The sequence below is a fragment of the Dendrobates tinctorius genome, unplaced genomic scaffold, assembly GCF_039654945.1.
Source record: "Dendrobates tinctorius isolate UK_male_01 unplaced genomic scaffold, ASM3965494v1 ptg000211l, whole genome shotgun sequence".
Classification (NCBI taxonomy): domain Eukaryota; kingdom Metazoa; phylum Chordata; class Amphibia; order Anura; family Dendrobatidae; genus Dendrobates; species Dendrobates tinctorius.
Genome location: NW_027361878.1, coordinates 17916837 through 17969239, shown reverse-complemented (window position 1 = coordinate 17969239; position 52403 = coordinate 17916837). Strand labels below are relative to the sequence as shown.

The following is a 52403-nucleotide window of genomic DNA, read 5'->3' as shown; positions in this document are numbered from 1 at the left end:
TGAGTCCCTGTGCCTTCTTTTCTCGAAAGTTCTCCCCATCTGAACGCAACTATGACGTGGGGAATCGGGAATTGTTGGCCATGAAATGGGCATTTGAGGAGTGGAGACATTGGTTGGAGGGAGCTAGACATCAATTTGTGGTCCTCACTGATCACAAGAATCTGATTTGTCTGGAGTCGGCTAAACGCTTGAATCCTAGACAGGCTAGATGGGCCTTGTTTTTCATGCGTTTTAATTTTGTGGTCTCTTTTCCTCCGGGCACTAAGAATGTTAAGGCAGATGCTCTTTCTAGGAGTTTCTTTGCTGATTCTCTTAATGTGACTGAGCCTACTACTATCCTAGGTGAGGGGGTAGTTCTTTCTGCCATTTCGCCCGATTTGAGACACGCCCTGGAGGAATTTCAGGAGGATAAACCTGAGCGTTGCCCTATGGGAAGATTGTACGTTCCTGATCAGTGGAGAAAGAGAGTGATGTCTGAAGTCCATTGCTCCGCATTGGCTGGTCATCCAGGTATTTTTGGTACTAGAGATTTGGTGAGTCGGTCGTTTTGGTGGCCTGCCTTATCTCGTGATGTCAGGAATTTTGTACAGTCCTGTGGGACTTGTTCTCGGTCTAAACCCTGTTCTCGTTCTAGTGGGTTGCTGATGCCCCTGCCGGTGCCCAAGAGGTCATGGACCCATAACTCAATGGATTTTATTTCTGATCTTCCTGTCTCTCAGAGAATGACTGTTATCTGGGTGATTTGTAATAGATTTTCGAAGATGGTCCATCTTGTACCACTCCCAAAGTTGCCATCTTCCGCTGAGTTGGTACCCTTGTTTTTACAACAGGTGGTTCGGTTACACGGGATTCCTGAGAACATTGTGTCCGATAGAGGGGTCCAGTTTGTTTCCAGATTTTGGAAAGCCTTTTGTTCCAATCTGGGAATTCAGTTATCCTTCTCCTCCGCGTTTCATCCCCAGACCAATGGGCAGACTGAGAAAACAAACCAGACCCTGGAGTCTTATTTAAGATGTTTTATATCTGCTGATCAAGATGATTGGGTCTCATTTTTGCCCTTGGCCGAATTTGCGCCGAACAATAGAGCTAGTTCTGCCACTTTGATGTCACCCTTTTTCTGTAATTTTGGGTTTCATCCTCGATTCTCTTCAGGACAAGTGGAATCTTCGTCCTGCCCAGGTGTGGACACTGTGGTTGCGAGAATGAAGCAGATATAGGACCAAGTGGTGGATAAGTTGTCACTCTCTCAGGAAAAGGCCCAGCGTTTTTCCAACCAGCATAGGACCATTGGTCCCCGGTTTAAAGTGGGTGATATGGTTTGGTTGTCGTCTAAGAATATCACTATGAAAATTGCATCTCCAAAATTTAAGCCAAGATTTATTGGACCTTATAAGATTTTGGAGATTTTTAATCCTGTTTCTTTTCGATTGGCTCTTCCAGTTACGTTCAAAATCCATAACGTATTTCACAAATCACTGTTGAAGAGGTTTGTTGAGCCAGTAGTTCCTGTGGCGGCACCTCCTGACCCTGTTTTGGTTAAAGGCAATGTGGAATATGAGGTAGAGAAAATATTGGATTCTCGTTTGGTCAGACGGAGACTCCAGTATTTGGTCAAATGGAAGGGTTATGGCCAGGAGGAGAATTCTTGGGTCTCTGCCTTGGATATTCATGCCAATAAATTGGTTAGTGCTTTTCACCGGGCCCATCCTGATTGGCCTGGTGGCGTGGATGAGGGTTCGGTGACCCCTCCTCAAGGGGGGGTTACTGTTATGAGCTCATTTTCTGCTCCACCAGCTGGGAGTTCTCCTTCCGTTCTCCCTCTGGTGGTGACAGGAGGTAGTGAGGTTGGTTTAATTGGTAATGGTCTGCCACCTGACGAGGAGGATAATGATTGGATCTCTGGAGTATCAGACTGGATATAAGACAGCCGACGCCCTATCCAGTTGCTGGTGATTCAGTCTGCTTCTCAGGTCTTGGACTTCAGCTCTGCTCCAGTCTTCTCAAGTTAAGTTTGTTTTTGCTAATGTTCACACTTGCTCTTGTTGGTCAACTCAGTTTTTTGTGGTCAGCCAGCCCGGCTGGGCTGTGCTGAACTTCCACTCTTATTTATCTGTATTTGCCAATTTGCCTTTTTGTCCTTTATTAGATTGACCTCTTTTTTGCTCTTTCTCAGAATATTTCAGAGTGCTGATATAGTGGGAGAAGTCTAGTGACTTCAGGGTTAATTTTGTTATCAGAAGTGTTGGACATTATTTTGGGTAGGTTTTTTGGCAGATTGCAGACAGTATCTTTCCTTTCCTGTCCTTTCAAGTTAGTTTGGCCCCATCGTTTGCTCAGCCTATTTTTTGCCTTTGTTTGTGTTTTCATCTTGCTTCACCGTCAATACATGTGGGGGGCTGTCTTTCCTTTGGGGTCTGCTCTGGGGGAGTTAGTTTTCCTCTTTTCTTACTTTAGGCTTATTTAGCTCTCTGGTTGTGACGAGGCGTCCAGGACCATCGTAGGCACGCTCCACGACTGCTGCTAGTTGTGTGTTAAGATCAGGGATCTGCAATCTGCATAGTTACCAACCTCTCTGGTTTTCTGAGACTTAGCGTGTGTTGCTTTTTTTCTCCTCGGTGACCCATTCATAACAGGGGACCCTGACTAGGATGATTAACATAAATGTAATTTTCTTTTTACTAGCTGTAAAAATTGCTAGAACTTTTTTTTATCAGCACATTACTAAACAGACTTGGCCTTAATTAGATTATATTAATTGGTAAAATACTGGAAATAGAAATGAGCTAATAAGATCGGGGGACCTTTGTGCAGCTGCGAGGCCAGTGTTGCTTTGCTGATTAATGGGAGTCCTGCAAACTGCCTTTACCTTCCATAAATCCACGGCTTCTCTTTTGCCTAATCAGCCTAGTGTGACATTATATGTACTTCATGCTACAACAGTGACTTTGCGCCCGGCCGGCTAATCAAAAGAGAAGCTGGGAATATTACGGAGGCACTGTTAGTGGTTGAGTGTCAGATCTAAAAAGGACTAAGATTGCACTGGACACTCAACAATCACGTTATAGTGGAGCCTCAGCTTTCACCCTTTAACGTCTGTGCATGATGTGCACTTATAAACGGACCCTAGGTTAGTCCTTGGAGTAGCTGCTGGCTGACAGGAAGAATGGTCAGAACCAGGAGGTTCAATTAAGGGCAAAATTGCCAGGAAGGAGAATGGTCAGTCGAAGTTAAAATCAGGAATATCCACTGGAAAAACTGTACAGGTGCTAAGACGCACTATAACTGGCAGGGGATATCAGTGAACTTGTAAACAAAAATGTTCATAAACACTAACAGGCAGGTAGTTTCTATGTACCTGCCTGTTGTGTCCAGTGCTGTTCTCCGCTGGTACAGAGTCGTCACAGACTGCTCCTGTTGGAAATTTAGCTGCCTATGCTGCTGTCACGTGAACCTGTCCTGTGTGACACGACCCGCAGGCTGGTAACTAAAACAACAAGACACGGGGGAAGGGGAAACAATTACAATGGTGGCCCTGCGATAGGGAATGGGGATGTGGAGACCTCCTGCACTCCCCTGAGTCAGTGTCTCTATACTCCTAATGATCCCTAGGCCGGTTCCACACCGGGCGCCAATCAGGATACCTGAAATCCCTAGCTCACCCTGAACCAATCCCTTACTAGTGAAGTGGATGGTGCAGAAACTAATCCCACCACTGCACTAAAACACACATTGAGGAAAGTGACAAACAGTGAAACACCACTTAGCTTTGCTCTGTTGCTAATGCTCCCAGCAACAGAGTCCGACACCTGAGTGCATCTTTTCCTTCAACCGGATCCAACACCTGAGTGCAGCTTTCCAGCAACAGAGTCCCGCATCTGAGTGCAGCTTTACAGCAACAGAGTCCAGCATCCGAGTGCAGCTTTGCAGCAACAGAGTCCAGCATCTGAGTGCAGCTCTCTTCCAGCAACAGAGTCCAGCATCTGAGTGCAGCTTTCACCATAGCTGCCACTTCAAGCTTTGCAAGAATTCCTCGCTGACACCGTAGCTGCCACTCCACCAAGCTTTGCAAGAACTCGCTGACACCATAGCTGCCACTCCACCAAGCTTTGCAAGAACTCCTCGCTGACACCATAGCTGCCACTCCAGGATTCTGACTGAGCTGCCCGGGACTCTTCTGAAGTTCCTTCCTTCACCAAGGATGGTTGGAAAAGACCAATATCACCAACCGTGAGTGAAACCACCTGCTACACGTTTATAGGCAGGGCCTAAGGAATCACACCTGCTTCATTATCATGTGCAATAACACTAACCACCACCGGGGCAAACTAGAACAAAAGTCACCGCTGTGCAATGACCCTAATGGCCACCGGGGGCAAAACCAACCCTGAGCAAACAGCTCAAAGGAAAAAAAAGGTTACTTATTCAAAACCTGTCATATCCAACCTGGATCATGACAGTACTCTTCCTCAATGAGGGGCCTCTGGACCCTCAAGACCGCTCCTCATCAAGGAACCACCTACAGAGGGGACACCCACCCAGATCCAGAGTTCACCTCTGCAACTACCTGTACCTCAGGTTAATAACAAATGGGCACCGCTGATATTGGCAATGTATGTTCTGGCGGCGTTGCACATCCCCAGAGCACCGTCCTGGGGAGCGAGTTGTGTATGAGCATGTTTGGAGGTAAAACAAGCTGACAAGACTCCGCACACACTTCCACTGGAAGTTATTTGGTGGACACCCATACACGCTCGTTCACACACTGGTCCGGACCAAAACGTTTATTCCCACTCATTACTTTGTCAAATACTGTGAACTTTTACTGGAACTGACAACAGAGGCGTCCCCCTGTGTCACCACACTCACACCCCCGCTATTCACCAATGGAAACACCACCCTCCAACCCCTCCTACTACGAGGCCTGCGCCTCTCTGGGTTGGCTAATGGTGAGGATTGAGTCTTGCCCCTACTCCCTGGCAGCACCCCTGCAGCCACAACTGGAGGAGAAGGGGACGGGGGTATGGAGGAAATATACACTCCCTGGTCGCCATTCTACACACGACCAGGAGGAGGCGGATTCTTCGGTGGTATGGAAGGTTTGGTGTAAGCTCCAAGGACTATAACACAAATCCGCCCACCACAGGGAAGTACCTCTTCACCTCGGGGAATACCAGGCAGCACCATTGGGACACCCACTCCTCCCACCTGCCTGGGTGCGTCCGCGTGCATGAGCAAGTCCCGCTCACCAGCAGGGACTCTGGGGGCTACTTTGCCAGAGCCGCAATTTGATTTTCTGGTTGAGCCAGAGGGAAGGCCCCAGACCCTGATAACTGCCGCTGGAACTGCTTCAACACACCATGCAGCTCCTCACTCACCTCAGTGAGGCCCAGCAGCAATTTCTCACCAGCCTGAACCTGGCCAAAGGCCTACCAGAAAAAAAAATGTAAGGTTGGTGATAATGTCACGTGAACCCGTCCTGTGTGACACGACCCGCAGGCCGGAAACTAAAACAAGACACGGGAGAAGGGGAAACAATTACAATGGTGGCCCTGCGATAGGGAACGGGGACGTGGAGACCTCCTGCACTCCCCTGAGTCAGTGTCTCTGCACTCCTAACGATCCCTAGGCCGGTTCCGCACCGGGCGCCGATCAGGATACCTGAAATCCCTAGCTCGCCCTGAACCAATCCCTTACTAGTGAAGTGGACAGTGCAGAAACTAATCCCACCACTGCACTAAGACACACATTGAGGAAAGTGACATACAGGGAAACACCACTTAGCTTTGCTCTGTTGCTAATGCTCCCAGCAACAGAGTCCGACACCTGAGTGCATTTTTTCCTCCAACCGGATCCAACACCTGAGTGCAGCTTTCCAGCAACAGAGTCCCGCATCTGAGTGCAGCTTTACAGCAATAGAGTCCAGCATCCGAGTGCAGCTTTCCAGCAACAGAGTCCAGCATCCGAGTGCAGCTTTCCAGCAACAGAGTCCAGCATCTGAGTGCAGCTCTCTTCCAGCAACAGAGTCCAGCATCTGAGTGCAGCTTTCACCATAGCTGCCACTCCACCAAGCTTTGCAAGAACTCCTCGCTGACACCATAGCTGCCACTCCACCAAGCTTTGCAAGAACTCCTCGCCGACACCATAGCTGCCACTCTAGGATTCTGACCGAGCTGCCCGGGACTCTTCTCAAGTTCCTTCCTTCACCAAGAATGGTTGGAAAAGACCAATATCACCAACCGTGAGTGAAACCACCTAGTACACCTTTATAGGCAGGGCCCAAGGAATCACACCTGCTTCATTATCATGTGCAATAACAATAACCACCACCGGGGCAAACTAGAACAAAAGACACCACTGTGCAATGACCCTAATGGCCACCGGGGACAAAACCAAACCTGAGCAAACAGCTCAAAGGAAAAAAAAAGGTTACTTATTCAAAACCTGTCATATCCAACCTGGATCATGACAGCTGCTATCACATCGACAAAGCATTAGCTTCTTTTCTGCTCTGATCTGTTGACAGGGGAGGACTACCGACGTCATGCTGATTTACAGCCGGATCCCTGCTGCCTAACTGGGGGAACTGGCTGTAAATCAGCATGACGTCGACAGTCACGCCCCCTTGACAATAGTACTCCGGTTTCCTCCCACTCTGCAAAGACATACAGATATGGAATTAAGATTGTGATGTCTGTAAAGTGCTGTGGAATATGATGACACTTTATAAGCAAACGATAATCCAAAACACAAATGTAAACTACAATGTCAACAAGTACCCATATTAAAGAAACAGATTAGGGGCAAAAAAACTCACATAATATGTACAGCAACAAGGATAGGGTAATAACTAACCCACAGACTATATACCCTTTAAAATAGATTTTTATTTGAAAATTAAAAAGAAAAATGGATATGTAGATTAGGTAATAGCATAGAGGTTGCTGAGCATTGATACAGGGAAAACACTAGTAAATACAAGCTGCAAGGATGAGTATATGTGGCACCCCTGAGGGTTCAGTTGCCACAGAGGTACTGCACCTCCTCCTGAGGTGTGGTGCCCCACCATCCAGGTAGGTTGGAGGCTCCTAACCACGCTCCAGCACTTGCATCACACACAACATGGTAGTTCAGCAAAGCCACATTACGGCTCCCTGCTTGAAGAGTAGCAGAGCACCTTTGGTGGCTCCCTGCTTGGAACACGAAACATGCTGGGAGGCGGGTGGAGTTTAGAATACATAAAAGAGTGGGAAGGGTTAGAAGTTCACTTCAGAGGAGTGAGTGAGGAGAGAAGATCCCAGGGAGAGGGATGGAGGAAGGAGGTGTTGCAGCAGATCTCAGTGACCTGGGTCTGCTGGCATGGGAAAGGAAAGAAAGAGAAGGACATTGAACAGAAACCTGATCTTCCATAAGAAGGAAAGAATAGTATGTAACGTAGGAGTAAAAGGGAACAGAGGACGTGGGTTAGAGGAAGAACCCTGCCTAGAAGTACTAAGCCCAAGGCCGGGGCCCGGTCCCCGAGGTTGTCTGGACACTAATGGTTCTGCAGCAGATACCGGTGGAGTAGTGGGTGTAAATGCACTACTCCCATCTAAGACTTGGGGCACAACAGCAACATTGATAGTGAGCCAGGACTCAGGAGTAAGGAGTCCCCGAAGCAGGCTACAGCTGTCTGCCGTAGAAGTAGAGTTCTTGGGAACATCTGTCAGGAGGAACTCCAGTGTAACTCAGTACTAGGAGAGCTTCACACTTAAAGGTGCTATAGAGGAGACGTTCAGAAAGGTACATGTTTGCGGAGTGTTGGAAGGGAGCGTCCTATCTTGCCTGGAGCTCTACTGAGTCCCTGACCCGGAGGACACAGCACGGAGACAGGCACCTGTGTGTACTACCGACTGTGAGTAAAGCTTTGGAACTACAAGCCCTGGTGACCTCCATTCATTTCTGCGCCAACACACCGGGTACCGCTACATCTGGGTACCAGCTTCTACACTGCCTGCGCCTCTCAGCTACCCCTACATCTACAATGCCCTGGGACTACAGCTCCACCTGTGGGGAGCTTCACCATCTTGGCTGCAACATACCACCAGTCCCAGAGGATCTGCATGCAGCGTCAGCTTAACATCTCCCTTGCCGAACACCACAGGTGGCGTCACGAACTAATCATCAATTCTATTTCATTGTTCATTCATCCCCTTTTGCCATGGAGCCCCAGGGCCACGGACTGGGTCACAGATTCCGTGACAACTCCCATTGAGCTCAACGGGCCCGGTACAGAGTACCCCGCTAGCCCTGGTCGGGCGCTCCATTTTTGGCATCACGAACAGGATGACGAGACCCAATGCCATCGGGTTCTGTGTGCCTAAGATTTGTTGGACTTAAAACTTTTGAGAATGTGCAGAAGACCCAATTTGATAGACTGTGAAATGAATACTAAAAATGGCCGACTGCCTGGAGAAGAAGGGCGTGATCATATGGGTGGTCCTAAGAAAAGAGCGCGGACTGTCTTGGGCCTCCCCTGTCTAAACTTCTATGTGACAGCAACTTGGCCCACCCCCCGAGGGGTTCGTATACTGGCTTGGTATGGAGGAGTTGGAAGAAGACACCTCCCCCAGAAGGAGGAGCGGAAGCCAGTGGCGGGAAAGAAGCCGAGACAGGAAGGAGAAGAATGCCAGAACGCCATGATGGAAAGAGAAAAAAAGTCAGAACAGGGGGAGGGGAAGCCACTCGCCCCAGGCCGCCCCTGTGGAAGCTTCGACCGCTGATACACCCTCTGCAGCGCCCGCCACCACCTCACAGCAGATATTGCCATTGGATGAGCCCCGTCCGGAGGAGGTATATGATGGTTCCGGAGCAGAATGGAGGGCCGGGACCCGTCCCCGTCTGGACCGGGCGCGGTTGCACAGGCCTCCACCGACGGCCCCGGCAGAAACCGGCCTTGCCCCCGCCCGAATTCAGCTACGATTGACCCCATCGGCAACCCCGGGAGTTGCGGCTGCCGCCGTCCACTACCAGGTACCGGGACTGGAACCTCGCCTGGGAGGACAAGGTATGACCACCCCCCCGACCTCACCCTAGTCTTGGGAGCGGAACCCACAAATAGAAATGGCCCAATTGACCTCCGCCGGCAACCCCAGGCTGCAGTGCTGCCAGACGAAGTCCCGATGGACACTGAAGAATCGGATTCCGAGGAACCAGTGACAGCGCCGGCTGAGTCACCAACAGCAGCAGAAGTGCCATCGGTGGTAGCGGATACGCCGTCCCCGCAGGCAGTTGACGTTTCCATGGCCCTTTCCATTACCCCGACCAGTCCCTATCTCACCCTTTGGAAGGCAGAATACATGCATCTGGCAAGCAACCAGCAACAAGATGAAGACACCCAAAGCTTCACCCCTGGAAGCAGTTCCAGTTCAGAAACCCCAGGAGGGGACAATCACTAGTTAAAATGCTCTTCACTTTAACTCTCGTTACCCAGGAGGGTATTTGCACAGTTGTGCTTTGTTTCCTAATTTTTGTACCAGTTTTCTATTTTTTGGCTATCATGCTTTAGTTTTGTTTTCCAGTGTTGCCCAGTTGTATTGGCTGCCTTCACACTTGAACTGTGGAGATCATGAACGCTGAATGGTCCAGAACTGTTATTGTACATAGTTTGCACCTCTTTAGGTGCTCTCTCTTGGTTTTACATAGGACTCTCTTCGTAAAAGAAGACCTACCTCATTATAGGGACATTTCCAGACACGATGGCTGGACCATTGTCTACTTTTGCACTTATTGATAATGCTTAATGTTATTCCTTGCACAGAAGTTAAAAAGTAATAGTGTATGATGAAAAGTATTAATGTCAGATTTTATGGAAGTATCTTGAGAAAAAGACATAGTGAATGTTTTACAGATTTTTGAATAAAGATGTTGAGGATGTGAATATAGAATCGAAAGTACAGGTGACGAACCAGGTATCCACGGTTGTCATCCTACGTCTAGAAGAGACAGTAGGAAGAGGAAAATGTGAAAGATAGCAAAAAGGAGATGTGTTGCTAGCAAATGTGAATTGATATTGAGTTTGCTTATATAGCACTTTAAATTAGGTAGCATAGTTTAAAATTTAGACAGTTAATTTGTTTGTAATGTTCAAGAAACCGTGCCTCCTATATTAGGAAGTTTAGTATAAGACATGTTTATTCAGCATTACAAAATTTTGTATGTTCCTGTATTGTTAACTCTGTTTAACTTGCAGCCTGCGGATGTGCTGTGTTTAACGGGGGGGGGAGTGTGGCACCCCTGAGGGTTCAGTTGCCACAGAGGTACTGCACCTCCTCCTGAGGTGTGGTGCCCCTACATCCAAGTAGGTTGGAGGCTCCTAACCACGCTCCAGCACTTGCATCCCACACAACATGGTAGTTCAGCAAAGCCACATTGCAGCACCCTGCTTGGAGTGTAGCAGAGCACCTTTGGTGGCTCCCTGCTTGGAACACAAAACGTGCTGGGAGGCGGGTGGAGTTTAGAATACATAAAAGAGTGGGAAGGGTTAGAAGTTCACTTCAGAGGAGAGAGTGAGGAGAGAAGATCCCTGGGAGAGGGATGGGGGAAGGAGGTGCTGCAGCAGATCTCAGTGACCTGGGTCTGCTGGCACGGGAAAGGAAAGAAAGAGAAGGACATTGAACAGAAACCTGATCTTCCATAAGAAGGAAAGAATAGTATGTAACGTAGGAGTAAAAGGGAACAGAGGACGTGGGTTAGAGGAAGAACCCTGCCTAGAAGTACTAAGCCCAAGGCCGGGGCCCGGTCCCCGAGGTTGTATAGACACTAATGGTTCTACAGCAGACACCGGTGGAGTAGTGGGCTGTAAATGCACTACTCCCATCTAAGACTTGGGGCACAACAGCAACATTGATAGTGAGCCGGGACTCAGGAGTAAGGAGTCCCCGAAGCAGGCTACAGCTGTCTGCCGTAGAAGTAGAGTTCTTGGGAACATCTGTCAGGAGGAACTCCAGTGTAACTCAGTACTAGGAGAGCTTCACACTTAAAGGCGCTATAGAGGAGACGTTCAGAAAGGTGGCGGAGTGTTGGAAGGGAGCGTCCTATCTTGCCTGGAGGTCTACTGAGTCCCTGACCCGGAGGACACAGCACGGAGGCAGGCACCTGTGCGTACTACAGACTGTGAGTAAAGCTTTGGAATTACAAGCCCTGGTGTCCTCCATTCATTTCTGCGCCAACACACCGGGTACCGCTACATCTGCGTACCAGCTTCTACACTGCCTGCGCCTCTCAGCTACCCCTACTTCTACACTGCCCTGGGACTACAGCTCCACCTGTGGGGAGCTTCACCATCTTGGCTGCAACACACCACCAGTCCCAGAGGATCTGCATGCAGCGTCGGCTTAACATCTCCCTTGCCGAACACCACAGGTGGCGTCACAAACTTTTCATCAATTCTATTTCATTGTTCATTCATCCCCTTTTGCCATGGAGCCCCAGGGCCACGGACTGGGTCACAGCTTCCGTGACAACTCCCATTGAGCTCAACGGGCCCGGTACCGAGTACCCCGCTAGCCCTGGTCGGGCGCTCCATATATATCAAACAAATGAATCAAACACAAGTCCTAGAGTACTGCAGTATTAAGAGGGTTTACATTTTCCTAGTAAACCAAACAGAAAACACTTGGTTACAAATACATCACTTACATGTGTGAATCGCTGTCTGTTTTAGTGTCCCCGCTGCTCCAATACACGTTTCACTAGAACTTCTTCAGGAGAAGACTCCTGATGAAGTTGTAACGAAACGCACCTTGGGGCAGCAGAGACACTACAACAGACAGCGATTCACACATGTGTGGCACCCCTGAGGGTTCAGTCGCCACAGAGGTGCTGCACCTCCTCCTGAGATGTAGTATCCCACTCCCCAGGTAAGATGGTAACACCTGACCAGCCTCCAACATCTGCATCCCACACAACATAGTAGTGTAGCAAAGCACCTTTGGTGGCTCCCTGCTTGGAACACGAAGAGTGCTGGGAGGTGGGTGGAGCTTAGACTGCACAAGAGAGAGAATATTAGAACTAGGTCAGTCTGTGAGAGGAGATCCCCTGAGAGGGATGGAGTGAAGGAGGTGCTGCAGCTGACTCCTGTGACCTGGAGCTGCTGGCACGGGAAAGAGAACTAGAAAGCCTGATTCTCCAGAAGGAAGAGAGACTAGTACGGAACGTAAGGAGAAGAAGAGAACTAAGGATTAGGGTCGGAGCGGAGCCCTTCCTCAAGTTCTAAGCGCATGGCCGGGGTCCGGTCCCCAAGGTTGTATGGATACTGATGGTCCTGCAGCAGACACCGGAGGAATAGAAGTTGTCACCACTTTATTCCCACCTAAGACTTGGGGGCACAATAGCAACGTGAGTGAGCCGGGACTTGACAGCAAGGAGTCCCAGAAGCAGGCTACAGCTGTCTGCCGTACAAGTAGAGTTCTAAATAACATCAAGAAGGAGGAACTTGGGTTTAACACACAACCACAAGTACTTCAGTGCAAGCGCTAGAAAGGAGACGTTCAGAACAGGCACACGAAAGGGAGAGCTGGAAAGCTTAATTCCATCTGCCTGGGAGTTGGCTGAGCCCCTAATCTGGAGACCGCAGCATTGAGGCGGGCACTTGTCTGTGCCAAGAACGTGAGTAAAAGAACTGGAACTGCACTCAGCTGTCTCATTGCCTTTTTCCTGCGCCAACCCACTCAGCACTGCTACATCTCTGTGCCTAACACTACACCATCTACTTTTCCTCACTATCTCCTCATTTGCCAACCTCATCTAGTCTGCCCTGGGACTACAGCCCTACCTGTGGAGGGCTACAACATCATTGCTGCACCACACCATCCGTCCCAGAGAAGCAGCCCTGCAGCCCTGGTCAAACTGATCAGAAACCACAGGTGGCATCACAAATCATCTCAATGACTTTATCCCCATCACTCTACCCCTTTTACATGGACGACCAGGGCCACGGACCGGGTCACCGCTACTGTGACACTTCCCTCTGAGATACCCGTCCGGTACCGAGTACCCCACGGCCCTGGCGGGCGATCCACATGTAAGTGATGTATTTGGAACCAAGTTTCTTCTGTTTAGTTTATTAGGGAAATATTAAATTATAAGTAAAGGTAATGTCATTCCTTATTTGGTTTATATAGGGCCAACACGTCACTCTTTGTACTGTACGAGCGTATTTGGTTATGTGCATGAGGCTGCCATTTACTAGCCAGGTGCACTTGATAGTGTTTTTTAAACTTTTTTCACCCAATAATTCTGGCTTTACCAAGAACTGCATTTGGGAATCTAGGCTAAAGTAGAATGTGTAATTTAACAATTCATATTAAAGAAGTCACATGTTAGAACCCTATAATTCACAGCATTAACACTTCTAGAAAAAAACAATTGTAAGGATCAAATATAAATAAAAGCAGTGGAATTTGGCACTGAGCCCTAGCTGGAAAGTTGGAAGTGAGGAATCGAAACCAGGACTTCCCCATAACAGGGAAGTCTCATTATCTAATATTGTGTATTCTGAACAAACCCTGAGAAAAGGAAAGTGAAATATGGCTAAAGATAAGATCAGCTACAGTATAAAAGCCTTACAGGTGGTGACACCTTAGAGCAGGTTCCTCTGTGCACAGGTAAGTTTTGTAAAGTTTGCCGCTTCATGCTGACACTTAGATTTCTTGAAAGCTTAAAATGTTTAAAAAAGCAGAATGTGTGTTTTCCAGATGGAATAATAATGCAACAAAATGGAGCAATAGTGACCAATATACAATGTACACATTTCTATCAATTATATTTATGTTTTGTTTATAAAAATATTAGAAACTTAAAAGATTTATATTAATTCTTCTGCATTCGGATGTAACTCTCAGGTGACAGATACATAGAATAAGGATATGTGCACATGTTGCGTATTTGCTGCGGATTCGCCGCAGATCCGCAAGTGATTTACAGTACAATGTTATTCTATAGGGAAAAAAATTTGCTGTGCACATGCTGCGGAAAAATCCGCGTGGAAACTCAGCGTTTTTTTACCCACAGCATGTCAATTCTTTGTGCGTATTCCGCAGCGTTTTTACACCCATTCCATTATAGGAATCCGCAGGTGTAAAAACGCAGGCAAAATCAGCACAAAATCCACAATAAATCTGCAGGAAATTCGCAATAAATGTGCAGGAAATCCGCAAGAAATCCACATAAAAGACGAGCGGATTTTGACCTGTGGATTCTGCCAAGAGATGCAGATTCTGCGCAGAAAATTCCGCACAGCAATCCACAACGTGTGCACATACCTTTACAGCAGATTTATTTGAATCAACTCGCTTCTGACTTATAATTTGCACACTGTTTAGCCCCTTAAAGGGGAAGTCCAGGACTTAGATATTGATGACCTGTCATAGGATAGTATCATTTCAGTGGGGATTCGACACAACAGCACGCCAGCCAACAGCTGTTTACAGGCCGTGCGGTGGCCAGACATACGTAATGTGTAGCGCTCTGTAATGGCCGTTCTTGGTAACTGCAACTCTGCTCTGATTGAAGTGAATGGAATCTGAGCTGCAGTAGAGGTTGTCCACTACTTTTACATTTATGATTTATCCTTACAATAGGTAATTAATGTCTGATTGGCCGGGGTCCAGAGCCCATGCCAACCAGCTTTTATAGGTGACAGAAGTACTCACTTGCCGAGCAGCTCCGTGAACTTGTAGTGGCCACTGCAGAGTACTACACATCCGCCACCTATTCTAATCAACTAATCATAGAATCATAGAATGGTAGAGTTGGAAGGGACCTCCTGGGCCATCTGGTCCAACCCCCTGCTCAAAGCAGGATTTGCTAAATCATCCCAGTCAGATGTCTGTCCAGCCTCTGTTTGAAGACTTCTATTGAAGGAGAACTCACCACCTCTCGTGGCAGCCTGTTCCACTCATTGATCACTATGTCAAAAAGTTTTTTCTAATATCTAATCTGTGTCTCCTCCCATTCAGTTTCATCCCATTGCTTCTAGTCTTTCCTTGTGCAAATGAGAATAAAGTTGATCCTTCTACAATGTGACAGCCCTTGAGATATTTGTAGACAGCTATTAAGTCTCCACTCAGTCTTCTCTTCTGCAAGCTAAACATTCCCTACTAATCAATAGTAGGCGGATATGTAGTACCCTGCGGCAGCCACTATCAGAAGACGGCCAGCTCCACAAGTGAGTACTAACACCCGGCACCCGCCGCCAACACCGATAACAGCTGATCACTGGGGGTGCCGGGTCCCGGACGATCAGACATCGATGACCTATTCTAAGGATGGGTCATAAATGTAAATATTAGTGGACAATAAGAAGAACAGTCTATACAATGTATAGAGCTGTGGAGTCCCAGCTCCATACTGAACTCTTAATTAATTAATCTGTGGTGGTGCCAGGTATCAGACTCCCCCCAATCTGATATCGATGTCCTGCCATAAGGATGAATCATCATTATCTAAGTCCTGAACAACTCCTCTAACAGATCATAATGGTCATAACATTGTAAAGAAAGTAAACTTTCTATAGTCAGCTCCACTGTATGGAGATCCACTGCACGGAAGCTTGCGGTGCAACAAGGGTTTGCAAAGAAGGAACCAATTTCCAACATCTGATTCTTCCATGAAAAACCATACTTTATCAGTTTATTCAATACAAAAAGAATTCAAAAAATGACACCAATTATAAAAACATATAAAATCAGAAGCAAATGCGTTTCAGTCGCATGTCTTTAGTCATTGTATGTATGATGTAATGGTATTTCATGGTCCTCAGGTAGTTAAAGCACCTTAGCGTAAAGTACCATGAGTGTTCCTGCTTAAAGGGATTTTCTGATTTCAGAAACTTCCTTTACGCTGACTGCAGCTTATTATTATTTTTTTTTTAAAGCAAACTTTGCTTTAGTCATCTCTCCTTGGTCCAGTGCCGAGTCTCCACCGCTGCTCCCGGTGTCAGGGAGAGACCTGCTTATGTAGCTGAGCTTATAGGGAGAAGATGGTGGAACGCCTCTTGGACTAGTCAGCACAACTCCGGCTGCACTTTCAACTTTGACTGCTATTGTCTGCAGGACTGACATAATATTGACAGCACTGCAGCCAATCACTGAGCTCAGCGGCTCCACCCGAGTAGGCAGCACTATAATCACTGTGGTGTCACTATGGAACGATCCATTCAAGAAATCATGTGCTCGGCACCACCACAACTGGTCTTCAGCTAGAACATTAATAACAGGAAGCAGCGGCTTTACACGTTGATTCAACGTGAGTTTATTGATATGTTCCAAGAAGAGAATACATGTGCAGAACTCGCCAGCCACAGGTTTCTTTAATTAATCCCTAGATCCTAGATATATTGTCGACTGCTGCACACGTACAGTATTTCCTTCTTGGAACATATCACTATGGAAAGAGACTCGAATTCCGATTCATCATTTGTGGTGGTGGTGGTGGTGGTGGTGGTGCGGGTTATGTCACTTTTCCTTTTTTATGTCTTGGGGTATTAGTTGCAATTTTTGGCACCAAATTTTTCAAAATGGCGCATGCGATTCATGAATTTGTCTCAAAGTCAAAAATTGTATTTTTTATTTATTCTTGAACTGTTTTTGACAAATTTTGGTGCCAAAAGTCACACGTTGTGCAAAATGGCACCCAAAAATATGGCTTACTCAAAAACACATCAGGAGGAGGGGGGGATTGGAGTTGCACCAAATTTTGCAACTTTTTAAAAATCTGCAGTTGATGAATCAGGAAAAAACATCTGGAATCGATAACCAACACTCACAAGGCGGGGAAAAAAACCACACAGAAAACAGGCGAATACATATAAAATAGGCTTAAAAAAGGTGCAAATAGAAAAATAAATTGGGTGCATATAAAAATGAGGCACAGAACTAGATTAAAAAGAAAACGGGCACAAGGCAGAGTTGAACTGGGGCCTCAGAGTCTAGGGCCAATTAAAGCTCTCTAGTGCTGCCCCAACTATTACATGAAGCAGCTCTGAAGACCTTTATTGGTAAAAAAAAATAAAAAATAAATCGCTCCACCTCATTCTTCCCCGAAAGAAACTACAGGAATGAACTAGCCTACAGATAGTGGATATGTCATGTTCAATGTTCAATATGGAAAATCCCTTTAAAGATAATTTGTCTGTATAAATAATGTCCGCAAAGCGCTGTAGAATTAATGACGCTAAGTAAGTGAGTAAAATAAATAAATTTGCAGGACGTATAGTACATGTGTTATTGCACGATAGATAAGTGCATCTCCATTGATTAGTGTATAGATGATTTACGATTACTTGATATTCTTATTACTACATATTATCCTGCAGATCTATAACTGTGTGTAGGAAGAAGAAAGCTGACGGAACATGGAGCTGCAGGTACGTTGTGGCATTTGTTACGGTATTCCATAGGTAACGTATATTCATTCTAAGGACCCATTCAGATTCAGATTAAGGCCCCATTTTATAGCATATTTTCCTTTATGTCTTGCACCTGTTATAAAATGAATACTTTTCATTAGAGTTGAGCGACTTTTGGTTTTTTAGGGTCGAGTTTCGTTTCGTGAAACCCGACTTTTCCAAAAGTCGGGTCGAGCAAGATCGTCCGATTATAGGGAAAAGTCGGGGTCGTCCCGAAACACGAAACCCAATGTAAGTCAATGGGGAATAAAAGTCGGCAGTGAGAGGAGGACAGGAAACACACCTACAGTGCCCATTTGAATGCCAAAAGCATCAATTCTTCTTTCTTAAGCTTGTCAACCTTAATTAACTTCATAATACAAGTTACGCACTGAAAAATGGGGGTTATTTGGCTAAAGTTGTGGGGGGGAGGGCTGGCTCCAGGTTTTCATGTGCCCTGGGCGAAAGAGCGCCCCTTTAACACATACCACAACTCATCATGCTCCGATACGGCAGAGAAATAGCGGTATAGTACAATGAAAAATACTTCACTTTTTACATCTCATGACGAGGCCCATCTATTTCTCCATACAGAATCATTGGTCCCATATAATGTTAGAAACAGTATATGATGAGCTCCACATAATGCTACAGTATATGTTGGTCCCCATGGATGAAGCTCCACTGTGTTATGGGCCCAAATAATGCTCCAAACATAATGGGCCCCATTTCTAATGCTCTAGTGTATAATGGGCCCTGTAAATGCTGCTCCAGTGTCTGATGTCCACCTTTGGAATGTTCCAGTGTATGGTGGGCCCCATCTATCATTCTCCAGAGTATAGTGCTCCCCAAAAATTGCTGTCCCAACATTGAAAACAATCAAATAAGTCTCCTCGCTAGGGAATCCCTGTACTAGTCTGGACTCCTCGTCGTCCCCATCTTCCATCTCACTGCACAGTATTTCAACCTTGCAAGTGCTGTGATCTTGAGCAAGCAGGGGGGGCCCACTCGTTGGCGACGGCACTGGCACAGGGCCCCTGATAGTACGGTGGTGTGTCTGATAGCGGGTGGGCCGAACCTGCACTTTCATCTGCAGCTTCCTCTTTGTCACCGTGTAAGATGGAACTGTATATGGGAAGGGTAACCTGAGTTTCATCAGGGTCAGATTCAGGCCGTGTAGCGTGCGAGGGGAATGTAGTGGTCTGGGTCAATGTACCAGCAGATTCATCGAGCAGTGGCTGGGCATCAGTGCACTTGTGTCGCCCCCAGGAGTACGGTCGCCACAGTGGCATTACCTTCCTCCTAGGGAGTGTGATGTCATGCTTGGGAGCAACGAACGATCTCTCTAGCAAGTTAACTGATTGGGCGGCGTTATTCCCACGAGTCATGACCCTCCAAACAGCGTTCATGAAGGCAAAGTGTTTGTTTTACGTGGGCAGTATGGTTGCAAAGCTGAACCTTAAAGGAATGTCCAGAAGGGCACCACCAGGAGTGGAGCCTACGGCGTAATTTGACTCAACATGGGCAACCTCAACCATGCCAGCTACAGAAAAGATACACACATTGCAAGCTTAATTCCGTTAACGAACGAGACTCCGTCATGCCCCGCGGTCCAAGTCCGGCTTACTAGAGGGACACGTGAGGCTCTGGCACATGAGATTGGCCAATAACTGGTGTGTCATGCCCTTACATGTCCGTGGCTGCATGTGCGCTACACTGAAAAGGCCAGCGTTTGTCGCTTACAGGTGCAGAAAACCCGCTGAACAACGTTAGTGATGGGGATCACTGATTACAATTATTACCCGCGAACAATGATTTCCCAGTAAGTGCAGGTCAACCGCAGTTCCGGAATTAGGCCTAACCGTCATTCCTGAAAAAATGAAAAACTTACGTGTGCAAACCACAGGTGCTGTAGCTTGCTTAACAGCTCGCCAGCCGTTCTCACGCCCAGTATGGATTACACGTGATTGCACAAAGGTGAGAAAGGGTACCGTATCCCCAGATAACATGTATGGATAGCATAGTGTACACATTCAAAATATATGTCTATACATCAGGAGGCAGGCTCAGACGGTGTTAGGCCCAGTATGGATTGCACGTGATTGCACAAAGGTTAGAAAGGGTACCGTATCCCCGGATAACATGTATGGATAGCATAGTGTACACATTCAAAATATATGTCTATACATCAGGAGGCAGGCTCAGACGGTGTTAGGCCCAGTATGGATTGCACGTGATTGCACAAAGGTTAGAAAGGGTACCGTATCCCCAGATAACATGTATGGATAGCGTACACATTCAAAATATATGTCTATACATCAGGAGGCAGGCTCATACGGTGTCAGGCACAGTATGGATTTGACGGCCCAGACTACACAGCGGAGGAGCAGGGAGAGGTAAAGATTGCAAATGCTGGGGCCCTGCCCAAGCAAGGGGGGCCCACTCGTGGGCGTCGGTACTGGCACTGGGCCCCTCATAGTACGGCGGTGTGTCTGACGGCGGGTGTGCACCACCACCGTCAGAGACACTTGATTGCACTATGAGGGACCCTGTGCCAGTGCCCGCGCCCAAGAGTTGGCCTACCCACCTGTCCAGGGCAACGGCACTCGCACGGTGTCGTGCGCTAGGTGGTGACCCCGGCCATGGGGGGGGAGGCAGCACAGTTAGGGAGTTTTAGAAAGTGGCATATGTTGATGTTGGACATTCAGCTGATGCAAAAGGTGAAATAGGTCAAGTCCCAGGAAGAGGTGGACCAAAGCAAGCCATTTTTCTGTCACCCTATGTGTCATCAGGGGAAGGTGGGACAAAATCCTTGGAAACCCATGCGTGGTTCATTTTAATGAAGGTTAGATCATCAACATTTTGGGTTGACAGACGGGTCCTTTTTTCTGTCAGGATTGATCCAGCTGCACTGAAGACTCTTTCCGATAGCACACTTGCAGCTGGGCAAGCGAGCTCCTGTAAGGCATATTGTGCCAATTCAGGCCAGGTGTCCAGTTTAGCGGCCCAATAGTCAAAGGGGAATGACCTGTGTGGGAGAACATCGATATGGGAGGAAAAGTAGTTTGTAACCATAGTTGACAACTGCTGTCTCCTGTCACTTTCCATCGATGCAGTATTACCAGTTGTGTGAGCGGTACCTGAAAAATCAGTCCACAACATTGTCATGAAACCCCTGTCTCCAACGCCACTTCTGCTGTGTGCACCACGAACACCTCTGCCAAGCTGACCCCGGCCCGTACGGCTCGTGTGAGAACCATCACCGCTGCTGTATGCTGGGAATGCCTCAAGCAACCGATTTACCAGAGTTGCTTGTTTATTAGCCAATATTAGGTCAAGGTTCTCCTGTGGCATGATGTTTTGTAATTTGCCTTTATAGCGTGGATCCAGGATGCTGGCCAACCAGTAGTCGTCATCGTTCATCATTTTGGCAATGCGGGGGTCCCTTTTTAGGATCTGCAAGGCATAATCTGACATGTGGGCCAATGTTCCCGGTGTCAATGATGCACTGCGAGTGCTGGTTGGAGGAGCACTTTCTGGCAAATCCACATCCCTCCAGTCACGCACAAACCCTGTACCAGAACTTGCCACGCCAACATTTTCACTTGCCCCACGAGATGCATCCTCCTCCCCTAAGTAATCATCCCCATCATCCTCCTCCTCCTTCTTCCTCCACCTCGTCCAGGAGAGGTCCCTGAGCAGACAATGGCTGAATGTCATCAAGGATTCCCTCTTCCTCTTCCTCCTCATCAACATTGGCTGCAGAAGCCTGCTCCTTAAGGTGCGTCAAAGTTTGCATGAGCAGACGCATAAGTGGGATGCTCATGCTTAGGATGGCGTCGTCTGCGCTTACCAGCCGTGTGCATTCCTCAAAACACTGAAGGACTTTACAGAGGTCTTTCAGCTTCGACCACTGCACACCTGTCAACTCCATGTCTGCTCTCAAAGTGCCTGGCCGTGTATCCTCCCACAAATGCATTATGGCCTGCCTCTGCTCGCACAGCCGCTCCACCATGTGCAGGGTGGAGTTCCACCTTGTTGCAATGTCGATAATGAGGCGGTGGTTGGGAAGGTGGAGCAATCGCTGCAGCTTCTGCATACGAACGGAGTGTACAGGCGACCGGCGGATGTGCGCGCACAGTCTTCGCACCTTCTGGAGCAGGGCTGTTAACTCCGGATAATTTTTGAGGAAGCACTGCACCACCAGGTTCAAGGTGTGAGCCAAGCAAGGTATGTGGCTGAGTTTTGAAAGGGCTATGGCTGCCACAAAATTACGGCCGTTATCACTAACTACCTTGCCTGCCTCAAGATGTACACTGCCCAGCCATGACTCAGTTTGTCGCTTCAAGTACTCGGCCAGCACCTCGGCGGTATGTCTGTCGCCCAAACACATCATCTGCAACACAGCCTGCTGACGCTTTCCACTAGCTGCTCGATAGGGGGACACATCGTGTGCAACAGTGGCAGCTGCAGATGGAGTGCTCGTACGACTCCGCTCTGTGGACGAGCTTTCGCTTCTGGAGGAGGAGGAGGAGGAGGGTCGAACGCCTACAGCCAACTGTTTCCTATACCGTGGGCTAGGCAGCACTGTCCCACCACCGCTGTCCCCTGTGGACCCTGCATCCACCACATTAACCCAGTGCGCAGTGATGGACACGTAACGGCCCTGGCCATGCCGACTGGACCATGCATCAGTTGTGAGGTGCACCTTTCCGCTCACTGACTGCTTGAGTGCATGGACAATGCGGTCTTTCACATGATGGTGGAGGGCTGGGATGGCTTTGCGAGAGAAGAAGTGGCGACTGGGTAGGTCATAGCGTGGTACTGCATAGGCCATGAGTTCGCGGAAAGCTGTGCTTTCCACCAACCGAAAGGGCATCATCTCAAACGAGATTAGTTTGGCAATGTGGGCGTTCAAACCCAGTGTACGCGGATGAGAGACTGAGTACTTTCTTGACCTACTCATAGTGTCTGGGAGGGTGAGCTGGACTTGAGAGCTGCATATGGTGGAAAAATCCAAGATCACCTCCAATTGGAGTACAGATCAACACCAGAGCATTTCAAATGGTAAAATATAATTACTTTTATTAATACAAATATCAAAACATTAAAAGACATACAAGTTTCCAAGATCAGTGCAAAAAGAGAGGGACCTGCAACTCCCATTATATGTATTTTTTTGCTGCATGGTATAGAACCTCATAGCTAATAAGCAATCAGTTGATGTATGCTCCTGGAAAGCTATACTATAAATGTCTGCTGTTTACTCAAACATGCAGAGTATAATGACTACACAGCACAAGCTCATCGGCTCAGATAAACCAAAGTTATATAATAACATCTATGGTATACCTATGTAAACTAGTTAGCATTAAAGCTACTGAGGCCATTACCTGAATCCTGGCAGCGTTGATAAAAGTCCCCTGGGAGAAAAATCCCTCCACCCAGGGATTTACCATTTGAAATGCTCTGGTGTTGATCTGTACTCCAATTGGAGGTGATCTTGGATTTTTGTACTTAAATTGTGGTGAGTATTACTATTGATAATTTGGCTAGGGTAGTAGTATATGGTGGAAGTAGCGGTGGACAGGGCGGACTGAGAGAGGGTTGATGATGGTGATGGAGTTGTTGTTCTTTTTGATGGCCTAGAATCAGTCTTTCGTTGATATAACAGTGGGATTCCCTGACTGCTGTGGCCTTGCAACGACACCTCAACATTTGCTGCTGTGCTAACCGGTGGGCTTACAGTGGGGGAAACAATGTAGCGTTGCTGACTACCTTCGTTGTGATCAGTTGCACATGTGGCACTTGAGGTTTGGTGTTGTGTCCACGCTTGCAAGTGCATGCTGGTTAAATGTCTAAGCATGCAACTGGTATTCAAATTTTTCACATTTTTCCCTCGGCTAAAGGTCTTTGCGCACTTCTTACAGATAACCTTGGCCTGATCATAAGGATTTTGTTCAAAAAAGTGCCACACTGCACTCTTCCTACTTTGGCAGACATTTTGCGGCCTAGCACGCTGTGATCTTTTGACCCTCTGGACAAGCTGTCCAGCAACTCTTTTGATGTTTGGAACCTGTCTTTGGAGTGCTCCGGGCCTGCCAGATAACAGCTGTTGCGATGTCGATGTCTGCTGTGGATGCTCCTCATCTAAGCTATTGGAAGCAGCACCCTCTTCCCCCAATGGATGCCAATCTGGGTCAACAACTGGGTCATCCATCACCTCCTCTTCTATGTCATGTGCACCTTCCTCTGTGTCACCGTGTATGGTGGTATAGTGTGCGGGAAGGGGCACCTGAGTCTCATCAGGGTCAGAATCTGGCTCTGTACACTGCGAGGACAATGTAGTGTTCTGAGTGAATGTACCAGCAGAATCATCCATCAGCGGCTGTGCATCAGTGCACTCCATGTCAGATTCATCTTGGCCTGGGTAATTCACCATTTCACTTGATAATCCAGGCATGGTATGTGAAAACAGCTCCATGGAGTGATCAGTAGTATGGCCTGCGTCATCCTTCAATCTTGGTTGGGGTGAAGGACACAAGGAAAGGTGTGGTTCATGAACATGAGCCTCCAATGACGACTCAGTGCTTTTACTTTTTACAACTGAAGAAGAGGAGGCGATAGAGCTGGAGGCTGAGTCAGCAATGTAAGACAAAACTTTTTCCTGATGCTCTGGCTTTAAAAGCGGTTTGCCAACTCCTAGAAAACTAAGCCTTCGAAGCCTTATGGAGCCAGACGATGACGCAGGCTCAACACCTCCTGCATTCGGTCCTATTTTGCTCTTGCCACTACCATCAGATCCACCACCAACACCATCATTACCAGCTGCCAACCCCCGCCCAATTCCACGGCCTCTTCCACCAGCCTTCCTCATTTTTGGTAGAAATGTAGACAAAATCCAACAAACTATATAGTAATGTAAAACAAGGTACAAGGTGTCTATAGGACAGGGGAGATTTTGAATTTCTGCACACACTAGTGGACACTGGACACCTTTGGATTGTGTGAGGCCCACTTAATATCTGAGCGCTATGTCACAGGCTCGATGGCACAGCTGTGACCAAAGTGACTAGAGGATAAGGGAGATTTTGAATTTCTGCAGACACTTGTGGACACTGGACACTTTTGGATTGTGTGAGGCCCACTTAATATCTGAGCGCTATGTCACAGGCTCGATGGCACAGCTGTGACCAAAGTGACTAGAGGATAAGGGAGATTTTGAATTTCTGCAGACACTTGTGGACACTGGACAGTTTTGGATTGTGTGAGGCCCACTGAATATCTGAGCGCTATGTCACAGGCTCGATGGCACAGCTGTGACCAAAGTGACTAGAGGATAAGTGAGATTTTGAATTTCTGCACACACTAGTGGACACTGGACACTTTTGGATTGTGTGAGGCCCACTGAATATCTGAGTGCTATGTCACAGGCTCGATGGCACAGCTGTGACCAAAGTGACTAGAGGATAAGGGAGATTTTGAATTTCTGCTCACACTAGTGGACAATGGACACTTTTGGATTGTGTGAGGCCCACTGAATATCTGAGCGCTATGTCACAGGCTCGATGGCACAGCAGTAACCAAAGTGACTAGAGGATAAGGGAGATTTTGAATTTCTGCTCACACTAGTGGACAATGGACACTTTTGGATTGTGTGAGGCCCACTGAATATCTGAGCGCTATGTCACAGGCTCGATGGCACAGCTGTGACCAAAGTGACTAGAGGATAAGGGAGATTTTGAATTTCTGCAGACACTTGTGGACACTGGACACTTTTGGATTGTGTGAGGCCCACTTAATATCTGAGCGCTATGTCACAGGCTCGATGGCACAGCTGTGACCAAAGTGACTAGAGGATAAGTGAGATTTTGAATTTCTGCTCACACTATTGGACAATGGACACTTTTGGATTGTGTGAGGCCCACTGAATATCTGAGCGCTATGTCACAGGCTCGATGGCACAGCAGTGACCAAAGTGACTAGAGGATAAGGGAGATTTTGAATTTCTGCTCACACTAGTGGACAATGGACACTTTTGGATTGTGTGAGGCCTACTGAATATCTGAGCGCTATGTCACAGGCTCGATGGCACAGCTGTGACAAAAGTGACTAGAGGATAAGGGAGATTTTGAATTTCTGCAGACACTTGTGGACACTGGACACTTTTGGATTGTGTGAGGCCCACTGAATATCACAGCGCTATGTCACAGGCAGAAATTGGCTAGTGTATCACAAACTACAAGGTGTATGTAGAATTGGGCAGAATAGGAATCTCCCTAGAGTGCAGGTCTGTAAGAACGGAACATGTCCTCGACTTATTCTCACAGAGTGACACACTGATAGCTTCACTGTGGCTGTGATAACAGCCGTTACACGGTACTGTGTGAGGAGCGTACACCGCTGTATGGTGTGAAAAAATGCACGCTCAGTACCTCAGCAGGACAAAAAAAAAAATTGGGATTGCTTTTAAAAAAGCAGTTTGCAGAGCAGTGGGTAAACAGCAATGCAGCTGTCAGGAAGCCTTAGAAGGCAACCCAACAACCAACACCACTGATACACCACAATATAGCCTCCCCTTGCACTGCACACACAGTGACTGGTGTGTTGTACAGGCAAAATCGCTAGCAGCAGAAGCAGTTTTTTTTCTTCTTCCCTGCCTAACGCTCTCCCTACAGAATCAGCAGCAACCTCTCCCTATGCTAAGATCGGCAAAAGTAAGATGGCGGTCGCGTGCACGCCCTTTTATACCCCCTGTGACGCCCACCAAAGCAAGCCAATCACTTGCATGCCCTTCTGAAAGATGGTGGTGACCCGTGCCTATGTCATCACGTTGCCCACAGTGTCCGTGGATCCTGATTTGCTGAAAAAGAGCGCAAAACAAACTTTTGAAACGCGACTCTGGCGCGTAAGTCGCCGACCTCGTGGCCGACCTCATCCTAGGGTCGGGTTTAGTTTCATGAAACCCGACTTTGCCAAAAGTCGGCGACTTTTGAAATTTTTCGACCCGTTTCGCTCAACTCTACTTTTCATCCATTTCGTTTTTGGACTGAGCATCTGTTTTTACCATTTGTGTGTCATCGTTCCTGCACTCTTAATTAAAAAAAAAATCAGACAGAAAGCTTCCCAATCGTCTTGTATCATTTTGTCAAGGCAGAAAGGACACGGATGCCATCCAAGAGATGTTTGCCTTTTTCACGGAAGTTGCAAAAAAATTTTGATACTTTTGGCGGTTTTACGACAATCCCGACCAGGTTTGTCAACTTTTTGGTCAGGATCTGGCATGGCCAATCACCCCAACGAATTCATCATAACTTATGTCACATAAGTGGCATGAATGACCACCGAAATGCTAGTTCACACCTATCATACATTTATGGCATTGGCACACAGCAGTTGAAACATACATCAAATTTTCTAGATAGATAAACACATCTTAATAAATTTGGCACAGTTAGGTGAGGTACAGATAACCCTATATACGCTTATCCGAGTGAATCGGGTCGATTGTGCAAATCACACTCCGATCAGAGTGTGATCAGAGAGTGATCAGAGTGTGATCAGACTGTGATGAGAGAGTGACGAGAGAGTGATCAGAGAGTGATCAGAGTGTGATCAGAGTGTAATGAGAGAGTGATCAGAGTATGATCAGAGTGTGATGAGAGAGTGATCAGAGTGTGATCAGAGAGTGATCAGAGTGTGACCAGACTGTGATGAGAGAGTGACGAGAGTGATCAGAGAGTGATCAGAGTGTGATCAAAGAGTGATCAGAGTGTAATGAGAGAGTGATCAGAGTATGATCAGAGTGTGATGAGAGAGTGATCAGAGTGTGATCAGAGAGTGATCAGAGTGTGACCAGACTGTGATGAGAGAGTGACGAGAGTGATCAGAGTGTGATCAAAGAGTGATCAGAGTGTAATGAGAGAGTGATCAGAGTATGATCAGAGTGTGATGAGAGAGTGATGAGAGAGTGATGAGAGAGTGATCAGAGTGTGATCAAAGAGTGATCAGAGTGTAATGAGAGAGTGATCAGAGTATGATCAGAGTGTGATGAGAGAGTGATCAGAGTGTGATCAGACTGATGAGAGAGTGACGAGAGAGTGATCAGAGAGTGATCAGAGTGTGATCAAAGAGTGATCAGAGTGTAATGAGAGAGTGATCAGAGTATGATCAGAGTGTGATGAGAGAGTGATCAGAGAGTGATCAGAGTGTGATCATAGAATCATAGAATCAAAGAATCATAGAATCGTAGAGTTGGAAGGGACCTCCTGGGCCATCTGGTCCAACCCCCTGCTCAAAGCAGGATTCGCTAAATCATCCCAGTCAGATGTCTGTCCAGCCTCTGTTTGAAGACTTCCATTGAAGGAGAACTCACCACTTCTCGTGGCAGCCTGTTCCACTCATTGATCACTCTAACTGTCAAAAAGTTTTTTCTAATATCTAATCTGTGTCTCCTCCCATTCAGTTTCATCCCATTGCTTCTAGTCTTTCCTTGTGCAAATGAGAATAAAGTTGATCCTTCTACAATGTGACAGCCCTTTAGATATTTGTAGACAGCTATTAAGTCTCCTCTCAGTCTTCTCTTTTGCAAACTAAACATTCCCAAATCCTGCAACCTTTCCTCATAAGACAGGGTTTGCAGACCGGTCACCATTCTGGTCGCTCTTTTCTGAACTTGCTCCAGTTTGTTGATGTCTTTTTTAAAATGTGGTGCCCAAAACTGGACACAATATTCCAGATGAGGTCTGACCAAAGAGGAGTAGAGGGAAATAATGACTTCACGTGATCTAGACTGTATGCTTCTGTTAATACATCCTAGAATTGCATTTGCCTTTTTTGCTGCTGCATCACACTGTTGACTCATATTCAGTCTGTGATCTATTAGTATACCCAAGTCTTTTTCACATGTGCTGTCACTTAGCCCTATTCCTCCCATTCTATATATGCTTTTTCCATTTTTATTGCCCAGATGTAGTACTTTGCATTTCTCCCTGTTAAAAACCATTCTGTTAGTTGTTGCCCACTTCTCCAGTTTATTTAAATCTTTTTGAATCCTCTCTCTCTCTTCTCTAGTATTAGCTATCCCTCCTAGCTTTGTGTCATCAGCAAATTTAATCAGTTTACCCTCAATTCCTTCATCTAAATCGTTGATAAAGATGTTGAACAATACAGGGCCCAGGACAGAGCCCTGTGGTACCCCACTTGAGACATTCTTCCAACTGGATGTGCAGCCATTTACGACCACTCTTTGGGTCCGATCACTAAGCCAGTTATGAATCCACCTAACAGTTGCCTTGTCCATTCCATACTTAATCATTTTTTCAATAAGGATTGTATGAGAGACTTTGTCAAATGCTTTGCTGAAGTCAAGATATACTATATCTACAGCATTTCCTTGATCCACCCAATCAGTGATACCGTCATAGAAGGAAATTAAGTTAGTCTGACATGACTTATTAGTTACAAACCCATGCTGACTCTGTTTAATCACTTCATTCTTATCCAGGTATTGACATACATGTTGTTTAATAATTTGTTCAAAGATCTTTCCTGGTATAGAAGTCAGACTCACCGGCCTATAGTTACCTGGGTCCACCTTCTTCCCCTTTTTGAAGATAGGAACAACATTTGCTCTTCTCCAGTCTTCTGGCACTTCTCCTGTTCTCCAAGAATTTTCAAAGATTATAGAGAGGGGTTCAAAAATTTCTTCTGCTATCTCCTTCAGTACTCTGGGGTGTAATTCATCTGGACCTGGAGACTTGAATTCATTTAGGCTAGCTAAGGGTTTCCTCACTATCTTTCTGTTTATAGATATCCTGGATTCTTCTATTCCCTTAATAGGACAGTGAATAACAGTTGATGTTACATTTCCTTTCTGAGAGAAAACAGATGCAAAATAGGAATTTAAAAGTTCAGCCTTCTCAACATCCTGTCTTACCATTTCATCATTTTCATCCTGTAAAAATCCTATAGCATCTTTGACTTTTCTTTTACTTTTGACATATCCCCAAAATCCTTTATTATTGCTTTTGACATCTCTTGCAAGCCTCAATTCATTTTCAGCTTTAGATAATCTGATTTGTGCCCTGCAGGTTCTGCAGACAGCATTATATTCTTCTTTAGATATGCCTCCCTCTTTCCATTTTATAAACATTTTTTTCTTCCTTTTTAGCATGTGCTTAAGTTCTGTGTTCATCCATCCTGGTTTCCTTAACTGCTTCCTATTCTTCCCTCTTTTCGGAATTGTTAACAACTGTGCTTTGAGAATTTCATTTTTCAAGATTTCCCATCCTTCCTGGACATTTTTGTCTTTAAGGATATCCAGCCATTGGATCCCTCCAATTCTCTTTCTGAATCCCTTAAAATCTGCCTTTCTGAAATCTAACCTTGACGTCTGAGTCTTCACAGGTCTTCCGCCTCTAGTTATCCAAAATTCTAAAATAGCATGGTCGCTACCTCCTAGGGTCCCAGCCACTTTTACCTCCTCAACCATTTCCTCTCTGTTTATAAGGATTAGATCCAAGGTAGCAGTTCCCCTTGTTTTCTCCCTTACCTTTTGGAAGATAAAGTTGTCAGCAAGAGAGGATAAGAATTTCCTTGACCTGTTAGTTTTGCCTGAGAGAGATTCCCAACAAATGTCTGGATAGTTGAAATCTCAAGCAAAAAGGCAGCAACACTTACCTGCCCAGGTCTAGAACAAATGCACTGCAGGGTGCAGCCAGCCCATATAGCAAGATGTCAGCAACACAGGTGCAAAATACCAGATTAACAGCCACTCTCCACATACCCATTCCTGGAGGGGGTGACTGCCCAGTATACAATTGCACAATGAGGGTCCGCATAGGGTACCGTTCACACAAAGGGAATGCATGGTGTCTGGTTCACAGCCTATTAGTAACGCCCCTACTATTCGATTAGGCGGGCTGGCCAGCACCCTCTCATTGCATCCCAGTGTGAACACCCCTCATACGAGACCAAACGTGTCTGGGCTCGGCTGCACCCCGAATCATGTAGTGCAAAAAATTTTTTACCAATTAGTGAGGTATTAGCTGATATTTTGGCCAAAATACTTGAGCCCGTAAACTGCGCCAAAGTTCCTCACGCTTACGGGTCCCTACACTAAACTAAATAGCAAAGCCATTGAAGAAGAAGACTCAGGTCTTCAAAAATTCATTTATAACAACAAGCAAAAAGGCAGCAACACTTACCTGCCCAGGTCTAGAACAAATGCACTGCAGGGTGCAGCCAGCCCATATAGCAAGATGTCAGCAACACAGGTGCAAAATACCAGATTAACAGCCACTCTCCACATACCCATTCCTGGAGGGGGTGACTGCCCAGTATACAATTGCACAATGAGGGTCCGCATAGGGTACCGTTCACACAAAGGGAATGCATGGTGTCTGGTTCACAGCCTATTAGTAACGCCCCTACTATTCGATTAGGCGGGCTGGCCAGCACCCTCTCATTGCATCCCAGTGTGAACACCCCTCATACGAGACCAAACGTGTCTGGGCTCGGCTGCACCCCGAATCATGTAGTGCAAAAAATTTTTTACCAATTAGTGAGGTATTAGCTGATATTTTGGCCAAAATACTTGAGCCCGTAAACTGCGCCAAAGTTCCTCACGCTTACGGGTCCCTACACTAAACTAAATAGCAAAGCCATTGAAGAAGAAGACTCAGGTCTTCAAAAATTCATTTATAACAACAAGCAAAAAGGCAGCAACACTTACCTGCCCAGGTCTAGAACAAATGCACTGCAGGGTGCAGCCAGCCCATATAGCAAGATGTCAGCAACACAGGTGCAAAATACCAGATTAACAGCCACTCTCCACATACCCATTCCTGGAGGGGGTGACTGCCCAGTATACAATTGCACAATGAGGGTCCGCATAGGGTACCGTTCACACAAAGGGAATGCATGGTGTCTGGTTCACAGCCTATTAGTAACGCCCCTACTATTCGATTAGGCGGGCTGGCCAGCACCCTCTCATTGCATCCCAGTGTGAACACCCCTCATACGAGACCAAACGTGTCTGGGCTCGGCTGCACCCCGAATCATGTAGTGCAAAAAATTTTTTACCAATTAGTGAGGTATTAGCTGATATTTTGGCCAAAATACTTGAGCCCGTAAACTGCGCCAAAGTTCCTCACGCTTACGGGTCCCTACACTAAACTAAATAGCAAAGCCATTGAAGAAGAAGACTCAGGTCTTCAAAAATTCATTTATAACAACAAGCAAAAAGGCAGCAACACTTACCTGCCCAGGTCTAGAACAAATGCACTGCAGGGTGCAGCCAGCCCATATAGCAAGATGTCAGCAACACAGGTGCAAAATACCAGATTAACAGCCACTCTCCACATACCCATTCCTGGAGGGGGTGACTGCCCAGTATACAATTGCACAATGAGGGTCCGCATAGGGTACCGTTCACACAAAGGGAATGCATGGTGTCTGGTTCACAGCCTATTAGTAACGCCCCTACTATTCGATTAGGCGGGCTGGCCAGCACCCTCTCATTGCATCCCAGTGTGAACACCCCTCATACGAGACCAAACGTGTCTGGGCTCGGCTGCACCCCGAATCATGTAGTGCAAAAAATTTTTTACCAATTAGTGAGGTATTAGCTGATATTTTGGCCAAAATACTTGAGCCCGTAAACTGCGCCAAAGTTCCTCACGCTTACGGGTCCCTACACTAAACTAAATAGCAAAGCCATTGAAGAAGAAGACTCAGGTCTTCAAAAATTCATTTATAACAACAAGCAAAAAGGCAGCAACACTTACCTGCCCAGGTCTAGAACAAATGCACTGCAGGGTGCAGCCAGCCCATATAGCAAGATGTCAGCAACACAGGTGCAAAATACCAGATTAACAGCCACTCTCCACATACCCATTCCTGGAGGGGGTGACTGCCCAGTATACAATTGCACAATGAGGGTCCGCATAGGGTACCGTTCACACAAAGGGAATGCATGGTGTCTGGTTCACAGCCTATTAGTAACGCCCCTACTATTCGATTAGGCGGGCTGGCCAGCACCCTCTCATTGCATCCCAGTGTGAACACCCCTCATACGAGACCAAACGTGTCTGGGCTCGGCTGCACCCCGAATCATGTAGTGCAAAAAATTTTTTACCAATTAGTGAGGTATTAGCTGATATTTTGGCCAAAATACTTGAGCCCGTAAACTGCGCCAAAGTTCCTCACGCTTACGGGTCCCTACACTAAACTAAATAGCAAAGCCATTGAAGAAGAAGACTCAGGTCTTCAAAAATTCATTTATAACAACAAGCAAAAAGGCAGCAACACTTACCTGCCCAGGTCTAGAACAAATGCACTGCAGGGTGCAGCCAGCCCATATAGCAAGATGTCAGCAACACAGGTGCAAAATACCAGATTAACAGCCACTCTCCACATACCCATTCCTGGAGGGGGTGACTGCCCAGTATACAATTGCACAATGAGGGTCCGCATAGGGTACCGTTCACACAAAGGGAATGCATGGTGTCTGGTTCACAGCCTATTAGTAACGCCCCTACTATTCGATTAGGCGGGCTGGCCAGCACCCTCTCATTGCATCCCAGTGTGAACACCCCTCATACGAGACCAAACGTGTCTGGGCTCGGCTGCACCCCGAATCATGTAGTGCAAAAAATTTTTTACCAATTAGTGAGGTATTAGCTGATATTTTGGCCAAAATACTTGAGCCCGTAAACTGCGCCAAAGTTCCTCACGCTTACGGGTCCCTACACTAAACTAAATAGCAAAGCCATTGAAGAAGAAGACTCAGGTCTTCAAAAATTCATTTATAACAACAAGCAAAAAGGCAGCAACACTTACCTGCCCAGGTCTAGAACAAATGCACTGCAGGGTGCAGCCAGCCCATATAGCAAGATGTCAGCAACACAGGTGCAAAATACCAGATTAACAGCCACTCTCCACATACCCATTCCTGGAGGGGGTGACTGCCCAGTATACAATTGCACAATGAGGGTCCGCATAGGGTACCGTTCACACAAAGGGAATGCATGGTGTCTGGTTCACAGCCTATTAGTAACGCCCCTACTATTCGATTAGGCGGGCTGGCCAGCACCCTCTCATTGCATCCCAGTGTGAACACCCCTCATACGAGACCAAACGTGTCTGGGCTCGGCTGCACCCCGAATCATGTAGTGCAAAAAATTTTTTACCAATTAGTGAGGTATTAGCTGATATTTTGGCCAAAATACTTGAGCCCGTAAACTGCGCCAAAGTTCCTCACGCTTACGGGTCCCTACACTAAACTAAATAGCAAAGCCATTGAAGAAGAAGACTCAGGTCTTCAAAAATTCATTTATAACAACAAGCAAAAAGGCAGCAACACTTACCTGCCCAGGTCTAGAACAAATGCACTGCAGGGTGCAGCCAGCCCATATAGCAAGATGTCAGCAACACAGGTGCAAAATACCAGATTAACAGCCACTCTCCACATACCCATTCCTGGAGGGGGTGACTGCCCAGTATACAATTGCACAATGAGGGTCCGCATAGGGTACCGTTCACACAAAGGGAATGCATGGTGTCTGGTTCACAGCCTATTAGTAACGCCCCTACTATTCGATTAGGCGGGCTGGCCAGCACCCTCTCATTGCATCCCAGTGTGAACACCCCTCATACGAGACCAAACGTGTCTGGGCTCGGCTGCACCCCGAATCATGTAGTGCAAAAAATTTTTTACCAATTAGTGAGGTATTAGCTGATATTTTGGCCAAAATACTTGAGCCCGTAAACTGCGCCAAAGTTCCTCACGCTTACGGGTCCCTACACTAAACTAAATAGCAAAGCCATTGAAGAAGAAGACTCAGGTCTTCAAAAATTCATTTATAACAACAAGCAAAAAGGCAGCAACACTTACCTGCCCAGGTCTAGAACAAATGCACTGCAGGGTGCAGCCAGCCCATATAGCAAGATGTCAGCAACACAGGTGCAAAATACCAGATTAACAGCCACTCTCCACATACCCATTCCTGGAGGGGGTGACTGCCCAGTATACAATTGCACAATGAGGGTCCGCATAGGGTACCGTTCACACAAAGGGAATGCATGGTGTCTGGTTCACAGCCTATTAGTAACGCCCCTACTATTCGATTAGGCGGGCTGGCCAGCACCCTCTCATTGCATCCCAGTGTGAACACCCCTCATACGAGACCAAACGTGTCTGGGCTCGGCTGCACCCCGAATCATGTAGTGCAAAAAATTTTTTACCAATTAGTGAGGTATTAGCTGATATTTTGGCCAAAATACTTGAGCCCGTAAACTGCGCCAAAGTTCCTCACGCTTACGGGTCCCTACACTAAACTAAATAGCAAAGCCATTGAAGAAGAAGACTCAGGTCTTCAAAAATTCATTTATAACAACAAGCAAAAAGGCAGCAACACTTACCTGCCCAGGTCTAGAACAAATGCACTGCAGGGTGCAGCCAGCCCATATAGCAAGATGTCAGCAACACAGGTGCAAAATACCAGATTAACAGCCACTCTCCACATACCCATTCCTGGAGGGGGTGACTGCCCAGTATACAATTGCACAATGAGGGTCCGCATAGGGTACCGTTCACACAAAGGGAATGCATGGTGTCTGGTTCACAGCCTATTAGTAACGCCCCTACTATTCGATTAGGCGGGCTGGCCAGCACCCTCTCATTGCATCCCAGTGTGAACACCCCTCATACGAGACCAAACGTGTCTGGGCTCGGCTGCACCCCGAATCATGTAGTGCAAAAAATTTTTTACCAATTAGTGAGGTATTAGCTGATATTTTGGCCAAAATACTTGAGCCCGTAAACTGCGCCAAAGTTCCTCACGCTTACGGGTCCCTACACTAAACTAAATAGCAAAGCCATTGAAGAAGAAGACTCAGGTCTTCAAAAATTCATTTATAACAACAAGCAAAAAGGCAGCAACACTTACCTGCCCAGGTCTAGAACAAATGCACTGCAGGGTGCAGCCAGCCCATATAGCAAGATGTCAGCAACACAGGTGCAAAATACCAGATTAACAGCCACTCTCCACATACCCATTCCTGGAGGGGGTGACTGCCCAGTATACAATTGCACAATGAGGGTCCGCATAGGGTACCGTTCACACAAAGGGAATGCATGGTGTCTGGTTCACAGCCTATTAGTAACGCCCCTACTATTCGATTAGGCGGGCTGGCCAGCACCCTCTCATTGCATCCCAGTGTGAACACCCCTCATACGAGACCAAACGTGTCTGGGCTCGGCTGCACCCCGAATCATGTAGTGCAAAAAATTTTTTACCAATTAGTGAGGTATTAGCTGATATTTTGGCCAAAATACTTGAGCCCGTAAACTGCGCCAAAGTTCCTCACGCTTACGGGTCCCTACACTAAACTAAATAGCAAAGCCATTGAAGAAGAAGACTCAGGTCTTCAAAAATTCATTTATAACAACAAGCAAAAAGGCAGCAACACTTACCTGCCCAGGTCTAGAACAAATGCACTGCAGGGTGCAGCCAGCCCATATAGCAAGATGTCAGCAACACAGGTGCAAAATACCAGATTAACAGCCACTCTCCACATACCCATTCCTGGAGGGGGTGACTGCCCAGTATACAATTGCACAATGAGGGTCCGCATAGGGTACCGTTCACACAAAGGGAATGCATGGTGTCTGGTTCACAGCCTATTAGTAACGCCCCTACTATTCGATTAGGCGGGCTGGCCAGCACCCTCTCATTGCATCCCAGTGTGAACACCCCTCATACGAGACCAAACGTGTCTGGGCTCGGCTGCACCCCGAATCATGTAGTGCAAAAAATTTTTTACCAATTAGTGAGGTATTAGCTGATATTTTGGCCAAAATACTTGAGCCCGTAAACTGCGCCAAAGTTCCTCACGCTTACGGGTCCCTACACTAAACTAAATAGCAAAGCCATTGAAGAAGAAGACTCAGGTCTTCAAAAATTCATTTATAACAACAAGCAAAAAGGCAGCAACACTTACCTGCCCAGGTCTAGAACAAATGCACTGCAGGGTGCAGCCAGCCCATATAGCAAGATGTCAGCTGACATCTTGCTATATGGGCTGGCTGCACCCTGCAGTGCATTTGTTCTAGACCTGGGCAGGTAAGTGTTGCTGCCTTTTTGCTTGTTGTTATAAATGAATTTTTGAAGACCTGAGTCTTCTTCTTCAATGGCTTTGCTATTTAGTTTAGTGTAGGGACCCGTAAGCGTGAGGAACTTTGGCGCAGTTTACGGGCTCAAGTATTTTGGCCAAAATATCAGCTAATACCTCACTAATTGGTAAAAAATTTTTTGCACTACATGATTCGGGGTGCAGCCGAGCCCAGACACGTTTGGTCTCGTATGAGGGGTGTTCACACTGGGATGCAATGAGAGGGTGCTGGCCAGCCCGCCTAATCGAATAGTAGGGGCGTTACTAATAGGCTGTGAACCAGACACCATGCATTCCCTTTGTGTGAACGGTACCCTATGCGGACCCTCATTGTGCAATTGTATACTGGGCAGTCACCCCCTCCAGGAATGGGTATGTGGAGAGTGGCTGTTAATCTGGTATTTTGCACCTGTGTTGCTGACATCTTGCTATATGGGCTGGCTGCACCCTGCAGTGCATTTGTTCTAGACCTGGGCAGGTAAGTGTTGCTGCCTTTTTGCTTGTTGTTATAAATGAATTTTTGAAGACCTGAGTCTTCTTCTTCAATGGCTTTGCTATTTAGTTTAGTGTAGGGACCCGTAAGCGTGAGGAACTTTGGCGCAGTTTACGGGCTCAAGTATTTTGGCCAAAATATCAGCTAATACCTCACTAATTGGTAAAAAATTTTTTGCACTACATGATTCGGGGTGCAGCCGAGCCCAGACACGTTTGGTCTCGTATGAGGGGTGTTCACACTGGGATGCAATGAGAGGGTGCTGGCCAGCCCGCCTAATCGAATAGTAGGGGCGTTACTAATAGGCTGTGAACCAGACACCATGCATTCCCTTTGTGTGAACGGTACCCTATGCGGACCCTCATTGTGCAATTGTATACTGGGCAGTCACCCCCTCCAGGAATGGGTATGTGGAGAGTGGCTGTTAATCTGGTATTTTGCACCTGTGTTGCTGACATCTTGCTATATGGGCTGGCTGCACCCTGCAGTGCATTTGTTCTAGACCTGGGCAGGTAAGTGTTGCTGCCTTTTTGCTTGTTGTTATAAATGAATTTTTGAAGACCTGAGTCTTCTTCTTCAATGGCTTTGCTATTTAGTATAGTTGAAATCTCCCATGACAACTATGTCATATTTTTTGGAGAACTTGGCCATTTGATGCATAAAGAGTTCATCCATAGCTTCAGCTTGCACAGGCGGCCTGTAGTAAATGCCTACAATGGTGTCCTTTCCATTGTTCTGTCCTTGTATTCTTACCCAAACAGTTTCCACAGAACTCCCAGTCTCTGAAGCTTCAATCTCTGTGCAGATATACGCGTTTCTAACATACAATGCGACACCCCCTCCTCGTTTATCAAGTCTGTTTCTTGCAAATAAGTTGTATCCTTCTAGTCTTGTATTCCAATCATGTGTATTGTCCCACCAAGTTTCAGTGATTCCAATGACATCATATTTCTTTTCCTGTGTTAGTAGTTCCAATTCTCCTTGTTTGTTGCCCATGCTTTGTGCATTAGTATAGAAACATTTTAGTTTGTGATTGGTTTCTCTTTCTCCAATATTTTTATTAATTAGATTCTTTCGTCTTTGTTCTTCCTTTCCACTTCTAATAGCAGAGTTCTCAATAGCATTTGTCAGGTGTATGGCTTTTTCTGGTCTTTTGCTTCCCTTCCCATGTTGTTCTAGTTTAAAGTGTGATCAAAGAGTGATCAGAGTGTAATGAGAGAGTGATCAGAGTATGATCAGAGTGTGATGAGACAGTGATCAGAGTGTGATCAGAGAGTGATCAGAGTGTGACCAGACTGTGATGAGAGAGTGACGAGAGTGATCAGAGAGTGATCAGAGTGTGATCAAAGAGTGATCAGAGTGTAATGAGAGAGTGATCAGAGTATGATCAGAGTGTGATGAGAGAGTGATCAGAGAGTGATCAGAGTGTGATCAAAGAGTGATCAGAGTGTAATGAGAGAGTGATCAGAGTGTGATGAGAGAGTGATCAGAGTGTGATCAGAGAGTGATCAGAGTGTAATGAGAGAGTGATCAGAGTATGCTCAGAGAGTGATCAGAGAGTGATCAGAGAGTGATCAGAGGGTGATCAGAGGGTGATCAGAGTGTAATGAGAGAGTGATCAGAGTATGATCAGAGTGTGATGAGAGAGTGATCAGAGTGTGATCAGAGAGTGATCAGAGTGTGACCAGACTGTGATGAGAGAGTGACGAGAGTGATCAGAGAGTGATCAGAGTGTGATCAAAGAGTGATCAGAGTGTAATGAGAGAGTGATCAGAGTATGATCAGAGTGTGATGAGAGAGTGATCAGAGAGTGATCAGAGTGTGATCAAAGAGTGATCAGAGTGTAATGAGAGAGTGATCAGAGTATGATCAGAGTGTGATGAGAGAGTGATCAGAGAGTGATCAGAGTGTGATCAAAGAGTGATCAGAGTGTAATGAGAGAGTGATCAGAGTATGATCAGAGTGTGATGAGAGAGTGATCAGAGTGTGATCAGAGAGTGATCAGAGTGTAATGAGAGAGTGATCAGAGTATGCTCAGAGAGTGATCAGAGAGTGATCAGAGTGTGATCAGAGAGTGATCAGAGTGTGATCAGAGGGTGATCAGAGTGTAATGAGAGAGTGATCAGAGTGTGATCAGAGTGTAATGAGAGAGTGATCAGAGTGTGATCAGAGAGTGGTCAGAGTGTAATGAGAGAGTGTTCAGAGTGTGATCAGAGTGTGAACAGAGAGTGATCAGAGTGTGATCAGAGAGTGCTCCGTTTCTCTCATATGAGAAGATGGAGAAAAAAAAAATAAATTTCTCCATATTCTCAGTAAAAGTAGCCCACTTTATTGTCAGACCATTTCTGAATTTTAATAGTAGAAGTACAATAGAAAATTGCAGAAAATGTTAATTTGTTCTATACAAGCTTATATTCACCTGTACTATTCATGGCACAGCTTCCTTTCTAAGGCCACATTCCCACATCTGTGTGAAATCTCCTTGTGCTGGCTTATATTTTTTATTGGACAACACATGGACCCATAGAGTTTAATGGACATTTTCACACATCTGGGAAAATCAAAGATATGAGGGTGAAATTTGCGACACTCCTATTCTGATCTATGTTTGCAGCCATACATGTCAATAGGCATCCGGGAAACAGAAGTTAATTAGGCGGCTTCCGATTTGCTTCCATTCTGCATTCGGAACACAACAGATCTGTTTCTTTGTGATAAATTTGAATAAAAACATGTGACCTTCCATGGGTCTTTTATTTAAACATACAACTTTTCAATGAAAGAAAAAAATAAAAGAGATTAAAAAAACAGAAGCAACTCGGATTACACCAAGAAAAAAAAATTGATCTGTTTCTCTCAGATAATGACACTAAAAAGCACTAAAAATTGAAGTATACAATTTAAACCTTAAAGGGGTACTCCCATCTCAAAGATCCTATCCCAATATGTAGTAGGTGTAGTAATAATAATAATAGCAAATACCTCCAATTAGAAATGCAGTATAGTTTTTCTAATTTGCCATGTCTTTCCCAGAGGTGTATCTAGGCTTTCTGGCACCAGGGGCAAGAATTCGGTTCGGCGCCCCCCCCCATCACACATGCGATTTCCACACTTAGGCTGGAGTCACACTAGCGAATAAATCGGATGAATGCAATGCGATAAAAAATCGCTTTGCATTCGTCCCAATGTTATTCTATGTTGCAGCTCCCATCATCCGATTTTTTTTCGGAATGTTTCCTCGGACCGAGACAATCGCAGCATGCTGCGATTGTCACCGATTTTCGGATCGGACTCGCCGATGCAAGTCTATGGGAGAAGCAGGAAGAGAAGCTCGTTGTCACAGGACCATAAGTATGAGAGTCGCATATGAGTGAAGTGTCCGTGTGATGACTACTGGAACCTGCAGAGCTGAATCCTGACATTGCAGCTTCTGAACTCTCACAACTAATGCACTGCACACAGGGGTGGATTAAGGGTAGCCAGGGCCCCGGGTTGTTCAGGCTCTGTGGGCCCACCGATCATGTGATGGGGTCATGCGACAGGGTCATTGAGGTCAGTGCCCAGAGATGGCTTACATAATGACAACAAGCCGCGGGCAAACAATAGCCACAGAAGAAATGGACATCTAATCCGAAAAATGCCGCGCTTCTGCCAGGCGGCTGCTGCATCACCAGGTCATTAATATCGCAGGGAGAAGACAATGGGAGAGGGAATCCCCACACCAAAGAGGCATTTCACTCCCCCAGCAGACAAATCAATGACTGAAGCCTGGAACTCTGTGAGCAGTGTCACAATCAGTGGCCACAGACGAGATCTGCTAGCCACATGGAGAATACAGCTGGCCCATCAACCCATCACCCCAGAAGCCATCACAGACTTGTACTGGGGATGAGCGATGTGCATGGATCTATAGATCTGGGGGATCTCCTCCAGAACCAGAGACCATTGTGCTCCCGGGAGATCAGTGCCTGGTAACATACATGACAGGGGCATGTGACCCCACAGGAGAGGGAGCAGGGGCATCACAGGGGAAGGGGGTCCCACAGGACAGGGAACAGGGGCAGGGGGTGTCACAGGACAGGGAGCAGGGGCATCACAGGGGCAGGGGGTGCCACAGGACAGGGAACAGGGGCAGGGGGTGCCATAGGACAGGGAGCAGGGGAATCACAGGGGCAGGGGGTGCCACAGGACAGGAAGCAGGGGCATCACAGGGGCAGGGGGTCCCACAGGACAGGGAACAGGGGCAGGGGGTGTCACAGGACAGGGAGCAGGGGCATCACAGGGGCAGGGGATGCCACAGGACAGGAAGCAGGGGCATCACAGGGGAAGGGGGTGCAACCGGACAGGGAGCAGGGGCATCACAGGGGCAGGGGGTGCCACAGGACAGGAAGCAGGGGCATCACAGGGGAAGGAGGTGCCACAGGACAGGGAGCAGGGGCGTCACAGGGGAAGGAGGTGCCACAGGACAGGGAGCAGGGGCATCACAGGGGAAAGGGGTGCCACAGGACAGGGAGCAGGGGCATCACAGGGGCAGGGGGTGTCACAGGACAGGGAACAGGGGCAGGGGGTGTCACAGGACAGGGAGCAGGGGCATCACAGGGGCAGGGGGTGCCACAGGACAGGAAGCAGGGGCATCACAGGGGAAGGGGCGCCACAGGACAGGGAGCAGGGGCATCACAGGGGCAGGGGGTGCCACAGGACAGGAAGCAGGGGCATCACAGGGGCAGGGGGTGCCACAGGACAGGAAGCAGGGGCATCACAGGGGAAGGGGGTGCCACAGGACAGGGAGCAGGAGCATCAGAGGGGCAGGGGGTGCCACAGGACAGGGAGCAGGGGCATCACAGGGGAAGGGGGTGATACAGGACAGAGAGCAGGAGCATCACAGGGGCAGGGGGTGCCACAGGACAGGGAGCAGGGGAATCAGAGTGTCAGGGGGTCCCACAGGACAGGGGACAGGGGCATCACAAGGGCAGGTGGCCCCATGGGGCAGGAGACAGGGGGTCCCATGGGGGCAGAGGGTTCCACAGGACAGGGGGCAGGCAGCACCACATCACAATGCTCCTCTGTGCCCCCACTCTGCACTGGCACTGCCCTGGGCATCACCTGCCCCTGGCACTACTACAAGGCTGGCAGCAGGTTCAGCACAGTTTGTGGCACCAGAACGAAGCTTATCCTCCGGGGCCCTGCTCACACTGACATGTGGGGGCCAGACTATTACCTGTGGACAGGTGTCCCTCTGACCTTCCAGCACCATTCCTGAGCTCGTTACCTTGGCAGTTGCGGCAGTCCAGTTCTTGTTCCATTGCCATTCTGGCTCAGTGTCAGGCAGCCACCCTCTTCCTCCCTCCCCTGGGCTACGGGGCGTGACATCACTGCTGCACAAGAGCCACCTCTCTCATGCCGTCTGTCGGCTCAATCTGCGGAGCGCAGGAAACGGGTGAGGTCACTGGGAGGGGGAGGAGCGGGCAGACGTGCTAGTCACGTGATGTGTGTGTATGTCTCTGCTTGTGAATGTGTCAGGTGCTGCTGGGGAGGAAGCAGACGGGTCGGCGCGTCCTCTCAATAACCGCTGGTGCCAGTGGCGGATTATAATGGGGCAATTTACCCCAGGCTGGTGGGCCCCCCCACACCACTGGGCCCTGGGCTACCGCCCAGATTGACCTCATTATAATCCGCCACTGACTGCACACATTTAGGATTCTACCTTGCCGATGTACAGTCATGTCAGCACAAGCATGTGATTTGTATACTTCTGGCCACATTCCGACTAGACTGCCTGGCCTCGCTCATTTTCATTGAGTGAGGCCACACATGTCTAGTCAGCATGTGACTGCATGTATGTAAATTACTGGCACGAGAGAATTCTAACAGCGTTCAGTGAGCACTGTGAGAATTCAGAAGTCTGCAGTCACATAGAATGACTGCAGACTCAACACAAACCTGGACAACCCCTTTAATGTTCCTAACAAATAAAAACATGAGAATTAGTCAGTATCACAAATAACATTTACATCCAGGTACCTTATAGATGATGTCGTCTCTGCAGTCGTTCTCCTTTTCTTCTTCTTGTCCAAACCCCATGATGAGTTTTCTCATCCACATCTCATCTCTGCAGACTTCCATCTCCGGTCTTCTGCACCAACTCTCCACTCGATGCCCTTAAAGATAGAAGTGTCATTATAATGCTCCTGAATAAAAATATCTGCAATACACTGTCTCCTCACATTATTCCCAACCCTCCTCATACTGTCTCCTCTAACATCCCACCTGTTCACCATACTGTCTCCTCATATTTTTACCCCCTCACTCTATACTGTTTGCTCACACATACCCCTGACTCTCCAATACTGTGCCTGCACACATCCCATCATGCTCACTCCCCATACTGTGTCCACATACATTCACCCGTTCGCTCCCCATACTGTCTGCACCCATCCCCCATACTGTTTCCTCATACATGCCCTCATACATACATACTCTTCATTTGTGTCCTCATATCTCCCCACACATATTAAATCCCCCCATCCCCACTCCAAATCCCCCACACATTAAATCCCATCCCCACTCCAAATCCCCCCATCCCCACTCCAAATCCCCACACACATTAAATGCCCCCATCCTCACTCCAAATCCCCCCACACATTAAATCCCATCCCCACTCCAAATCCCCCCATCCCCACTCCAAATACCCACCCACATTAAATAACACATTAAATAACCCCCCATCCGAACTCTAAATTCCTCCCACACATTAAATAACCCCCCGTCCCTACTCCGAATCTCCCCACACATTAAGTACCCCCCATCCACACTCCAAATCCCCCCACATAAAGTAACCCCCCATCCCCACTCCAAATCCCCCACACATTATGTACACCCCCACTCCAAATCCCCCCACACATTATGTACACCCCCTCCTCTCCAAATCCCCCCTCCACCTCTTATCGAAATCCTCCCTCCTCCTCCTCTTCTCCAAATCCCCCCAACATCACCCATATTCAGTGGTTCTTCAGCTCCACAGTGGAGCACACTTACCACCAGCGTTCGCTCTGGGCGCCGGGGAGTGACGTCAGCAGCGCGATCACATGACCTGATCACGCTGCTGACGTCGCTCTCGCCCGGCGTACAGAGCTTCAATTGTACTGGCGTCTGTATAGACACCAGTGCAATTGCTCCCTGGGAGCTGGCTATGCAGCTTCTGTGCGCCGGCTGTCAGCTTTTCAGGTGACACAGAGAACCGCCGACTCCCAGTTCGGGGGGGCGGCAGTGCGGATCGCCGCATTAGGCGGCTCGACTGCGCCCCCCCGGCTTCTCCCCCCCCCGGATACGCCTCTGGTCTTTCCTGATGTGCAGGCATTGCAGGACCTTAGGTATCCATAGTTACGACCACTGATGAAATGAAAGTTAGCTAGTTGCTAGTGGTCATAACCATAGATACCTAAGGTCCTGCAATGCCTGCACATGTGGAAAGAGTCATAGCAAATCAGAACAACTATACTACAGTTCTAATTGGAGGTATTTGCAATTATTATTATTACACCTACTACACATTGGGATAGGATTATGGAGATGGGAATACCCTTTTAAGGCTGTGTTCACATGTTGCAGCTGCGTTCTGTTTTTTTTTTCCCTCAATCATGGCAAAAACTCATCCCTTTGCGGTGATTTTCCAAAGTCACAGCAAAAACGTTGCATCAAAAAACTGCAGCAGCACAATGACATGTGAATGTAGCCTAATAGACATCAAAATATCCATGAGATAATTCACCACAAACCTTCAGTAACTATTTCAATATCACAACAAACTGATTCAATATCTTCACAATCTTTGTGGGTTTGTACTGCACTGGGGCTCGGCACTGCTATCTACCAAACACAAACCCTCTCCTTGCTGCTCTGGCTATGGAAGCCTGTAGGGACCAAACTTCTCCACTTGGGAAAACTTATGATCTTATCCTGCAGGCTAGGCTGGAGATTTATAATAAAGGGGAGAGGCAGAAGAGCACTGCATGGATTCACATTAAAAAGGAGCCTTAACCTAATTTTTATTGCAAAATGAATAACGAACACTTACATTTCAAAATCTCCCAGACAATGCCCCATTAGTTTCGCCTTCAAGCTTCTTCAGGTGCCTAATGATTCTGAGTTTTTGCATGTGGAGACATTTAGTTTCTGTGGGCTTCCTGTAGAGATTTTGTCAGTGTGGAGGCAAAGGCACAAAAAGCAAGAGTTGGAAAACCAGCCCCACTGCAGCACAGGACAGCAAGGATGGACATTGGATTGTGCAGATCCTGCCAGTTTGGTGAGAGAATGTTCTATGACCAACTCCATTGCATTGTACTGGACAGCTGTATTGTAATGCTGAAATAGTTCATGAAGGACTGCGAGTGAATCATCTCATGGTAACAGTGACATCTGTAATGATCTAAATCACATACTTTTGTTTTTAATGATTCTCAAGGTTTTTAGTAATAGTACCTCCGGAGACATTACTTGTATATTTCACCTGTCTTTATTTAGCAGAAAAAAAATGTCATCTTGTTTTTTTTTCCCATAGGGCCCTTACCCAGAATGTGGAGACTTGATTGAATTCTTTCGCCCTGGCTATGGACATTGGGCTGTTTATGTTGGAAACGGATATGTTGTCCATTTATCAGGTATGAATGTTATAGCTAATATACTTCTAAGAAAATGAGCAAATAAATGTAAACTGGAACTTAGATTTATTTAAAGGAAACCTGTCACCATGAAAATGCAGTCCTGCACCATGTCACTGGGTGGCACAGTGTCTCAGTGGTTAGCACTGCAGTGTTGCAGCGCTGGTGTCCTGGGTTCAAATCCCACCAAGGACAACATCTGTAAGGAGTTTGTATGTTCTCCCCGTGTTTGCGTGGGTTTCCTCTGGGTTCTCCGGCTTCCTCCCACATTTCAAAGACACACTGATAGGGAATTTAGATTGTGAGCCCCATCGGGGACAGTGATCATGTCTGTAAAGTGCTGTGGAATTAATAGCACTATATAAATGAGTAAAATAAATAAATAAAATGTCATAGTGCAGGGGGAACTGAATAGATTGATATATAGTTTTGTGAGGAAAAAAATTCTGTATAACCTGGGTTTTAATCATATCACTGAGAAGGGATAAATATAAAACTTAACCTTTATTACATTTTTAAATAACTTGAATAATAATAAGTATATAGTATTATTATTCAGGTTACTTAAAAATGTAACTGTCTTTAGCCTATGCTGGTTAGGATGTGGGGTGCCCCCTATATTCAAATTTTTGTTCGGGTTCCACAATTTTAAGAAACAGTAAAGGCTACGAAAATAGCTGGGAGCTTATATTAATTGCATGGGGAGCTTCAAGGATATTGGCCTCTTCACAGAATAACAACATCAGCCCCCAGCTGTCTGCTTTCCCTCAGCTGGGTGTTAAAAATGAGGGGGACCTCACTCCATTATCTTCTTTTAATTTATTTATTGATCAGCTAAATATATGGACAGTAAAATACACACAGCACTAATTATCTCACTGACCATGTTATTACTATGGACAGGCGCTGGATGGTGAATACAGTCATCAGCATACGCCAGCTCTCGCTGCTATCAGAGAGACCGGGTGTACAATGACAGAGTAGTACTCAGAGCAGGTGTTTCCCACTCTGTCACACAGATGACAGCGCAGGAAAGGCAGGCTGTTCGGACCCCCCATTCATTTGAATGGGGTTTGGGAACTTTTTTAACCCCTTTCTGTCATGTGACGTACTATCCCATCCATGTGCCCTGGGACTTAATTCCCAGGGATGGGATAGTACTTCACAGCGATCAGAGGCACCCATGTGGTGAGGGCCGCTAATCGCGGCCGGGTGTCAGCTGATTATCACAGCTGACACCCGGCACAATGTGTCAGGGGCGGTCACGGACCGCCCCCGACATGTTAACCCCTTGCACACCACGATCAAACACGATTGCGGTGTACTGGGGGTTAAAGGGAAGCATCGGCAGGGAGGGGGCTCCCTCTGTGCTTCCCTGAGCCCCCCACAGCAGCTCAATGTGCAGCGCTGCTGCGGGGGGGCTCCATCCCTGCAGGTCCCCGAATCCAAGATGGCTACGGGGACCTTCGGGGGCCTGCAGGGAGCTGGCTTCCTCAGTGCCTGCAAAGCGCAGGCATGAGGAAAGCCTGTGCAGTGCCTGTGAGAGATCGCTGATCTGTCACAGTGATGTGACAGATCAGCGATCTGTCACATGACAGCTATGTCCCCCCTGGGACAATGTAATAAAGTTAAAAAAAAAAGTGTAAAAATAATTTTTAAAAAATCGCTAAATAGATTAAAAAAAAAAATATTCCCTAATAAATTCATTTTTTGGAAATAAAAAAAAAACAATAAAACTACACATATTTGGTATCGCCGCGTCCATAACGACCCGCCCTATAAAACTGTCCCACTAGTTAACCCCTTTAGCGAACCCCTTAAAAATAAAAATAATAAACTAAGCAAAAAATAATAATTTATTATCATACCGCCAAGCAAAAAGTGCAATAACACGCGTGATCAAAAAGATACATATAAATATCCATGGTACCGCTGAAAACATCATCTTGTCCCGCAAAAAACGAGCTGCCATACAGCATCATCAGCAAAAAGATAAAAAAGTTATAGCTCGTGGAATAAAGCGTTGCAAAAATAATTATTTTTTATATAAAATTGTTTTCATTGCCTAAAACTGCCAAAGCATAAAAAAACGACCTAAATGAGGTATCGCTGTAACCATACTGACCCGAAGAATAAAAACGCTTTATCAATTTTACCGCAGGTGGAACGGTGTAAACGCAGTCCCCAAAAGAAATTCATGAAACGCTGGTTTTTGTTCATTCTGCGTCCCAAAAATCGGAATAAAAAGCGATCAAAAGATGTCACGTACTCGAAAATGATACCAATAAAAACGTCAACTCGTCCCGCAAAAAATAAGACCTCACATGACTCGGTGGGTCAAAATATGGAAAAATTATAGCTCTCAATATGTGGTGATGCAAAAACTATTTTTACAATAAAAAGCGTCTTTTAGCGTGCGACAGCCGCCAAAAATAAAAACCGCCATAAATAGTAAATCAAACCCCTCGTTATCACCCCCTTAGTTAGGGAAAAATAATAAAATGAAAAGAAAATGTATATATTTCCATTTTCCCATTAGGGTTAGGCTTAGGGCTAGGGTTAGGGCTGAGATCAGGGTTAGGGGTGTGTTGGGGTTAGGGTTGGAGTTATAATTGGGGGGGTTTCCACTGTTAGGGCACATCAGGGGCTCTCCAAACGCAACATGGCATCTGATCTCAATTCCAGCCAATTCTGCATTGAAAAAGTCAAACAGCGCTCCTTCCCTTCCAAGCTCTGCCATGCGCCCAAACAGTGTTTTACCCCCACATATGGGGTATCAGCCTACTGAGGACAAATTGCAAAACAACTTTTGGGGTCCAATTTCTCCTGTTACCCTTAGGAAAGTAAAATATTGGGGGCAAAAATATCATTTTTGTCGAAAAAAATGATTTTTTTATTTTCACGCCCGGGCGTTATAAACTTCTGTGAAGCACTTGGGGGTTCAAAGTGCTCACCACACATCTAGATAAGTTCCGTGGGGGGTCTAGTTTCCAAAATGGGGTCACTTGTGGGGAGTTTCAATAGTTTAGGTACATCAGGGGCTCTCAAAACGCACATGACACCCGCAGACCATTCCATCAAAGTCTGCATTCCAAAACGTCACTACTTCCCTTCCGAGCCCTGACGTGTGCCCATACAGTAGTTTTCTCCCATATATAAGGTATCAGCGTACTCAGGACAAATTGGACAACAACTTTTGGGGTCCAATTTCTCCTGCTACCCTTGGGAAAATAAAAAAATGGGGACTAAATGATCATGTTTGTGGAAAAAATATGATTTTTTTATTTTCATGCCCGAGCGTTATAAACTTCTGTGAAGCCCTTGTGGGTTCAAAGTGCTCACCACACATCTAGATAAGTTCCTTAGGGGGTCTAGTTTCCAAAATGGGGTCACTTGTGGGGGTTTCCACTGTTTAGGTACATCAGGGGCTCTCCAAAAGCAACATCACACCCGCAGACCATTCCATCAAAGTCTGCATTCCAAAACGTCACTACTTCCCTTCCGAGCCCCGACGTGTGCTTATACAGTAGTTTTCTCCCACATATGAGGTATCAGCGTACTCAGGACAAATTGGACAACAACTTTTGGGGTCCAATTTCTCCTGGTACCCTTGGGAAAATAAAAAAATTGGTGACTAAAAGATCATGTTTGTGGAAAAAATACGATTTTTTTATTTTCACACCCAGGCGTTATAAACTTCTGTGATGCACGGGGGGGTTCAAAGTGCTCACCACACATCTAGATAAGTTCCTTGGGTGGTCTAGTTTCCAAAATGGTGTCATTTGTGTGGGGTTTCCACTGTTTTGGTACATCAGGGGCTTTCCAAACGCGACATGGTGTCCGATCTCAATTCCAGCCAAAATTTCATTTTTTTTAAATATTCAAAAAATCCCTGTGAAGCACCTGAAGGGTTAATAAACTTCTTGAATGTGGTTTTGAGCACCTTAAGGGGTGCAGATTTTAGAATGATGTCACTTTTGGGTATTTTCTATCATATAGACCCCTCAAAGTGGCTTCAAATGTGATGTGGTCCATAAAAATAAAATGGTGTTGCAAAAATTAGAAATCGCTGGTCAATTTTTAACCCTTATAACTTCCTAACAAAAAAAAAATTTGGGTTCCAAAATTGTGCTGATGTAAAGTAAACATGTGGGAAATGTTATTTATTAAGTTTTTTTGTGTGCCGTATCTCTGTGATTTAAGGGCAGAAAAATTCAAATTTGGAAAATTGCAAAATTTTAAAAATTTTCGCCAAATTTCCGTTTTTTTCACAAATAAACGCAAGTTATTTGAAAGAAATGTTACCACTAACATGAAGTACAATATATCATGAGAAAGCAGTATCAGAATCACCAGGATTCATGGAAGCGTTTCAGAGTTATTACCTCATAAAGGGACAGTGGTCAGAATTGTAAAAATTGGCCCGGGAGTTAGCGTGCAAACCACTCTTGGGGGTTAAGGGGTTAAAGTTCGGTTGAACCCGACTGACCAGAACATCCACAGGTCCGCCCATCCCTAGTCACTAGCTTTCTCAGTGGTGTATACCAACTGCTATTACTGGTAATTGTCGGGTAATAGAAGTAACGCATCTTAAGAAATTAATTGGAGACATGAATTTTTGAGATCTTGGGCTGCAAGTTTTGCCTCTCAATTAGTGTCCAATATAATGCGACACACTAAAATTACAATGATGGAATTTTTTTTTTTCTACATTTAGATTTAAGTGGCCTCTCCAGCTTATCCTCAGCATTTGGGGGCATGGCGGTCGTCAAGAAAGAAACTTTGGTGTGTGTGGCTAATGGTTGCTTCTACAGAGTTAATAACAAAGATGACAAGAAGAGAATACCTTACCCTTCGAATAAAATTGTACAGAGTGCACTGAAAGAAGTGGGGGAGATAAAGGAATATAGCCTCACAAGTGACAATTGTGAACATTTTTCTACAAGACTGAGATATGGTGATGGCTTCTCTGATCAGGTATTGTATAGACTAACCCTTCTTAATGGCACACAAATTAGATCACCAAACTACATTATGTCCAATGCCCAATGTGCATGACAAAATAGATTGCTTAGATCTGGTATTCATGAAAAGTCTGCATGACTTTAGCTGGATAAATATGTAGTTTGCACAACTTTTTTTGTCCAAAAACAAAAAAAAGTAAACCAGCTCATGGGTGTAAATAGGCTTAATCCATGGCGTGGACCATGCTCCTGTGTAGCATTCCAATGAAAATCCAAAAATGAATGTTTAGTCAAGCCGCAAGGATAAAGAGTAAAATCTTCTTTATTGAATAATAAGTAAAAACATTTTGTAACAGACAAACATCATAAACTGAGGTATGGAGCTATAGCATGCATTGGACTGTAAATGGTACTGACTGGGCCTTTGATGTGCACTGTATGCACTATGCAGCGGGCACTAACAGCGCACTGTACTTATCACTAAAGTTTTTATTTTGTTTTCATATGGGCACATTCACATATTTTGGATGATAACAAGCATATAAAGTTAAATTTACAAAAATCCTGAATATGTTAGCAAAAGTGAACTTCTGTTTCTATTATTTGCAGGTGGATGATGCAATAAAATACACCATTGTAGGAGCTGTTGGTCTAGTAGCTGCTGGAGGCCTTATTGCCTGGACAGTGTCTGCTCTAGCAAATAAAAAACAAAATGAAAAAAAGAAAAAACTACAATATGGAGGATATGCTGATTGATATACTTCATCCATTTTAAAAAAAAAGCATTTAGAAAAGACAAAACGGATTTAATCTCCGAAACAGATTGATTTGTTAACTGATGCAAACCAAAGCATTTTTGTAGGGTTCGTTTGGTTTCTGTTTAATATTATATTTTAAGAATGTAAGAAAATATTCTGCTTCCTTGTGTTCTAAAAATGCACACGTAATGTAACCCATAACAAATAGGATCCCTTTTTATTCATTGGTATCAACTAACAATCTGATCCATTTTCAGCATAACTTCCCCTTGTTTCTTCCTAAAATAAACCAGACAAATGAAACTCCCAAACCGAGAGGTACAAGGACAACTTTTGAGTTTTTTCCAACCTCCAACAATATTTTTCAAAAATGCTGTCAATCCTACAAAATAAACTTTAGAAGAATAATCTAACTATCTTTAATATTTGTGCTTCTTGTTCAAATTGTATGTTTTGTCCAATATTACAACATATGGTGGCAATACCTAATGTAATCCATGTCATCCATGGAAGATCTAAAATCTGTCGCAGGTTTTTCATGTGACAGTAGTTTGATAACACTTGTACTTTGCACCGTATTGTACCTGTACTTTACCTTCTGCAATAATGTATTGGTCATTTTAACACTGTGTCATGATGTATATTGGCCAATATCTGGTTATGGTTAATAAATTATTGATATACTTGGGAATAAAATGAGTAATCGGAAAAGTTTCTTTTTCTGCGTCTTTCAAATAATTTTACTATGACAGTAATATTATTTTGGAACTGTAGCTAATCTCCCTGGATGTGGATGGCAGAGTAAAATTGATGAAAGATTGCCATGCAGGGAAGTCTGGATGATAGCTAAGCAGTCCCAATCAAGTTCCAAAGAAATTCAAGCTAACCTGCAGGCTTAGAGTGTGAACTATCCATCAACATTTCAATGAA

The 52403-nt window shown here is 46.1% G+C and overlaps 1 protein-coding gene across 1 annotated transcript; it reads left to right on the top strand.

Moving 5' to 3' along the window:
* The first annotated feature begins 13511 nt into the window (after positions 1–13511).
* LOC141058324 (phospholipase A and acyltransferase 2-like) lies at positions 13512–52184 on the top strand. Its single transcript, XM_073554534.1, has 5 exons — positions 13512–13643; positions 17354–17404; positions 45652–45751; positions 50469–50728; positions 51325–52184. The coding sequence occupies exons 2-5, from the start codon at positions 17393–17395 to the stop codon at positions 51469–51471; spliced, it is 519 nt and encodes a 172-aa protein (XP_073410635.1). The 5' UTR covers positions 13512–13643; positions 17354–17392; the 3' UTR covers positions 51472–52184.
* Positions 52185–52403: the final 219 nt, after the last annotated feature.

Coding starts and splice junctions, on each gene's coding strand:
- LOC141058324 (XM_073554534.1), top strand. Junction 45,752..50,468: donor ATATGTTGTCCATTTATCAG/GTATGAATGTTA, acceptor TTCTACATTTAG/ATTTAAGTGGCCTCTCCAGC. Junction 50,729..51,324: donor GTGATGGCTTCTCTGATCAG/GTATTGTATAGA, acceptor TATTATTTGCAG/GTGGATGATGCAATAAAATA.